Source organism: Cololabis saira, chromosome 16 (genome assembly GCF_033807715.1).
Source record: "Cololabis saira isolate AMF1-May2022 chromosome 16, fColSai1.1, whole genome shotgun sequence".
Taxonomy (NCBI): domain Eukaryota; kingdom Metazoa; phylum Chordata; class Actinopteri; order Beloniformes; family Belonidae; genus Cololabis; species Cololabis saira.
This window is the reverse complement of record NC_084602.1, coordinates 27,830,132-27,902,050: the sequence shown is the minus strand read 5'-3', so window position 1 is coordinate 27,902,050 and position 71,919 is coordinate 27,830,132. Positions and strand designations below refer to the sequence as shown.

The 71,919-nt window shown below is 42.2% G+C and overlaps 3 protein-coding genes across 6 annotated transcripts in view; 2 read left to right on the top strand and 1 right to left on the bottom strand.

The window, feature by feature from the left end:
- tiam2a (TIAM Rac1 associated GEF 2a) overlaps nt 1–24,703 on the top strand; it is a 121,357-nt gene extending 96,654 nt beyond the window's left edge. For all 3 annotated transcript variants that reach the window (XM_061743518.1, XM_061743517.1, XM_061743519.1), the window contains exons 16-27: nt 12,923–13,156; nt 14,477–14,545; nt 15,412–15,537; nt 17,276–17,384; nt 18,995–19,174; nt 19,433–19,551; nt 20,094–20,202; nt 20,486–20,544; nt 20,638–20,740; nt 21,001–21,094; nt 22,268–22,422; nt 22,630–24,703. In XM_061743518.1, coding sequence (XP_061599502.1) covers nt 12,923–13,156; nt 14,477–14,545; nt 15,412–15,537; nt 17,276–17,384; nt 18,995–19,174; nt 19,433–19,551; nt 20,094–20,202; nt 20,486–20,544; nt 20,638–20,740; nt 21,001–21,094; nt 22,268–22,422; nt 22,630–23,312 — 2,040 coding nt within the window. In that variant the 3' untranslated portion in view covers nt 23,313–24,703. The remainder of the gene's footprint in view (nt 1–12,922; nt 13,157–14,476; nt 14,546–15,411; nt 15,538–17,275; nt 17,385–18,994; nt 19,175–19,432; nt 19,552–20,093; nt 20,203–20,485; nt 20,545–20,637; nt 20,741–21,000; nt 21,095–22,267; nt 22,423–22,629) is intronic.
- A 7,944-nt stretch (nt 24,704–32,647) lies between these two features.
- tfb1m (transcription factor B1, mitochondrial) lies at nt 32,648–69,045 on the bottom strand. The gene is made up of 8 exons (XM_061743208.1): nt 68,900–69,045; nt 67,230–67,376; nt 64,678–64,829; nt 64,458–64,566; nt 64,225–64,376; nt 62,879–62,998; nt 34,414–34,541; nt 32,648–33,476 (listed from the first exon to the last, which is right to left on the bottom strand). Exons 2-8 carry the CDS (start codon nt 67,360–67,362, stop codon nt 33,197–33,199), a joined length of 1,074 nt encoding a protein of 357 aa, XP_061599192.1. The 5' UTR covers nt 67,363–67,376; nt 68,900–69,045; the 3' UTR covers nt 32,648–33,196.
- Nucleotides 47,375–52,324, top strand: LOC133462708 (claudin-20). Of its 2 annotated transcripts, none has more exons than XM_061744095.1 (2): nt 47,375–47,578; nt 48,197–52,324. In XM_061744095.1, exon 2 carries the CDS (start codon nt 48,303–48,305, stop codon nt 49,092–49,094), a length of 792 nt encoding a protein of 263 aa, XP_061600079.1. In that variant the 5' UTR covers nt 47,375–47,578; nt 48,197–48,302; the 3' UTR covers nt 49,095–52,324. The 2 variants fall into 2 exon arrangements, with proteins under 2 accessions (XP_061600079.1, XP_061600080.1); XM_061744096.1 differs by having other exon boundaries at nt 47,949–52,324.
- Nucleotides 69,046–71,919: the final 2,874 nt, after the last annotated feature.

The window sequence follows — 71,919 nt, the reverse complement described above, 5'->3', positions numbered from 1 at the left end:
GTGGATGGCAGTGTTTATCGAGAGCACTAATGAGTGTGTGTGGTCACTGCAAAAAAAAAAAAAAAAAAGCCATGTGTTAATGATGCAGACGTGGCTGGAAGCCCGAGAGCCGATGAGAGTGTGCGTTCATGCATATTCACCTTCTCTAGAGCTATTCGGGTAATATTTCATGTTCTCCACAGCTGTGTACGGTAATTGTTATTACAATTGTGAGTGCATGTTTGCCTAATTCGCCTCCTGTGTAACGCAGGCTAAACGAAGAGGGAGCAGGCGCTCGTTTTGATCAGATCTTTGATAGGAAATCCAGGCCGAATGAACGGAGAGGATTATTAATTGGCTTTTGTTTTTGTTTGCCGGTGTCAGAATATGCTGTGCAGTATTTGACCTGAGGTCAACCAGGAGGTGGATTAGAGGGAACAAATCTCTGCTCTGCCTCTGTTCATCTCTGTTTCTGTTTGCCCGGTGACATGAGTCAGTCCCGCTGCGCCAGGATCTGCACTGCACCACTGCTGCTGCTCAGCGCCCCGCCGTTTGTGTTTTACAAGGGAATGAATGGAATATAGGTGTATGTGTGTGTGTGTGTGTGTGTGTATTATGACGGAGGTCTTTGAGTGTGTAACCAAGGCACCTCTGTCATTCTGCTCATACGAGACAGAGAAGGACGTGACGCTCGCCTTTTCCATCAGTGAGAGTCAACCACTGTGAAGGGAATTTAAAATAAAAAGATGGAATACGGGCTGAGATATCGGTGCTGGTAAATCATGTTTTTTGCTGCCATGCAGAGCTGGATTTAATCACCACCGAGCCATCGGCTTGCTCTGCAGGGCGTGGAGAGAGATATAGAGAGAGAGAGTCATCGTATTGAACATCGTCTATGTGTCAGCATATAGGCTCGCACATGCGTGCATGCTGCACTCTGGGAGTCAGAGACGGACGGAGAGGAAGGACTGAAGTCAAACCTATTGTTGCACCTCGTTCTTAACGGCTGCTTCTTGACCCGCTGCATTCCAGGTTGCCCTTTTTTGCACGAGGTAGAACTTAATAAACATTACTGTCAAACTCCAGGATTCTGAACCATGTTCGTGCGCCCGGTCGTTATTTAAGAAAACGTTTGGCTATAAAAAGTGCCTTAGCAAGTGGTTTAATGCAACGCGGTGCTCCTATTATAAGCTTAACCAATCGATTTTTAGATGTCAAGTCAAGTGGACCTGCATAACTCCCACGAGGCGCCTCCAGCTGAATTGATTTGTTATGGCTGGAGGGTGGAGGAATGTGTACAGGGAGTGCAAAAATATCTGTGTGTATATGTGTACATATATATATATATATATATATATATATATATATATATATATATATATATATATATATATATATATATATATATATATATATATATATATATATATATATGTGTGTGTGTGTATATATATACATATGTGTGTGTATATGCTTTGTTTCTTTGAGTTTGGTGGATCACAGCAATGTAAAGTGACATGAATCACATTTATCCCCATTTGGAATTTCCCCAATCTAATAAAGCTAAGTCCTTATTTTAAATAGGCGATTTAAAATAATGCACAATTATTCTCCAAATAGATAAGTAAAAAAGCTGTTTGACGCATTGTGAGGTAGAAATTGCTTGCAAGTCTTGCTTGAACCTAAAGGTTAGATAGCAGGCAGACATATTAATCCTCTTTGCTTCCGTCCGGCCCAGACGTTTCGGTAAGAGCCTTTAAAATGGACTTATGAAGGAGCTATGAGGAGCCACGCGCTGTCTGGGTGAGACTATGCCCAGATCTGGCTCGGTGCACTTGATCGAAGCGCTGGTGTTGTTCGGCTTGGACGTGGCGTAGAAGTGCAGCGTCGATCCAGTCCTGTTCGGAGGACTACAACATCACCGCTGTTCCCTTCATAACCGCTGCCTCCATCTCTGACGAAAGGTGTTGTAACACTCTTTCAAAAATGTCTTGATTGTCATTCGGGTATAATCCTGCATCTTTATAAAGACGTTGTCTCCCTTGGAGCTAAATGAATCCCGTCCCTAAAGAGAATCACCTTTAACCCTGCAGCAGTGTGTGCATGCGCATTCCCGTTAGAGTTGTAAGTGGGAGGGGAGGTAATTTGGGAATGTCTGTGTGTGCGTTTTGATTAAGCCCATCATCCTCCATCTGGCCGTGAGCAGGCTAATAATCTGGGCTTACTGCTGGCAGCCCAGTTACTGCAAGTGTTCTCTCATCAGCCCACTCCGCTGTAAACAAGTAGGACACACACACTTACTGGACTATGACAGCGGCCTGACGGGGATGACCGCCCCGGGGGACGCCCGTGCTGCCTCTGCGGAGGTCTCGCCGGCCGCGACGCTGCGCGGGAACGAGGAAGACCCCCAGCCATGCCTCTACCTCAGCACCCTGATGGAGCTCTTCACGGAGGACGGCTCCCCCGTGCACGCCCTGTGCTCCCTGCTGACCATGTGCTGGCACTGGCCGCCCGGCTGCCGGGCCGAGGAGAAGGATCTGTTCCTGGGATCGGCGCTGCTCAGCCTGGGACGGCTCCTCAAGGACAAGCTGGCCTGCCTGGCCCAGGGCGTGACGGCCTGCCTGTCCTGCCGGAGGGACGCCAAAGGAGACAAACGGCCGGTAATGTCGCGTCCACAGAAAAAGCAGATGCTGTAAAGATTTACACTCGAGCTGCAAACTTCCACACGAACTCTACAAATATTTATCCGGAGTAAAAATATCCTGAAAAACGTGGAGTGGTTTAACTGCTAAAGAATTCATGGGCCCTTTTTTTATGCATTAGTAATTTGAAGCACGGCTCCAGGGGTCCACAACTTTGTTGCTGATGTGGGGTTTAAAGTGGCAGCAGCGACGAGCAGTTCAAAGGTCTTCACTCGTTTAACCTTGGAATCCGCCTCTCCAGCTGTTACCCTCCAGTGTTTGCCCTCTGCAGTAAAGTCGCTTTGGTCAACGAAAATTCTGACTTAATTTCGTTGTAGACGAACCTTTAACACCTGAGGAAAACGAGACGCAACGAAAATGCAGGTCATGTGACGATAACGATAATTAAATATATAATGCAATATCGTAGACGAATAAAAACGAGACTAAAATGTAGATTACAAAATAAAAACTGCTAAAATGTGTCTTAATTTTCGTTGACCAAAACATGACGAGACGAAATGTTATAACAGAGATCCTTAATATCAATTTTTTAAGTAGTTTCCTCTGGTTTAGTTCTGCTGCTGGTGACGTCACGCCCTCCATCCCATTCGCGGGGAATCAGATCCAGAAGATGCATCTGCAGAGTTAGAGGCTGATGCCATTAACGCAGAGCTCTAGGTTCACGTCCATTAAAAACAAAGATAGAGATTAAATAGAGAAAGGGGCCGATGGCCGGCCACGCAGCGATCTGCTCTGGGGCTGGAGAAGAAGAAGAGACGATCTTTGGATACCATTTCCTACATAAACGTGGAAAAGAAAACCGAATGTGTTGTCGAAAAAGAAAAAGATGGAGAAATGCTGAAGAATAAATCTGTTATAAACTCAAATTAGAATCTTCTGTATCTGGAATAAATATGTATTCTTGAGTCTATATAATATATATAAGATAACCTTGTTTGAATTGTAAAATGGGTTTGGCTAAATACAATCTTTGACTAAAACTAGACTAAAATGATCATGGACAATTTTGACTAAAATAAGACTAAAATGCTCAATGCTGAAACTTGACACGACTAAAGAGTATGAACGTGACTAAAACTAATAAAAACTAAAATGATAGCTTGACCCAAAGACTAGACTAAAACTATTGAAACTAAATTGAAACAGGCTGCCAAAAACAACTACAACACTACTTTGCAGCTCCATGATGCATCTCTATACTTTTATTTTTCTTTTGCACAGCTGGAATACCTCCATGATTCACTCATATTTAGTCTTCGTCAGGAAGGAGATGTCACGACAGTGGCTGCTGTCAAGTCCAGATGCTTGTTTGCCATTAACAAGCATTTCCACTCAAACTTTCATTTACATTGGAGGCATCTCGGGGTAAGAATAGCGTATAATTCTAGCATTCCTCTGCCTTTTGTACCAGCAGACATGCAGCGGAGTGGATGTGAATAGCCCGGGGGATCCAGTAGAATGGGTGCTTTAATCTGAAGCCGGCTTCATTATTAAAACACACTCCTCTCCCAAAGTCCTCGGAGACTTGGCGGAATAATATTTGTTAAGGATGAATAATAAAAGGCGTAAATGGGCTTGAGTGGAGCGCGACGGGACCTGCCTTCCCCCCAAACCATCTTCCTCCCTCATCCCCTTTTGCTCTGGTTGATTTATGAGTCGGTGTCTTCTTTTATTGGGCGTTGGAAGGAAGATGGCATTGTGGCACTGTAGCCCACTAACATGGCAAATGAATCACCGCCCCCCCCCCACGCTCGCTTCTCCCACCTCACGGTTTCATGACAAGGCTGTTTCCTGTGAGGGATAGGTGAAGCCGGCCCCCAGGGGCACGCCCGTATGTCTTCCTGTCGTCTTTATATGCCTCCTCTCCATATTTGTTTATTTATTTCAGCGAAGAACGGGCGCTTCCGCGGGCAAAGTGCAAAGCCCCTACTTAGATTCATCAGCGGATGAAACGGCATGTGCGTGTAATGAGTCTGAACCCTAAAACGGAGATGGATATGCTGCTTTTATCTTCCTAGCCCCAAGTCTGACACAGACGAGCTGCATTTTCCTTCTTTTTTGTGAGCTTTCCATAACTTGGATAAACACAAGCATTGAAATGTCAGTCAGGCAGAGCTGCGTTACAAGAGCAGCATGCCTAACTAGCTCAGTAAAAAACAAAATGATATGCTGATCAGCTACAGAACTACAACAACCCGGCAGTTTAGTAAATAAGATTCATCTGCCATTACTGAGAAATGTTCAGCGGGGAAACCAGGGGGGTGTGACTGTGTTGTGCACCAAATACACGGTTACCACAGAATTCAAACAACTCGAGAACATGGATTCCCAAACAGCAGCCTGATATCAGTCAATTTAATTCAGCTTTATTTATATAACGACAAATACCTACGAATGTCATCTCAAGGCCCTTCAACCATACGGGTCAACTCATTCCAAATTAGTCCAGTTAACACAAAGGCAATCTAATCATAATGATCATTGATTCGCTAAGGAAAGCAACTTTCCTTCTATACCAGGGGTCATATTGGACCAAAAAAACAAATATGTCTGGAGCCGCGAAAGATGAAAAGTCTTGTATAAGCCTTAGAATGAAGGCAAATGGCGAAAGGCCAAGTGTCGAGAAAAAAGTTGAAATGTTGAGAAAAAAGTCCAAATGTCGAGAAAAAAGTCGAAATGTCGAGATTAATGTTGAAATGGTGAGATAAATGTTGAAGTACAATCTCGAGAAAAGTCGAAATGTTGAGGAAAAAAGTCAATGTTGAGAAAAAAGTTGAAATGTTGAGATTAATGTTGGAAGTACAATCTCGAGACAAAAGTTTAAATGTCGAGGAAAAAAGTTGAAATGTTGAGAAAAAAGTCGAAAATTCGAGAAAGAAAGAAAAGAAGAAAAAAAGGAAAAAGAAGCAAAAAATGATAAAAAAAAAGGAAGAAAAAAGGTCAAACATTTTTGAAAAATCTCCAGGGAGCCACTAGGGTGGCGCTAAAGAGCCGCATGCGGCTCTAGAGCCGCGGGTTGCCGACCCCTGTTCTATACGATCCCCCATCCTGAGCAAGCGCCGTGACTGTGAAAGTGAAAAAAGCCACTTTAACGGGAAGAACAAGACTCGGGAAGGATTAGACATCTGCCTCGTCTGGTGGGGGGTTACGAGGACAGGAAAGAGGAGAGAACGGCAACACCAACAGATCGGGAACCTGCTGGGAAGAAGGAACACAGGTTAATGACAACCATAATAGTGTCTTTAATGGAGGTGGAGTAGAGGAGAGGTGCATCATGGGAGGTCCCCCAGCAGTCTAGACCAGGGGTCGGCAACCCAAAATGTTGAAAGAGCCATATTGGACCAAAACAACAAAAAACAAATATGTCTGGAGCCGCAAAAAATTAAAAGTCTTGTGTAAGTCACATGCTGCATGTTTCTATATTAGTTATAACTGGGGAGAGATATTTTTTTTCATTATGCACTTCGAGAAAAAAGTCGAAATTTCGAGAAAAAAGTCGAAATGTCAAGAAAAAAGTCGAAATGTCGAGAAAAAAGTCAAAATTTCGTGAAAAAAGTTGAAATGTCGGGATTAATTTTGAAGTATAAAATCTCGAGAAAAAAGTCAACAAAAAAGTCGAAATGTTGAGAAAAATGTCAATGTTGAGAAAAAAGTTGAAATGTAGAGAAAAATGTCAAAATTTCGAGAAAAATGTCGAGATTAAAAAGGAAAGGAAAAAGGAAGAAAAAGAGAGAAAAAGGAAGAAAAAGAGAAAAAAGGAAAAAAAGAAGAAAAAAGAAAAAAAAAGGAAAAACAAGAAAAAAAAGGAAAAGAAAAAGGTCAAACATTTCTGAAAAAGCTCCAGGAGCCACTAGGGCGGCGCTAAAGAGCCACATGCGGCTCTAGAGCCGTGGGTTGCCGAGCCCTGGTCTAGACTAACAGCAGCTTAACTAATGGATGTTTTAGGCTCCACATCACTGGGAGAAGCTCAGTCCAGTAAGGTCCGTACTCTGTTAGAAGCAGGATCCATAAAGGTCCAGAACAGGTCCCCCCCAGAGGTTTCCTCACCTGGCAGGTCATGTTTTAGCAGGATCTTCCAGACCTGACCGTCTCTTTGTGACTGCAGTAAAGTGGATGTTGTCTCGTTGGGATTCTCTTGATATTTAAAATCCTCGCTTCACCTTAAAGATGCTCCCTACGTCTTATAGCTATTAATTTCAGACATGCTCAGTAGAACTTACTGTGCACCGTAACGTCTTACAGAACCTTAATGAGGCTGGTTGTTGGACATTATGGTTCTGAATAAATAAACTATATAAACTCTGATATTCCCAGTTTGCAGCTTCAGCCGTGCATCATTCCCATGTTTCCCTGCTGTTTGTTCCCAGGACTTCCACAATGATGTATCTTTACATGGGACCTTTGAATGAACTAGGAACCATAGAGGGAACTTAAACACATACGCTGAATTGTGACAGACAGACACATTCCTCATCTCTACTTTTAGTCCTCCTGATTTGGAAAGCACTCATGACACAGCCTCTTTAATGGGAGCACGCGTCATCTGCTTATTAATAATTTCACATGAAAATAGTCCCTGCGTTGAGTAATATACGTGTCACGTTTTTATTCTTGTGCGAGACCGTGGCTGACATTCCTGCCCCGGTTAGCCCCACCGGCTCAGAGCCTCCCATTTTTGAGTCAGCCATTCTTCTGTGTGTGGAGGTAACAAGCCAGAACACTCCCCATTGTACCGCCGCTATTGAGCCGGAGCGCCGACACCGACGCCGCTCCCGGCCTCCCCCATTCAGTCCCCTAGAAATCCCCCACGCAGAGGTCACACCGGAGCCGCCAAGGAGGAATGGAGATCTCTAGAAGCAAGTGGAAAGACGGGGATTAGGATGGATGGATGGCGGAGGAGCGGCGGTGGAAAGGGAAGGAGAGCAATGCCGATGCAGTGAGAAGGACAGTAATAGCTGCTTGGATGAAGAGTTTCCCCCAAAGTAGTCCGACTCTCTGTTTTACTGATTGATATGCAAAGTGAGGAGGCAGCGGACGCCTCTCCTCCGCCTACGCTGGCAGAACGGTGGGATGCGGGATCAATGGCTCGATGCAGTTCAAAGAAAGCTCAACAAGGGAGGCAGAGGTGTACTCGAGACTGAGGCTTCTGACCCGGGCCTAACCGAGGCGCAGAAGGAAATGAGGGTGACGAGATCTTTTGATCATCAGATGAACATAAGATCCGAGTAGACGCCTGGGACTGGTTCTGTCTTGACTGGGTCCGGCTTTACTCTCCGTCATGCCGACGTCCAGAGGAGGCCGGCTGCGTAGGAAGGGCTGCTCTCTGGCCCGGAGGACACGGCAGCAGGCCGCGGCAGCGTGGAGACTGCTCTACAGACTGCTCTTCATGGTGGCCCGCAGGCTGGGAGAGGTAGCAACACTTTACAGTCTCATATTTGCAGCTTCTGAACGAGCCTCACCGAAAAACAGGCGATAAAGAGAGTCAGGAGCGGCTTCTTTTGAAGTGTCGCTACTCCTGAAAGCGGGTACATTCAATAAGAGCTTTTTGATGTAATATTGAAATGGATGTGGTTTAACTTGAGTGAGGAGAAGAATGCTTTGTGTAGGTTTGGCTTACATGTCAAAAGGGATTCTTTTCTTTTTAGTCTGGAATGAAAGTATTACTAGATTCTACGACGGAGTATTAGGGCCAAACTAAGACAAAAAAAATGGAAATTACGAGAATAAAGTCATAATATAATGAGAATAAAGTCGTAAAATTACGAGAATAAAGTCGTAATGTTGCGAGAATAAAGTTGTAATAGAATAAAGTCGTAATATTATGAGAATAAAGTCGTAATATTATGAGAATAAAGTCGTAAAATTATGAGAATAAAGTCGTAACATTACGAGAATAAAGTCGTAATGTTGCGAGAATAAAGTCGTAATAGAATAAAGTCGTAATGTTGCGAGAATAAAGTCGTAATAGAATAAAGTCATGATATAATGAGAATAAAGTCGTAATATTAAGAGAATAAAGTCGTAAAATTACGAGAATAAAGTCGTAAAATTACGAGAATAAAGTCGTAATGTTGCGAGAATAAAGTCGTAATATTATGAGAATATAATTTATGAGAACTCTTAACAGGAAGAGCTTCTTCTCCCTGTGTTAAAATGAGGAATATTGAGCATCTTGTGAAGTTATATTTATATATTTATAATATATTACGACTTTATTCTCGTAATATTATGACTTTATTCTCGTAATTTTACGACTTTATTCTCGTAATATTATGACTTTATTCTCGTAATTTTACGACTTTATTCTCGTAATATTATGACTTTATTCTCGTAATTTTACGACTTTATTCTCGTAATTTTACGACTTTATTCTCGTAATTTTACGACTTTATTCTCGTAATATTATGACTTTATTCTCGTAATTTTACGACTTTATTCTCATTACATTATGACTTTATTCTTGTAATTTCCTTTTTTTGTTTTTTTGTTTGGCCCTAATACTCCGTCGTAAGATTCTGCCTTTACTCCCTCTCAAAAAAATATGAGATTTTGCTGTGAAGCTCTCCGGTTTGACCACATAGGACTTATGTGTGGAGGCAGTTGATTAAAAATGAAAAGATGCTGCAAAATTTTACCAGAGAAAATAAGCAGAACGCCTTTTTTTTCTTCCTAATCCTCAAATGTTGATTAAGATTAATTTTCTAACGTGACAGACGAGCAGAGGCAGAAACGTGACGAGGAGCCGACACCTGTCGGGGAGAAAACCCGAACGGGGATTCACAGCAGCGCTGTCGGAGCCGCTCCTGGGCTTTCCTCCCGCCTCTGCCGGCTTGCATCCTCCGCTCTTAATTGGTTATTTGGGCGGGCTGTCGGTTCTGTGTTGGTTAGATTGTTGTGAGGCAGTTGCAGCTCCTGAGTCATGACTGCGTAGCCCCCCCCCATCCTCTTCTCCTCATCTCTCTCTGCCTGCCCACCTTCTCCTGTCACGCTTCAATGCAGGTATCTGCCAGTTACTGCCGAGGAAAAAGAGGTGAAAGTGCGTTTCTATGTTCACGCAGCCCCCCCAACCTCCGAATAATCACCTCTCTTCCCCTCAGCTCTGACGCTGCTCCATCGTGTCATTTAAGTGTACTTGAGGTGAACATGTGTCCTCGTCGTGCGAGCGAGCGTGGGGTGGGTGTGATGAGAATTGGCTCGACACTTGAGTGGTGGTATGTACAGGTTCCCTCCACCCCCTCCCCTCCAGCTGGGTGCCTGGAGCTGAAATAAGCAGCAGATATGGCTGTTATCGGTCTCCACAAGGCTTGCTCCCCCTGTACGGAGCCAACAGTGGGCTATTTGATGAATTTGCCGCTCTGATATCCTTCAACCTCTGTGCTTCCTCCAGGCAATCTCCCCCTGTCTGCCTGCCTGGTGGGAGCGTGTATCAGTGAATGAGGGCTGACTGCCACTGTGTGTGGCGTCACCGTCAGTAGCTGAGGCAGACTTTATAATCTACCGAGCAAGGGAGGGGAAACAAGTGGAGTGGATGCAGACCTGCACCCAGTTACACTATAGGAAAGTTTTCCACTGAGAGATTTCTACCACGAGCCAGTTGGCCGTGCTGCAGTAAGGCTGTTCCTCATTGCTTGCATAGCTGCAGATTACAAAACTTGTTTACAGGAGCATACTTGTTGTCTCAGTCAGTGTGAATGACCAAATCAGAATCAGGTTTATTGGCCAAGTCAGGTTAAACAAGACGGGGAATTTGACTCTGGTTGTTTCGCTCACTGTACAGTAAACAGACAAATGACAGATCTTATTAACAAATATACAATTTAAAAAAAGAAGTGAAAAGTGCAGCAATATGAGGTAGACATGGTTATTGAAAGGTGCATTGTTACAGCATATGATTGTGGTTTTTATTATTATTATGGGCATGCCAAGTAGTGGCATGACCATATTGCAATCGTCCAGAATGGCCCAAAGGGCAATGTTGCTAGCATTTTGCTAACAAGCTAAAGTCGCAAAAGTCCCACTGCGCACCAGCGGGTGTACAGCATGAACCCGCTCTGGTATGGAAGAAAAAAATCCCCCAAAAAATAAAACACGCCTGAAAAAACGAGGAAAAACATGAAAATGAAGGCGATATATTAGTATACAGAAAAGGTTTCCCTTTTCTTATTCTTATTCCGCACTCTTTTTTTCATCCGTTAATGCGGCCCGAACCGCAATGTGCACCCATGCATGGCATACATCGTTAGCTGCGTCTCCATCTTGCCTCGATGGGCATTACTTTTCTCAGTCAAAAGCGTTACCGTGGGGACGCTATACGCCAAAAAGTGCGTCCCATTAATAAGTATTGGGAACAAAGGAATGAATGCAATACAACCGTAAACACCTAAAACAGAAATAGAACCACCCCAAACACAACCACTACATCCCCAAACCAAAGCAGCAAGAGGGGTCGAATGGGCAGTAAGGCATGCCCATATCAAAATATCCAGAAATTTTCTAGTTATTATTATTTTTGCACAATGTGTGAGACTCTGAGTGTTGAGAGTTCATCAGAGCAACATCTTGGGGGAAGAAACTGTCTCTGCGGTATGAGGTATATCCTCTTGCAGCATTTCAGTTCCTCCAGCTCGCCACTTTGGCCCTCCATCAGGAGACACATTGAATACCCTACAATTATCTGCAAAATAACATTCAACAAAGCGCTGCTGTGGGCCACAGATAACTTCAGAGAGGCTTACTCTGCATGTTCCCTTTTTCTTTCTCTTATTTCAATCTGTAATCCTCAGGAACAGGCGGTCTACGTTGGAATAAGGGGGGGGGACTGGCTGCTCTATAATGGGCCGATGGCTTTATTGATGGTAACCTTGTATGCGTGTGGGCTCATTTTGAGCGGGTGGAAGGTGGGGGGGGTTGCGGGTGGTAGATCACACCAGTATCGGAGTTAAATGAGTCAGACAAGCTTTCACACTCTGCTCGGGTTGTGGGCACGCATGCACGTCAGCGCCTGCACTGTCAGAACGAAGGGCTATCGATCCAACAGGGCTGCTGCACACTGTTTGGGGGGGAGCTGCACATGACTGCTTGCTCATGCGATATTTTGAATAGCCACACACACACACACACACACACACACACACACACACACACACACACACACACACACACACACACACACATAGGGAAGCATAGAGTGCTGAGCAGCTGTTTTGCTTGGCACTGTTGTGGTCCCACTGCTCTGTGTTGCTGTGCAGCAGATTGGAACCTGCTATTACTGGCACTTATCAGCCTCCGCTGATATCAGGGACCAGCCATAGATTATAATGCTACATCATGTCATTCGCTCGGAATAAGAAGGAATGGCCATCGCAGGGCTATTTTTAGCACTTAAATCACATCATAAATGGTGGCTTGCACGCCACGGTTGAGTAACGCTGCTGTTGATGAAGTGTTTTGCTTGTTTAGCCTGTCGGGGAAGGAATTATGTTGGTGGTTGGCGAAGTGGGCGTGCATTTGTACTACTTCCTGAAAAGCATAATACCAAAAGGTGGATAGCATGAGTTAAAGTAGATTTTTTTTAGCTTTCTTTTTCTTTTTAGTCATCGCTCCTCAGGGACAAGAACTGAGAAGCTCAAAGTTGTTCATTTTCTGCCAAAGTTGCTTAAGAAACTACAAAGTCTCACCTGCCACAGGCAAGACCGCGCAACACGGATTTTTAATGTTTCTTCCCGAGGCGTCGCAGTTTTAAACGAGTGAAAAATGGTGCGGATCATCTATCTTGACTGAACACATCTTTAAACGGTACGGGACGCCGCGGCTCTGCGTGGGGTTTCACCCATCAAAGGAGCTCTCTGGAGGGACCTCGCGGGATTTTCTGGCATTGCCAACTTTAAGGAACCGGTGCTTCGCAGAGCTGCGTATTTGCCCGTTTTTGGATCAAGATGAACGATAAAACTTACCCTCAAGCTATTTGCAAGAGAAATAGTTAGGATTTCAGAAGAACTAGTTGTATAAAATGCATAACTAGCCCTCTGGAAATACCCAGGGGTCCAATGATCGTGTACACCGTTGAGTTATACACATGATTATCTTCCACAGCTTTGGATTGGAAATCATTAGTAGTAAATGGTTACATGAAGGATGATCTTAAAGTGATTATTAGGAATGTGGGTGCAGTGCAGTGTGATCCAGCTGGCAGAAATAATCCCTACATAAACCCTGGTTCTCTCTGTCGCCCTCTGCAGAGCGTGGACACGGTGTGCGCGCTCTACCAGTCCTTCCACGAAGGCTCAGGCTCGCGCGGCGGTGGAGTGATGGAGGACATCAGGGAACCTTCGGCCAGGCAGGCAGGAGAGGTGGGATCAGCTCCTCCCCGGGAGGGCACGCTCCTAAGACCTTGTCCCAAGCACTTGAGCGCCACCGAGAGGCTGCGGAAGGTCATCCAGGAGCTGGTGGACACGGAGAAGTCCTACGTCAAGGTGAGGCCAAGGAGCCCTGGCAGGTGCAATAGGAGAAGCTGTTTTCCCTCTTCGTGCTCCTGTCTGTCCTCATTTATTATCCTTATACTGTATCATTTTCCTGTTCCTTGTGTTTTTCCATTATGACCCTTTTACATCTTTTTTTTTTGAAATTCTCTTTTTATTTAGAACAGCAGTATTCCAACTTACACATTTTTACATTCAATCTTTGACTTAAATGATTTTGACCCTACTGTTCTCCAAGCATTTTTTATGAACAGTAATCAGAAACAATAACAGAAAAAAAATAATAAAAAAATAAAAAATAAATAAAATAAAAAAAATAAAATAACATAATAATAACAGAAAAAATAAATAAAAGAAAAAAAAGAAAGAATAAATAAATAAAAAAAAAAAAAAAAACAGGGAGCGCACCCATTTTTACAATCATTACATCACATAAAAAATAGTTCACATGAAATCAGATGTGATTGGTTTCACATACTCAGTCCATTTGGACCAGATCCTATAAAAGTTTTCTTTCTCAACCTTGAGGGAGGAAGAGATCTTCTCCATAACATAGATCTCGTAGATGATTCCAATCCAGTCGTCGATTGTGGGGGTTTCTACTTTTAACCATTGACCCTTTTCCATCTTATATACGCTAAAGGCGAGGAAAGTTTATTTGTATAACACAATTCAACACAAGGTAATTCAAAGTGCTTTACATCAACATTAAAAGCAGCAAGACACAATTAAACAGTAACAAGTCAATTAAAAAGGGAAATAGAAATAAGAAATAATAATACAATACAATGACAAAAAAAGGGAATAAATAACAAAGAAAATGATAAGAAAAGAGGTAAAATAAGGTAAAAGCACAAGTTGTTAAAAAGTAGAGTAAAAGTAGTAGAGTAAAAGCGTGGATCATGATCTACTTGAGCCTGCAGCTCTTGTCGTAGCTGCCATTTTCCCTCTTTATTCCTCATTTGGTTCCCTGAGCACTCCATTTCCTCAGCCTGCCATTGAGTTGTAATCGAGGGAGCATATTGTCTCCTCCGAGTGGTTTGATGCAGGCCCTCGCCTCCCTATCCATGCAGCTCCCGTGTGGGGAGGGGAGGGAAGGAGGAGGAGCCCCATCATAAATCAACCTAATGAGAAAATATCTGCTGATACCAAGACAAGCTACAGCCACATTAAGGGAGCAAAATAACAGGGGGGGAGGGGGGGAAACAGGGGGAGACGTTTGGAGGTAACAAAGAGAGAAAAGGGATGATGGAAGAGCATTTTTACAAATGAGGATCTTTAAACGACTGACCTTATCTTGAATGTTTTCTGCAGGACCTGGAGTGTTTGTTCGAGATCTACCTGAAACCCCTGCAGAGTGAAACCTTCCTCACCCTGGACGAGGTAGGTGCCAGAGATGCTGATTCTGCGCAGTGTCGTCTTCATTGAGCGTTTCTTACCCATCGATGAACTCTGCGGAGCCGCCACCCCCCCCCTCTTATTACCTATTCAACTTCCTCGAGGACAAGTGCGCATTCACCTTTACTGACCTCCCAGCATCCTCCAGGGACGCACTAATACAGGCTGTCTTGAGGGTAAACTCCAGAGCTCAAAGCACTCGCCTCCGTTCTCCGATTGCTGTGCACGCTCTTTTATTCCGAATGCGTGATTTTGCTTCCTTTTTAAAACCCCCTTTGATTAAACCGTGACAGCACAAAGAGTTACTGCGGCATGTTAATGAACTTGCAGTGTTCCCCGCTCTGGGCAAGGCGCGACCTCAAACGCAGGACGTCCCTCTCCAGATGCTGAAGTCGATAGGGTGCCGAGCCCAGGGGGCAAATCAAAAGGGCATTATGAGTGGAGGGGAACTGCTCAGACACTGACGTGGATGAGGATGTGTTACCGGGGGAATGGCTCGTAATGAAAGGGATGGGTGACCCTGGACATACGTGCTGGAACGTGCTTGACTTTAGACTTCATTTCTACCAGGCCCCTAAGTGCCTTTTGTGGGAGATGGAGCTATCACGGTGGAGGTTTTATAACACTCCAGGGTGCCCGTCCGACTGACTGTTATGAATTACAAGCCATCTTGGCTCTGTTCAGTTTTTCACATGGCCTCATATTCACTCATTCTCTCCCTCTTCCCCCTCCCACTCTTTTGCCCCTGCTGTTCTCCTTTCTTGCATCCTCATCAATCAACTTTCCCACAATGCCTCCATACCCCCCACCCCCCGCTTCTCCTCTATGTACCCCCTGTTCTCCTTTTTCAGATGGAGAGTCTGTTTGGCAGCCTGCCCGAGATGCTGGACTTCCAGAGGGTCTTCTTGCAGACGCTGGAAGAGAGGATCGCCTCCTCGCCAGACTTCAGCACCCTGGAGACCCCGTCGCAGTTCAAGGTGAGATGCAAACACGGTGATGTATTTAATTATTGATTCCACTCCACTATTGGCCTCCAACCAGGTGAACTGACTCACACGTGACCTTTGAGTTCTTGGGGTTTTTAAATAATTGAGGGGCAACAGGAGCCTCATTGGCTGATTTATCGGCTTTACATGACAAGGTGAGGGGTCTATTGATTGAGGCTGCAGTTCAGCGGCTGGAGCGTGAGCTGCTGAAAGCCAGCGTTCCTCTAAAGGTTAGTGGAGACAGAGGGAGCAGAGAGGAGGCATCTGAATCATCTCCCGAGAACCAGAGGACGGAACCGTTTTGTGCACAAACACTTAGGCCCTGTCCCAATTAGGGCTGTTCGATTTTGCCCAAAAATAAAATCTCGATTTTTTTCTCTCAAAATCCGATTTTCGATTACGATTACGATTATTTTGTGAATTGACAAAAGACAAAGAAATGATTTCAAATATGCTGTTTTTTTATTGAACATTTTTAAAAAAATTAAAAATCGATTTTACAATTTTCACGTTTTAACATCGTTCTAATTACATAATCGCGATTACGATTTAAAATCGATTAATCGAACAGCCCTAGTCCCAATACTCCCACTACCCCTACTTTTCAGCACTACCCCTAAATTTTGCGCATTCCAGTGAGCGTAGTGGTGTCCCAATTCCTCTTTTCATCTAGGGGTAGTGGAGAAAACGAGGGTAGTGGCCATGAATCTGTCCCTACGGATCGAGGGTTTTCCGATGCACACTAGCTGAACTAGGGCCAGAAAAATTTCCTAGAATGCTTTTCGTCGTCATTTGCGGACTGAATCAAAAAAAAAAAACATGGCGGACATTTCTTATTTTTTAGTGAATAAAATTAATATTTTGAGTTAGTTTCTGCAAAAAAATGCGTTTTGATTACATTTCTAGCGAGAAATATATATTTTACTTTCATAATATTCACTCAGTGAATGTATATAATCACTCTCTTGCCCGTTGTTGTGAAGTCTTTTTCAAACCTCGCCAGAATAAAGGCTGATTTATGGTTCCGCGTTACACCAACGCAGAGCCTACGGTGTAGGTTACGCAGCGGCGCGCGCCGTAAGCCGTACCCTACGCCGTAGGCTCTGCTTCGATTTAACGCGGAACCATAAATCAGCTCCGGAGCCGGCAGGCAGAAATCCCGAAATTTTCGGAGCAAATTTCTTAACAGGCGTAGCTACAACTATTAGATTTCATCTATTAAACCAACATTTATCTTCCTAAATGATTTATTTCAGCTAGCGGTAATTCTCCACAGAGCTGCAGGTTTCTCCCCGGGACAATGGCGCAGATTGACCCGGCGATCACGTCTGTACTCCGGCTGCTGCGTCTCCGAACCGCGTGGCTCTTATCATTGCAGAAAACATCAGATCAAATTTCTTAACAGGCGTTATTTGGATAAACTGAGCCCAGGTTGGGGATCTTAACGGTTACTTTTACGCCTGAAAAAGTATTAAAACTTAATAAAGTGGCATATTAACAGCGCTACAGCTGAAATTAAAACAGCTTTTGGCTCTCAGCTTCCTGATTTTAGGGGTGGTGCTGAAAGTAGGGGTAGTGGGAGTATTGGGACAGGCCCCTGGGAAGATTTCCAGTGCCCTAAAATCTGTGGCTTCTTTTTTAGGGGTAGTGGTAGTGAGGGAGGGCTAGTGGAAGAAAGTAGGGGGTGTATTGGGATTGGCCCTTAATCCCCCGTCTCTTTTTCCCACAGAAGCTGCTGTTTTCACTGGGGGGTTCGTTCCTCTACTACGCCGACCACTTCAAGCTCTACAGCGGCTTCTGTGCGAACCACATCAAGGTCCAACAGGTCCTAAAGAGAGGTACTACATCCTGAAGAACGACACACACAAGCCCAAATAGACTGGTGCAGTAGTTAAACTGAGAACGAGTGTGTGACGCAGGCATGTGCCCCAAAGTGTGTCGGCTGCTAAAGTCGGCTTCCTTGCACCTTTGTTGCATCAGAGACGCCTCACAGCACTCGCTTCTGGAAAACTGGCCTTCTCCAATCAATTTTGAATGAAAATGTCCCAGAGTGAGACTTGTATTTGAAAGTCAGGCGAGCGAGGCTTCTCCAAATGACTTCAAGCTTTTCCTCCAACCTATTTCTCAGTGAATGCTTTAGATGTTCTCCACCTTTCATTTTGTGACAAAAAAACAACTCCTCAGTTTAAACAACAGTTTATAACTGGGGACGGTCCTCATCAGATGGCAGCTTGCAAGCCTTAATATTTCCTCACTACTTCTGCAGCTGAGACGCTGGTCTTTTTGACACTATTTGTGATTGCTGCCCAGTAAAGAGAAAGATGTAAGAAGATCAGCGTCTTTACCGACACGGGGTGGACTCAGAGGGCAAGATGCATCCTTGAGCTGCTTAAATTGACCCCATTAGCAGGACTGTTGAGGGTATTCCATGAAACAGGCAGCAAGATGGATGTTTAATAGGATTGGTACTCTGTAGGGTCAGAGTTACCTCAAGGAGAATAAATATGGAGATCCCCCCCAAAAAAGAAAAAAGAAATAACCCTGGTACATTAAAAGGTTTAAACCACCAACTGTTTTCAGCATGAAAATGTTATTAATGATCTATTATGGAGCCAAACAGCTTTACAGTTCTTCTGCTGCAGTCAACTCAGAGAAAAATACTGTCATTTTTAAACTGTCTCCAAAAGTATGCACAGACCAGAGTTGTAAGCAGTGGCTGCACTGAGGTGTAGGTGTTAAATGGGAGGCAGGACATGCACAGCACAGAAGCAGCAGCCACATACACTCACTGCACTGTATATAGTTCACTCAGCGTGATGGCAGCCTCAAAACGGGGTCACGACTAGCTGATCACCTGTGAGTGTTTGTCAACCTTTTCAGTAATGATACCCCCCACCACCACCACCAGCTCTCTGCCATCTTAATCTCCTCCCCATGTCTCTTCCCGGTGAGGCCGGGGGTTGCCTCCGTGTCTCCGCTTATTTGTTGACTCGTTAATTGCCTGCCAATTACTCTGGGAGGCGCCGCCGCGGCTGCCTGTCTGTGGCTGCGAGTGTTATAATTAATACTGTAACGCCCCCCCTCTGAGAGCATTGTGGAAGCTCCCCACTCAGGGAAAAAAAACATCCCCTTTACAGAAGACTGTACACCTGCAGTGTCTTTTAACAAGCCAGAGCTCCGCCATTTCAACAAATGAGGCAGCTGGACGCACCTGGCTTTTGCTTTTGCTTTTATCCTAATAACTTGGAGCCGATGCGGTGAGCAGAGCAAAAGCAAAAGCAGCAGGTGTTTTCATCCTGGTGCCCACAGGTGGAGGAGAGGCCTACGCCACCCCCTGCTGGAGACTTGTTTCTGCACCATCATTCTGCACCGCCCCAGATTTCACATGAAAACGGAATATCATGCCCTGGCCAGCCACGCTAATGTTTGTTTGTTTGTTTTGTTAAAGCTAAGACGGATCAGGCTTTCAAAGAATTCCTGGACGCCAGAAACCCCACCAAGCAGCACTCGTCCACCCTGGAGTCGTACCTGATCAAACCGGTGCAGAGGGTGTTGAAGTATCCCCTGCTGCTCAGGGAGCTGGTCTCCCTCACTGACACGGACAGCGAGGAGCACTACCACCTCACCGGTATGGGGATTACACACACACACACACACACACACACACACACACACACACACACACACACACACACACACACACACACACACACACACACATAAATACATCACATAATGTGGTGAGAATATTCAGATGGAGCATTTTCCAGCACTTCATGAATACGATGAGCGAATCAAACATTTCAATGCAAAGCAAGCAAATGCAGTAAAAACCTGATGAACACACTTTTATTTACACTTCTTTTGCGTGTGTGTGTCCTTGCAGAGGCTCTGAAAGCCATGGAGAAGGTGGCGAGCCACATCAATGAGATGCAGAAGATCTACGAGGACTACGGCTCTGTGTTCGACCAGCTCGTCACCGAGCAGACCGGCCACGATAGAGAGGTTTGATCCGCATTTCAAAACTAGATTTATAGCTCTCATTTGTGCCAATTTGGACATATATCCCAGGTTTATTCAAGTTTCAAGATGCTCGCACACACTGCTGGCAAACAGTCTGTAAAGAAAAAAAAAAAAGAAAAACGAAATAAAAAGTAAAAAAAAAATAAAAATCTCAATCAGTATTTTCCGCTAGAGCTCAGCTAACTGTAAGTACATCAGAGTGGAGCTGTTTAGCTCATGTGCTCAGCCTCAAGGGACTGAATACATTAATACATATATGGAATATTTACTTGAAACCAGCTGCAGCATAAATATTCAAAGTGAATGTTAAATCATGATGTCAATAGTGCTATATGTTTTTCCTGTATTTTAAATGGCTCTTTAAGTTCAGATCAAGGTTGACGTGGTGTTGGCTTATAAACAGCTGAGCTCCACTCATAGACACGGTCGCCTAATGTCTCATAACCAGCACGAAGAGCCGGAAGTGTGTGTCGTAATTCCCCGAGCCCCCCCCGCCCTTAAACCGCTGCCTTCTGTCCATCCAGGTCACAGAGATTTCCATGGGAGAGTTTCTCATGCATTCGTCGGTGGTTTGGCTCAACCCCCATCCATCACTGGGCCGCATGAGAAAAGACCCCGAGATGACCGTGTTTGGTGAGTTCTTATGACATTTGTCGATGTGTTGATGTATGAATGAAGTGATCGGGACTTGTGCGTACAGATGTGCAAGCAGCAGCGGCAGCAGCCAGGCTCGAGAGTCTCTCTGAATTTAGATATGCTTAGCTGAAATGTTGATATATGCTTTAAGGCTTCAAGACGGCATCTAAAATGCTCTGTGTTTTCTATCCCTTTAGTCTGCTTTCCCCAAGAGGCACTCACAGTCAGAACTAAGACGCTGATGTGTGTTTTCTTTTCTGTTTTTTTTTTCCCTCACCAGTGTTCAAAAAAGCAGTGATATTGGTCTACAGGGAAAACAACAAGCTGAAGAAAAAGATGGTAAGAAATGGTGTGTTTGGAGTGAGACACGGCCCGCTTCTCGTTCGCCTCATGATGATTTTTCTTATATTTTTTTTTCCCTTTGATGACCAGACAAACCCTCGTTCAGCACTTGGCCACGGCGATTCAGACCCGTTTAAGTTCCGATGGCTGGTCCCTCGCTCTGCGCTGCAGGTCAGGCTGGGGAACGGTGCAGGTAAGAGACTGGCCGCGCTGCAGCATCATTCCTTTTAAGTCCCTCACAAAGCACATCCACTAAGTCTCGGTGTTCCTTTCATATTTCCACCGCACACGCCCGTTAGATCAGCCCGCTTCCCCCCACACATCCGTCTTCTGGCATGTCTGTGAAACTCCCTTTACGCTTATCTCTTTCTGAAACCTTAAACCATATTTGAACTGTGCGATTAAAAGCCTCTCCCTTTTTTTTTTTTTAAATGTATTTCCTTGTTCTCTCAGGAACAGGCACGGAGAGCAGCTGCATCTGGGAGCTGGTTCACTCCCGCTCTGAAGTGGAAGGCAGACCGGAGACGGTCTTCCAGCTGTGCAGCAGGTTAGAATATATAATCAGGTGGAAGCTCAGCACCTGGTTAAGGTTTTTTTAATTTATTTTCCCCATGTTTTCCCAGTTTTAGCTACCATATCTGTGACTTATGTAGACTAAAATGCCACTAGCGCTTTGTTATGCATTAGTGATGAAGGAATCCCAGATATTAGAGCCACGGGTGAATTATTTATGAGGTAATATCCACAGAGAGTGGGCCAGATTTTCAGTAGGTGTCATAATTATTACCCAGATTTAGAGCCTCTTTTCATAAATGTGTATTTTCTTCATTTTGCTGACGTGGAAACTATCTAATGTAATCAGTTTGGCAACAGTTCAAGAGGATTTTTTTAATCAGATATTAACAATAAAAAGATCCAACCACACTGTAAGAAGTTTAGATAGATAGATAGATAGATAGATAGATAGATAGATAGATAGATAGATAGATAGATAGATAGATAGATAATATAACTTAATTGAAAAGGTCAAGTTTAGCAAATTACAAATGTATTGACATATTTACAATTAACTTACAGGAGATGACCACTATCAGGCATATTTATCATTTATAAAAATGATCAAAATAAAATATTTTCAGTTGTATAAATATAAAATGTATATTTATAGCGCTTTAGTCAGAGAAAATTTAAAAAAAAATGTAATTAACCCTAAATAATAATAATACGAAAAAATGTTATTTACAACCTGTTAAAGACGGGATTGGGGGTGTTTTTACTTTTTAGTATATAAGGAAAACCTGGAGTTAATCTGTTAAATGAGAGGTTCCAGTTCCCCCAACAAGATTTTACAAAATCTTAAAGCATTTTCTTTAGTAATAACTTTACTGTGTAGGTCAGTCATTTTGTCAAATTGAATTAATTTCAGTTGCTCTTTATTTATATAGCATCAAATCAGGATGAATGTCATCACACTTCAAAATAATATTTTGGTTTTTGTGTCATGGACTTGAGACGACACTGGACACATCTGCTGTGTCTGAGTATGTTCAGTGAAGCACGTGAGCAAACTGTGAAATTGGGATTATTCCTAATAAATCAAATCAACTGCGTCATGCACAAATGAACTTTTCCACCAATCTTCTAAATCAACATCAAGCTTCTCCCTCCGAGGGGTAAAGCCCCCTGTGCTCATTCTCTGGTGTCTCTCTGGTGTCCTCAGTGTGCCGGAGGACAAGGTCGGCGTCATCAAGGTGATCCGCTCGCTCCTCCGAGAGAACGTGAGGAGGAACATGAGGAGCGACGGAACGCTGGACAGAACCTGCAAGGACCGCCTGGTCCCGCTGCGCAGCGCCGTCCCTTCCTCCGCCAAGTTCGGTGAGCTCATTCACACTGAAAACCCGTGTTTTTCTATACGCTTATCGGTCTGTTTCTCCTCGGCTGGAATTCGGAAGCTCATTTAAAACTCATCAGCTGAGTGATGCCAAGGATTTGATTATCTTAGTTTTAAAGGTCATTATCGTCAGGGTTTTTTTCTCCGATAAGAGCCAAAAGGCTGACTTCCCTCTGGTCTGTTGTTGCCAGGTTCCTCCAGGGCTTCCTGGCTGTGCAAGCAGCCGCTGGAGGAGGTCTCCACCCAGGGTGGGGGTCCCAAGCCGGGGCCCGACTCGGACGAGGGCAGCTTGAGCAGCGGAACCTACAGCTTCTCCGGGGCTCCTCCGGCCTGCGCCGCCTCCGACCCGCACGTCTTCCCCGCTCAGCAGAGCTGGTCCCGAGCTACGGGGCCCGACTCGCGACCCCACTCCACCCTGAAGGAGTCGGACATCTTGAGCGACGAGGACGACGACGGCTTCGGCGAGGGCGGCACGAGGAGGGACAGCGGAGACAGCGGCTCCCCGACCAGCGCCATCGAGGCTCAGTTCCTGCAGCTCCAGCTGTCGGAGGACGCCGCGTCCAAGTGTCCGCCGGCGCCGTGCGTTCAACCGGAGAGAGTCGGCGACACCCCCGAGGTCCAGCCCAAGCTCCTGCGGGGACACTTCGGTGCGGTCAAGAGGAAATCGGACAGTTTCAGAAAGAGTCCGCTGCTGCGTGTGAAGGAGCAGAATGTTTTGCCGGACAGCCGGGCGGCTCCAGCATCGCCGTGTGGCGCGCTGGACCTCAACATGTTGCTGGAGAGGGAGTTCAGCGTCCACAGCCTGACGTCTGTAGTGAACGAGGACTGTTTCTTTGACCCAGCTGAGAGCTGTGGAGAAGCCCCCCCCTCATAGGGACAGAACAGGACTGCACTGATTCTGAGCCACAGATACGTAGCCATACAGAAATATAGGGCTGTGCAAAGTCCCCGTGTCACAAGTGGGGAAGTCCCCGTGGCTGACTGTGGCGTCTGCCAGGCTGGGCGGCTGCGAGGCTGCGCCTGAACCCAGAGGTCCGTAAAGTGTGACACCCAGCTGCAGGGAAGCGTTAGGTGTAAATGATCTCTTGGCTGGCAGACCTGGGCTCTTCCCCTGAAGAGGTGCAGCGAGGTGATTTCTGTCCCGGTGACGACTGCAATGAATCTGCCAAGCACTGGTGTGAATCTGCGAGCTCTCCAGTCGCGGCTGAAAGCCCGGCCCTCCTCTCAGCAAACCATCTTAGTGACATATTACAATCCAACCCCTCCTTCTGCAGCTCATGCTGATTGGCAGTTTCTATTTGATTCCTGACCTTTTTCTGTGAATACTGGGAATTCATCCTCGTCTGTCAGAAGAGTCCACGAAGCATTTTCAGTACAGACGGAGCACCCTGACACGAATCCAGTTACTCAGGCTGGCGCAGAGACAAAACCGACACTGTTGTCCAGGCAGCAGCCGTTCACATGAGCTCAGATCACTAAAGCATTCAGTTTAACGGAACAAAACGTTTCAGATCACCGCTGGTACGAACTCTATTTCAGCTCAGACTGAATGAGGCGATCATAGTCTACCACTCAGAGCTGCACTGGTCCAGACAAGCAGGAAGGAGATGGACTTTACTCCACAAAGCCTTTTTTGCTGTATTTTGTGCACTAAACTACGCTGTTTTGCCTATATATTTGAATATTTTTTTTATATGTACAGGTTATAATGTTATTACTGCTGTTTTTATTTATTAGTAGGATTGATTATGTGCATCTTCGCTGAGAAACATTTTGGGTGAAGGCTTGAACTCTTGGCTACAGATTTGTTCTACTTTCTGAAATAAAAATATACCTTTTTTTTTTATTATCGTTTTAAATGTAGCCGGCTGGATTTGGTTGTTTCACTGAAGACTGTAATTTCCAAGTTTATGCATTGGAATGTACTTAAAAATGCAATAATGGTTGAAATCCTTTTTTTTTTTTTTTAAATGTTTGTATGTTTTTTTTCTGTATATAATCTTTTTCTAACATTTATGTACAGTCTTACATACTTGTACAGTTGAGAAATGAGGCAGGATTTTGAAGCGGATATTTTTGTAGACCTGGTTTGCCATAGTGTAAGATACATTTTGAGGTACTATTATGAACAAAAAAAAAAAAAAAAAGGCAAGCCACTATCCTTCAGTTCAACTTTACAAGCCTTTAATGCTAGTACACCAATGAATGTGAATGCTCCATTCTCATGGGATTGTTTTATGAATAAAAGTTTATCTGTGAATAACATCTGGGCATCAGTTGCTTTAAATCACATCCCAAAGCCACAATGTCTGCTTTACACAAACCTTATTTACTGACAGGTAAAGTGTTGGACATCTACATCCTGCTTTTAGGATCAAGTTATTTCCTCAGTAGACTACACGTTTATCTGACAGAAATGGGGCACGGGAACGGAAGGAAAGGGTGGGGAAAGTTTTACAGAAATGCGTTGGGTGTGTTTTTTCCTCATATGTGCCGATGTGTAAAATTAGCTGATCTACATGTCAGGCTTTTTTGTCTTACATTAGACTTTAAACAAGGACAATTAGATTTCTATTTATAAATTGAACAGATCCCAGCGCTCATTCATTTTCCCGCTCAGTCCCACTCCTCCCCCCGGTACCTGCGGCGCCTGATGGAGGCTGGATCTGATGTTCTGCCAGAACACGAGTACGAGATGAAAGAGATTGAAACGAGCGAGTCTTGACAGCCTTTCCTGTACAATAGCCACTTTTGCGATGATTATGTGAAAGTTTTTATTGTAAAAGTGTGTCCTCACGTCTGGGGTCAGTTGCATAAACCATCCGGCGTACACGCAAAGCCCTTGTAAATGCCTCTTTCTACACGGGGACTGGGATTTCTGAAGGAGCATGCCTCATGCATTCATCCGACCATGTTCACACGTTATTAAAGCACATTAAGTCTCTCCGTTCCACAGCTTTAGTCCACTCTGAACTTTGAAGTGAATAACAGTAAATTAACACATCAATAGCAATAGTCCATTAATGAGATGATCAAACACCGACAAGATGCCATGTCACAAACTAAAGCTTTTATTTTTAATAAGCTCAGTGCAGTAAACTTGGCTAATATCTGTTAAACCTGCCACAGCATTCAACTTGTATTCTCATACAGGACTGTCTCAGAAAATTAGTAAATATTGTGATAAAGTTCTTTATTTTCTGTAATGCAATTTAAAAAAAAAAAAAAAAAAAAAAGTCATACATTCTGGATTCATTACAAATCAACTGAAATATTGCAAGCCTTTTATTATTTTAATATTGCTGATTATGGCTTACAGTTTAAGATTAAGATTCCCAGAATATTCAAATTTTTTGAGATAGGATATTTGAGTTTTCTTAAGCTGTAAGCCATGATCAGCAATATTAAAATAATAAAAGGCTTGCAATATTTCAGTTGATTTGTAATGAATCCAGAATGTATGACATTTTTGTTTTTGTAATTGCATTACAGAAATTCACAATATTCTAATTTTCTGAGACAGTCCTGTATATAATCTGAAATATGAAAAGTATATATACCATGCACATCACATAAGGCATTACCACGAGGAACGTAAAGGTTGTTCGGTGTCATGGGGTCTTTATTTTTCCCCACATAAAAGTTTTGTTTCCACAGAAAAATTTGAGTAGGGACCTTTTTAAAAGTTTAACAGTATTTCTAACATACAGTGGGGCAAAAAAAGTACTTAGTATTTGTGCAAGTTCTCCCACTTAAAAAGATGAGAGGCCTGTAATTTTCATCATAGCTACACTTCAACTATGAGAGACAAAATGGGGGGAAAGAATCCAGGAAATTACATTGTAGGATTTTTACCGAATTCATTTGTATATTCCTGGGTAAAATAAGTATTTGGTCACCTACAAACAAGCAAGATTTCTGGCTTTCACAGACCTGTAGCTTCTTCTTTAAGAGGCTCCTCTGTCCTCCACTCGTTACCTGTATTAATGGCACCTGTTTTAACTGGTTATCAGTATCAAAGACACCTGTCCACAACCTCAAACACTCACACTCCAAACTCCACTATGGCCAAGACCAAAGAGCTGTCAACACAATTGTAGACCTGCACCAGGCTGGGAAGACTGAATCTGCAATAAGTGAGCAGCTTGGTGTGAAGAAATCAACAGTGGGAGCAATTATTAGAAAATGGAAGACGTACAAGACCACTGATGATCTCCCTCGATCTGGGGCTCCACGCAAAATCTCACCCCGTGGGCTAAAAATGATCACAAGAACGGTGAGTAAAGATCCCAGAATCACACGGGGAACTAGTGAAGGACCTGCAGAGAGCTGGGACCAAAGTAACAAAGGAACCATCAGTAACACACTACGCCACCAGGGACTCAGATCCTGCAGTGCCAGACGTTCCCCCTGCTGAAGCCAGTATAGTCCCCGTCTGAAGTTTGCTAGAGAGCATTTGTCAAAGTTATCTTTATTGTCAATTTTTCATAAAATACAAGAAATCGAAAGTACGTTTCACTCTTGTCCGACATAAATATACAGGACTGTCTCAGAAAATTAGAATATTGTGATTTTTCTGTAATGCAATTCTTTTCGTCGGACAAGAATATTTAGGTTTTTAAATAGCTGACATGTTTCAGCGATTACTTCCGCCTTCATCAGTCACCAAACTAAACCTTACTAAAAGGTCCTCAAATCTCCTTCAAACACCTCCGAAACCGTGAAGTTACTGTGTCCTCGTCCCTCTTTCTCACCCTGTTTGTTGATGTCAGCTACATTTCTATGTCTTTGTCTTCCGAACTAACGTTTTATAGTATATAGAAGTATAGTAACGTTTATTTATATATACAGGACTGTCTCAGAAAATTTGAATATTGTGATTTTCTGTAATGCAATTACAACAAAAATGTCATACATTCTGGATTCATTACAAATCAACTGAAATATTGCAAGCCTTTTATTATTTTAATATTGCTGATCATGGCTTACAGTTTAAGAAAACTCAAAAATGTGAATATTCTGGGAATCTTAATCTTAAACTGTAAGCATAATCAGCAATATTAGAATAATAAAAGGCTTGCAATATTTCAGTTGATTTGTAATGAATCCAGAATGTATTACTTTTTTTTTTTTATTGCATTACAGAAAATAAAGAACTTTATCACAATATTCTAATGTTCTGAGACAGTCCTGTAAATAAGAAATAAAAATAGTAGTGAAAACAGATTAAAATTAAGTTAAATAGTTAAAAATACTATATATAAAATGTTTTAAGGCAGAGGAGTGGGAGAGCTGGGAGAGATTGAGCTCCCTGACGGCCTGGTGGATGAAGCTGTTTGCCAGTCTGGGGGTGCGAGCCTGGAGCCCGGAGGCCCCGGTATCTGAGGGGGGGCAGGGGTCGCTCACAACCATGGTCCCTTTGCGGATGAGGTGGGTGTCATAAATGTCCTGAATGGAGGGGAAGAGGGTGAGTGAGGCACCGATGATGCGTCCAGCTCTGCAAAAACTCAAAATCTTACCAGGAATATTTGTCTTATTTCTAGTTAAAATGTTTCATTTTTAGTCAAAAAGGTCATTACACTTAAAACAAGAGTCATTACCAGAAAAATAACTTATTTGACAATTTTCACCTGTTTTCAAGTAAATTTTCATTTGAAATAAGTAGAACAATCTGCCAGTGGGACAAGATTGTTTGGCTTGTAATGAGAAGATAAATCTTGTTCCACTGGCAGATTTTTCTACTTATTTTAAGTGAAAATCTACTTGAAACAGGTGAAAAATGTAGTTTTTTTTCTCCCAGTGATGAGTCTTGTTTTAAGTGTAATGACATTTTTCGACTAAAAACAAGACAAATATTCTTGTTAAGAGTTTGAGTTTTTGCAGTATGCGCTGCAGGGCTTTTGTGTTGTAGTCCGAGCAGCTTCCGGCCCACACGGTGATGGTCAGGAGGCTCTCGATGGTAGGAGGAGGAAGTAGAAACCCCTCTGGGCCTTCTTCACCAGTGATGTGGTGTTGGCTGTCCACGTGAGGTCCTCACTGATGTCCACCCCCAGGAATCTGGTGCTGTCACTCCCTCCATGACGGCACCATTGATGATCAGTGGTGGCTGTACAGTGTTGGCTCTCCTGAAGTCGCCATCTCCTTGGTTTTGGTGCTGTTGTTGTCTCCGTACCACGTGGTCAGAAGGCTGACCTCCTTTCTATACAGGGTCTCATCATCCTTGGTGATGAGACTGACCAGAGTTACATCATCTGCAAACTTGACCATGTGATTGTTGCTGTAGGTGGTTTTACAGTCATGGGTCAGCAAGGTGAAGAGCAGTGGACGGAGCACACAGCCCTTTGCTCAGTGTGATGCTGCTCAAGGTCTTTGTGTTTCCACGGAAAAACTTTGAGTAGGGACCTTTTAAAAGTTTAACAGTATTTATAACTTATATTAACGCAGGATTTGAATATCTTTCCCATATTTAAAGTATTTGTATAATGTTAACAGATGCATCTTAACCCCTGAATGATTGATGTATCATATTTGATACATACCTATCTGAGACCTCTGTACTCCCCCCCTTATAATCACAACAATAAAGGGAAACAGTTTTATACAGTTAAAGAACCCCCTGAAAGATATGAATAGAAAAGTAAATAACCTAATGGATTCACAGAGATGCAAACACAAAGTGTTGAAGACAAAATTGGGGGTGTTTTTAATTTCAATATAAAAAGAAAATAATGGTTTCATATAAATCAGGCATTAACGGTTGAGACTAATATACAGCAAACGCCAAAATTAAAATCAACCTAAATCTGTTCCAAAGGAAAAAAGAAGCACAAAGATCCAAATGATTAGTCAAGTCAACTTTTATTGTGAGGTCTGACATGTGCAACACGATACAGGATCAAAACTACCTTCATCAGAGGCTTACGGTGCAGCAGCAAAACAAAAAAATTTAAGTAAACGTGAATGAGCCGTTGTTGTCCTCCATCTAAGTAAATTTGAACTCTCGTCACGATCATATGTTGCACGTCCAAATGAGTAATTCTGGGAGGCATCATGAAAGTGAGTCGACCTCCACACCAGAGTTAAAATGACAAGTTCCTTTTGTATCGCTTTTCATTTTTGTGATTCATTTTCCTTACGGTCAGACTGCTTTTAAATACAGCTGGTTCCTAACAACTCAACTGTATTGACCTGATTGTTTTAGAATTTGGATATACAATCTTCATAAATTATGAAGTGTTTAATCACACCCAAATATAACTACCGGCTAGTTTAACGTATAAGTGCAGGAAATGAATAGCTATCATGTACACACTATCTTCATGATGGTTGGAGATAGTAGCTGACAGGCTTCCTCTTATCTGCAGCAGACAGTGTGTTAATAATACAACAAGCCGTGGGTTACTTTATTGCAATTACCCAGAATTCATTTCCCTAACCAACAAGGGCATTTCTGATATCCAAGCCATTCACTCTACTTTTATTTTCATACTTATAACAATTGACATTATGAATTATCTACAGCTAAATTGTGACTGGTGGTGAATGATGAACATGGGTTCGTCCAAGTGGGTTGGGCACCATGTGATACGGGCAGATCCTCAGTTTCTGCTACTGGCTCTCCGGACTTGGACTACCACCTCTTTTGGGGGGAAGGAGTCTGAACTTGTGCGTGAGGTTTAGTGGTACCAGAGCTGGATAGTCGGGCTCACCTCAACGCACAGTACAGGTAGTTTGGAGTCTCTGGCAGGTGTGCTGGAAAAGAAAGTCCATGCTCACGTGGGTAATGGCAGTGTTACCTGGCAGGGTGTGATCACGACGTACGGCCTCTCCGATCTAAACCAAAGTGCTGTTTGTTGTTAGATTTCCGTTTCAGTTTGATGGTTGAACATCAGATTTGCAAACATATATTCTGGACACTCGGGTGAAGAGAGAAGCTGAGCTGTAAACTGAGCTGTGTTTGTGTGTGTGTTGCTTGGAGGGTCCGGTGGAAGAACCTGTCAGAAAGGTGTTCAATTCCACCTCTGGCAAAGCTTTCGACCACATCTCGAGGGGGGTGGGCACTGAATCTAATACCCAGTACTCGAGTTGAAGGGGGATGGCATCCCCCCTGAAATAAAAACGGTCCAAATCATCCCCCCTGTAAAACTGCCATCCCCCCTTTCCATCCCTTATGTAATTTCACCAATGAATGTAAGTGAAGTAAATTTTCACTTGAAATAAATAGAAAAATCTGCCAGTGGGACAAGATTTTTCTACTTATCTTAAGTGAAAATCTACTTGAACAGGTGAAAATTGTTGTTTTTTTGAGTCTTGTTTTAAGTGTAATAAGATTCTTTTACTAAAATGAGACATTTTAACTAAAAATAAGACAAATATTCTTGTTAGGATTTTGGGTTTTTGCAGTGATCCATTTTACTTATCCTGTGAAGGACAGAGTCATATTGATAAGTTCAGAAAACTGTTTTTTATTGTTGTGTTTTGATGTATTTGATGTAAGCCCAGTGGATATTTAAAGCTTACAGAAGGCTGCATTTAACTGCTGCTATGTCATTCCTGCAGTATTTCTGCAGGTGTTTTGGTCAGTGCTATTATTTGTAATATATTATATTATTTGTATTCAGCACAAATTATCTGTCCCCATATGATCAAATCCCCCATCCCCCCTGATATTTTTTACAACTCGAGTACTGCTAATACCTGATCAAGAAATTCAACTGTGCTTTTCAGACATCTAAGATCAGAGTAAAACACGCCAGAATAAACTTGTCAAAATGAAGTTACCGTTAACTTCTGTTTTGCGGAGTCAACATGTGAAAAGTTATCGTTTCCACTGGTTGTGGTGTCAAATGTGTCACAAGTCATAGTGGGGCAAAGGTAAAAGAAGCAGCAGCTCGCTGTTAGTGTTTAAAAAACGCTTTAACGCTGCCATACTACGACTGTTTTACTGCTGTGTCACAGCAGCCTGAGGCTGGATGGGGAGCGTTTGAATGCTACAACCCGTGCAAGACAGGAGCTGTCAGTGAAATATACAGAGAAATGCCTTCTATGTTGTGACATTTTCTACAGATCTTATCCACAAGAGCAGCCAACTTTGCCCTTTTTGCTGAGGAGCGATTCCAGAGGAGCGAGCCTAACGGACACAAGAGACCCATGATGTCAAAATAAAACTATACAATAAATACTAAAATATACTGTATGTAGGTAAAAACAAATGGATAAACCTCTAACAGATAAATAAGAGAAACAAATCCTACTTGATTTTTCCTTTGGCAGTATACAGGACTGTCTCAGAAAATTTGAATATTGTGATAAAGTTATTTTATTTTCTGTAATGCAATAAAAAAAAAAAGTCATACATTCTGGATTCATTACAAATCAACTGAAATATTGCAAGCCTTTTTTTATTTTAATATTGCTGATTATGGCTTACAGTTTAAGATTCCCAGAATATTCTAATTTTTTGAGATAGGACGTTTGAGTTTTGTAACTGTTAGCCATGATCAGCAATGTTAAAATAATAAAAGGTTGCAATATTTCAGTTGATTTGTAATGAATCCAGAATGTATGACATTTTTGTTTTCGTAATTGCATTACAGAAAATCACAATATTCTAATTTTCTGAGACAGTCCTGTAAGGTCTTCTGAACGACTGCTCCTGCTTGACAGGATTGAAATGCTTTCCAGCCTGATATCAACTTAATATCATCTCATAACTGTCCCACTGCTCCTCTGCACAATTTCTCTCCTCCTCATGATGTCAACTGTCAAAATAATAGCTGGGTACCACACCGAATTTCTCCCGGGCCACTGTGCGGGTTAGCAGCCCATCGCTCCCACTCATCCGCCACGTAGACACCTCGATTGTAGCCCAAGATTATCAGTCACCGCTCATCAAAGCCAGCGGGTCCAAACGCACCATCTGCCGCGCTGGCAGGAAGCAGCGCTGCCGTGTTCTGCCAGTGACAATCTGCTCCACCACCGAGAGGAGAGTATTCAGAACTGGCAACGCTTTTGTTGACTCCATAAATAACAGGTTCACACATACTCACCGCTTTTTATTGTGTTGGGAGACACATTTAACCACGAATATTTCGGATTTAATTTAACTGGTAAAATTTTCGTGCTCATGACGGGTTTATCTGACATCCAAAACATTTAGATGAATATGAGAAGCAGAAAGGAAACGTGTAAAACATTCATATTTTCACTCTTGACATTTATTTAGAAATTGAAATCTGACATATTTTCAAAGCAAATAAAAGAAAGTGACACTTTAGTACAACATGGGCCTTTTTTTAGATGACAAATTCACAACAATTTCTTTCCTTTTTAGCTCAGTCTCCCAAGTGACCAAGCAATACTCAAAGTCCTGGATGTGGCGCTGCCGTGTTCTCATTCTTTAAATCATCTTCTCAACACTGACATTTATTTCAGGTCCCAGAAGGACGAGGTGTTAGATGGAAATGGAGAAAAAAAACTGGGGCATCACAGGATACTTGCAGGGAGCTACTACCTAGCTTTCATTCTCCTCCCAAAAATACACAAGTGTGCCACGAGCTGTCACATCCTAGGAAATGGTGCACTTACACCATTCATGTGCTCCAAATTATCTTTTGCTCTTTGGGTGCAAGAAGAATGTTAAAAAATGCATGCATATACCAGGTGGAAATGCTAGGGCTAAGAGCAGTCTGTTGTCTCTCCGTGCTGACGGAGGCTATTAGCGGACTTCTCCTGGTTACAGACCCGTATGTCCCTCCCTCAGCTCGGTCGGGGTGCACTCTGAGTTATGATGCTTGGCGTGTCCGTAAGTGTACCCAACGCAGGGCTTTTATTCCTGGCGAGGTGCTTCAGCCGGAGCTCCTCTCTGTGCTCGTAGCTAAGGAGACCTGGCTCACGGCTGCAGAGTTGAGCGTAGGCATCTGCCAAAGCCCTGATCTGGGGTATGGTGAGCTCTGCGGGGCGGGTAACGGGGTCCACATCCGCCTTTTGCATTATCTCCTGGGTCAACTCCAATCGACAAGCCTCGGGGAACAACTTTCTGGGGTGCGAGATGGGAAACGATAAGATGTTACTGATTTCAGCATTCAAGTCGCTTTGATATCTTAATGATCATGCATGTTTAATGACGTTAGAAAGTTCAAACAGAAAGAAATTATCCCTCAGCAATTATTCCAAATCTGTGAAGTTAATTGAAATCACACAAAGAGCCGCTCATGAATAGTTAATTTTATTCCTCTGCCATTCCTGTAGTCAAGGGATGTCAGAAAACTCACAAACACTTCTAGCACGGAGAGCTCCCATTTAAATTTCAAATTGTTATTAATTTTGCTGACTTTCATGCTGAAACGTCTCCAGAGCAGTGAGCAAAGACAGGCTCTTGTATTTTCTGAGACATTTACTGTCTAAGACGTTCGCCTGTGTTCTCTGACGGGAGGTTTACAGCTGGTTCGGCCCCATTTCTGCAGCTCAGACGGTCTCTCGGCGCTTCAGAACCAGCGCTGCCTCCAACTGTTACATAAAATACGCTGCCTCGTCTTTCCACGACACCTCAATGACTCATAATTGCTGCTTTCTTTCACATAACCAGGGTTCTTTTGTTATTTGGGCCTACATACGCTTCCCCAGCAAGCACGGGGGCGATGGGCAGCATGCATGTGGATGTGTGGGTTGCCTGCTGGAGGTTTGGAAGAGAGCTCTCAAGTTCCTCTACTTAAGAGTTTGCTTATGGAACGACTCAAAAGCTCTTCATTTGCCAGAATGGGATACTGTACGTGTTAAATTGGGGTGTGGAGGTGTGGGAGGTGTGAATCTAAAACCTTCTAATTAATGATGAGATGAATGAAGACACTTCTGTCAGAAAGCATAATAAAAAAAAAGAAGTAGAGAGAGAATGACAGATGAGGAGGGATCAAGATTAAAAGCAGGAGAGAGAACTTGAAGATGAAGGCCAGATCATATTTTATTATTGTGCTTACTCTACTCCTTTATGGCAGTGCTTCCTACGGAATTGGAAAACGTTCCTGACGACTTTCTCCACGAGCTTGAAGGGCTGTTGAATCTGGGGCTGAACCAGAGGGGTGAAGTGAACGACGCCCACGTCCACCTGCGCACATAAAAGAGAGCAACAGGAAATCCAAACAGCACGGTGGTTAGCAGAGACCTTGAAACTGAACGGCTGAGAGTGAGGCGGTGAGCATGCGAAGAAAGGAGAGTGGTACGAAATAGCAAGCAGATTGGATCAGAGCGGAGAAGGCTGGAGAGAAAGGCGAGCTGATAAATGGCAAGAGAGGTGCAAAGCTGTAAAAAGACAGGGAGGATCCACAGAATTGCCTAAAAACAAAAGGGAGAGGCAGAAATAAGATGACGCAGCGTGGCTGGCTGGCGAGCTGGTTCCTGTTGCCACAGTAACACCTGTGCGATGGACCATAGAAACCGAGCCTCTCTCTGTCCCTGCATCACCACTGAGTTTTCTTAATACCAAAAAAAAAAACCCTGACTGCATTGCACCCCCCTCTCTCTCACACAGTTTCTGTCAATATGGCTTCTTTAGCATTCCCACTCAGCGTAAGACCGGTGCACATTGACCACGTCCGCAGAGCTCACAGAGCTCACTTCCTGCTTTATGGAAGACTAGAAGGATGAGTTAAATAAGAAAGAAAAGGGAAAAAAATGGGAGTTTTACATTAAAGCCTTGATTATATCAAGCTCAACTTAGTGAGTGCATTGTTTTTAAAAATATATTGGCAGAATTAAAATTCTGAAGGTTGTCGAAGCATATTATTGATAGCATGACATTGAGAAGTACATATACTTTTGAAACATTTAAGTAATTTTCCCCATGGGATTTGAGTGACAGACGGCTGTTTTAGCTCAATAATATTGAAAACTTCAAAAACGTTTATTGTATTTACTTATTAAGCATTTTTTTGCACCGACTAGTCACTTTAAAAGGTAGGATAAGCCAGTCTACAAGATCAGGGACCCACAACGCTTCATCTCACATTCACTATCCCCTAGCTGTCCATCGTACGAGTAAAATACCAACAGATGGGACATCATCCATAAATCCCTTACCCTAACTTTAAAATATCTGTACATTTACCCAAATGTTTGTCATCTATGTCTTTATTATTTGTTTATTTTTACATTCAATCAATGTTCAGCTCTTATTGCTTAACTGCCAGTTTTCACCTTTATGACAATCTCAAAATCAACTCCTATTTAAAGTTACAGCTGACCTGATAAATAGATGTTAATTTTGTTTAATTTAACCTACAATACCATTCATAGAGGCCCTGAAACGGACTAATGCGCCGCCTTGAGCAGAGCCCCAGCTTGGGAATCTGATGTGCACTGCTTGCTAAGGACTGCTGGTGAGGATCTGGGCTCTGGTCACACACTGACAGACACTTCCTGAACCTTCCTGTCCATCAACGCTAAGCTGACACGACACACTGAGGAAGTAATAGGGCCAGACTCGGCTTTAGATCCTCAACTTTAAAGCCCATAAACTGTACATCCGCCTACGGTCTTCTTCTCTTAAGGACTATCTGCTAATTTTATCTTCCGAATGGGTTCAAAATATCCAAAATCTATTGGAATACTACATATTAATCACTTTATTTTTGCTTTCGCATCACTCACGCAGCATAATCTTTCATGGATATTGGAGTTATGATATGCTGATCCTTAGCTAAGTGTATCTTTCCATATTTGGCAATAACATGACTTGCCAGGTGAAAGAGCACTCAGCTAAACTGTACCCTGAGTGGCTAAAAAGATGAGAATCATAACTTAATACAACATTTCATTGTGCTCAAGTGCTTGATGGCTTTCAGTGCTTTTAATGATCCCCACAGTTTTTATGCAACATTACACTAATAAACTTCTATATGAAACTCTCATTATTTAATTCCGAAAAGAACAAGAGATTTGAAAGCAGATTTTATTCCCAAAGTGTGTAAATGCTAAGAATAGGAGAAAGAAATGTTATGTAAACCAAGAGGAGGAGTATAAGAGTGTAAAGACTTCACGTGCATGAATAGGAACATTTATTTTAAATTTGAAGGGAAACAAACATGAAAATAACACACATCCTCAGGACAAGCTTCCCCTCCTGCTTGCGCGTCACAGAGGTAAAGTAAAACAACATCTAATGCAGCCCAACATCCCTCCTATTGTGAAGACGAGCCCCGCAGAGCTCGCTGTGCACCCTTGCAGGTTGTATTTCTGGAGTGTGTGACTCATTCACTCGCAGCTGCCTCTTGCTTGGGCTCGGGGCTGGCGTCGATAATTAGGGGAGGAAAACTTCAGTGGTCCAAGGGCGCGCAAAGGATTTTTAATGAGAGGCTTAGATTGCCCTCTCGCTTTGAACAACTGAGGTAGCGATGGAGGGAACAACTGTGAACCGCAGCACTATCTCTTATCAGATCTATAGATCCCTGTGTAGTCCGGAGACGCCTGGCTGCTGCGCTTCCTGCCGCAGTGGCGTTTAATAGGACAGCGATGGTGGGGACTGTTTGTCTCAACAGCCCTGAAGGCTGTTTGCTATAATAGCGCAGAGAAAGCATCAAAGTGTTTGGTTCAGCAAAGGAGGATGGAAAGAAGCCTGTTTCAGCAGTAAGTGCCTGCACTGTGAAGCCTTTAAGTAAATCTTATGTATAAATGTGGATTTTTGTCATGTCTAATGTTGAACAATAGCGTCAGTCCGATGTTGTAATGATGGAAAAACACTTTCGGTTCACGTTATAAATAAAAGCCATGTGGCAGATTAAGTGAAGAGCATTCGGAGCTGCTTTATTTGTTTTTGCATTTTACAATTACATCACCGCGAATTTGACCAGGATTTGGTTTCTGGATTAGCAGAACGCTTTCATCAGAGCTTCAGTGATGCAAGATCAGAGCACCATCTGCTAGGTAGAAGCAATAAAAAGAAATGCCTTTAATTTCACTCTCTGCTGGAATAATTAGGCCATTTATATTCCACACTTCATGATTTAAGAGGGAAGCAAGGGGAAATGTCGATATTGGGACTATACGGGCAGCAGCATTTCACCCATCAGCTTGTCCAAGTCACTTTGCTGCTATGATTTATGGATGGCCTTGCTACACAGCTTCAATAGGTAGCACTGCTGTAATATATCCCACAGCCCACCATTAATTCTTCCTGTGATAACCTCAACATGCAAGGAAACCACCTTAAATCACATGTTTGTATCTGCCACCACCAGCCCTCTGCAGAGAAAACCCGGAAACCTTCCCTGCGAGACCCTGAGGTTGGTAGGCAGGCCGACCGATTCTCTCCATCTCACAACCTTTAAGATCTGTCCCTGGTTCTGCCTCCTCTTCACATGGGTAGCACCGGGATTCAAGTATCCACGGCAGACGTGAGACTGGGAATACTGGAAATATTAATCTATTCTGTAACTCGTTACACAAACATGGACAACTTTGTTGGTTCTCTCAGATAATAAACACCTCATTGCTTCTTGAACGTAATCACAGGCATCTTTCATGTTTTTCATAAGCCATTCAACCCATTTAAAACGGGAGAAAACATGCTGCTATGTATTTCAATATCATTGTAACCACAAGTACAAATATGACCCCAGGTTGAACAGAAAGATGGAGACAAAGAATCAAGCAAGATCTAAAGACATTCAAGCTGAACTCACTGGTACATCACTGTCTGATTGCACCGTCCAACACTGGGCTCCATGGAAGAAGAAACCATGAGGGTTCCACAATTATAAAAATAAACATACAAAAGCCACACCGGAAAGCAACTAAGTTTCTTGGAGATTATTCTTTAAGCTGATGAGGCGAAACTGGAGCTCTTTGGTAGGACGTCAGCTCGATGTTCGTATACAGAAAAATTAAGCTTTGAAAGAGCCCAATAGCTACTAATAAACACGGAAAAGGTCCAGTTATATCTTGGCTGTGCTTTTCTTACTGTCTGACATGGGGGGAACAATGAAGTCAAAGGTCAAACATACTGTCTAGAGTCAAGAAGCTCAGCATCCCATGGAGGTCATGAGTCCTCTCAGGTAAAAGCATCCTAACGTCAGACACCAGGGGCAGTTTGCTCAGCACAATTGGAGAAAAATACCTGCTGGTTGATGCAAAAATCTCACCGAGATTAAAGTTTGCTTGTTGGCAGAGATTCCTGATAAAATACTTGATTAGGAACGGAGGATACTGTATCTTTTACCAACGTCACTGATTTTATTACGTAAATTTTATTACGTAAAGTATTCAGTTGAATCCAAAAATAAATTGTATTTGTCTTACACAAACAGCTGCACCTCCAGTCATCAGTCTGTCAAGCTCCTGAAGTTTGCGGACGACACCACCCTCATTGGACTCATCTCTGATGGTGATGAGTCCGCCTACAGGTGGGAGGTCGACCAGCTGGTGTGGTCATAACAATCTAGAGCTCAACGCTCTAAAGACAGTGGAGATGATAGTGGACTACATGAGGAACGCAGCCCCACCGGCCCCCCTCACCCTGTGTGACTCTCCAGCAGACACGGTGGAGTCTTACCGCTTCCTGGGGACCACCATAACCCAGGACCTCAAGTGGGAGCTGAACATCACCTCCCTCACCAAAAGAGCACAGCAGAGGATGTACTTCCTGCGGCATCTGGTACGCTGCTGCCACTGTAAAGGACAGGAGCAGCTGCAGCGTATCATCCGCTCTGCAGAGAAGGTGATTGGCTGCAATCTTCCATCTCTCCGGGACCTGCACGCCTCCAGGACCCTGAAGCGTGCTGGAAAGATTGCAGCAGATCCCTCCCACCCCGGACATAGACTGTTTCAGACTCTCCCCTCTGGCAGGAGGCTGCGTTCCATCAGGACCAAAACCTCAAGCCACAAAAACATTTTCTTCTCGTCTGCAGCCTTCCTCATCAACAAGGCCCCAGACCCCCCCTTTTCCCCCGTCTACCACGGACTGTCCCCCCATCCCACTCTACGTTACATTAACGTAAAGACTCCAATCCTGACCTTATGCGTCACATTAACGCTAACGACTCATATCCGGCACTTTAAAAACCTCATATTGTACATTTCTGTTTATACATTTTATCTCTTATATATTAGCTTTTATATTTGTATTGTATTGCACCAATCACCACAACAAATTCCTTGTGTGTGTTTAACAAACTTGGCAATAAACCCTTTTCTGATTCTGATTAAACATGTAAAACAAAATAATGACACATCCTTTCAAGTTGTTTAGAGTTAGTTGTGGTTTCTTTTTTCAAATGTCCCCATAGATGAAGAACAGCAAATACATATTTGTCTTTCCGATTATACTGTTATGTAATGTTCTATATTTATATGTCTTGCTCCAATTTTCATCTAAATAGCCTTATCACACTTTATACTAAACAATCTGATTAACCAACAAGGATTTACCGTATTTCTGTGAACATGTCTGTGGAAGGAGAGCAGTCTCTATCTAAACGACACATGTTTTGTTCTGTCCTCCAGCCAGGATGTTTTTCTGACACTTTCAAAACAACTTGTGCATTAATATATTTCATGTTCGACCTTCCCAAAGCACAGCGGGAACTATATTACTTCGGCTTTGCCCTGTGGTTGTTCAGCTCCCCGTTCCCCATTTCCACCTCCGATGCATTTTTCTTGGTAGGTTCTAGCCCAATGGGGTTGTGAGCGGTAATTTGTCATGTCCCTCTAAGCGTAACCGAGATGAGATGGCAGGGGCCCGGGGCTCCACCTGAACCACCAGCACTTGTGCTTACATAATGGCAGGTTCTGAGCAAGAGCAGGGGGATGGAGGAGAGCTATAAACAGCCAAGGAACACAAGAAAGAGAAGCTCGGAGAGATCCTGCAACCGAAGGGAGAGGAGCTGCATTAATCATGACAATACCTTGATAAGACAACATCCATTACATCACTGGAGGGAGGCAGCCTCTTGAGAACGAGAAGGCAGCAGTCGGTGGCACAAAATATACCAGCATGATACTGCTGGAGGCGCTTGAGGAGGAAAAGGTTTGGCTTCCTGTGCAGGCACGCCACCATACTTCCCATCAACATCCCCCCCCGGCCTCCACAGAGGACATTCGAGACTGGAGACGTGGTCCTTGACACGATCGGCTCCTCTGAGGCATGTTGTCGTCAGAGAAACGCTCAAACTTTCCTCTCAAAAAGGTGCCATGTACTGTACCAGAAAATGTGGACAGCATGGGGAAAAAAACATATTTAGAAACTCATAAATGTACATTCCACTCTTGGGAGTCTTGACCTAATGGAGTTAGCTCATGAGAAGCTTTAATCAAGCTGTAATTTAGCAACATGTCACACGCCTTTCGCCCGAGACAGTTTTACACGTTACTACGTGTTGGGTGAAACTGGACCTGGATACTTATCAACAAACAGACCAAAAAAACCAAACAGAAACACGTTGACAGCTGCATCACGGCTATCAGACGCATTCGAGCTGTGAACAAACCACCCTTGCAAGACGAAGAAACACAAAAAGCAATTACACAGGGGAGGACGTAAAAGAGGAAAATGCAAATTGATCGATAAAAGCTCCTCGTGTGGGCAGAGGGGAGGGTTGCTGGTCCGGCTGTGCCTCCCAGCTATCTGCAGAATGGCCAGAGAGCTCTGCTGCGAGGTGATAAAAACAAAAAGGGGACCACACTCTCAACAGCCTGCAACGTCTTCGCACAGCGTCACACATCTGCATTCACCCGCTGTATTTCAACGGCATTTCGCTATTTTCTCCTGTTTATTTTGGCTTTCCTTCCACACATTCCCACAGTGAACCATTTATTAATTCCCTTATCTTCTTCCCAACATTTCAACACCTGTATCAGCACTAAAGGTCTCATTTGTTCTCACGACATGCTGTAGTTTGACTGCAGAAAGGTGGATTACTTCTCATAGCAAAGCAGTGGTATCCCGTAAGGAAATCTGAAAATCTAGAGCTACTGAAGGTCAACAACATTGCAACAGAAGTAATGTGGTGTGCGCCATCCTTCACCCTGGTCAGATCTCATTTTAAGAGAAAAGGGACTCTCAGGGGTAGTTAACACACAAAAGACAAAGATTAAAAACAATCAGGGTTAGAGACGGTACCAGGTGAGATTAAACAAACGGATCAATACCTAAACAAATCAGTGGCTGCTATCCTACGTAGTACGTACATGTAACGACTCCATGCCACTGCAACCAATTGCTTATCACCGTACTGAAGCTGAGGGACACACCCCCATTTCCAGCAGTTGGCCTTTTTTCTCTTCATTTGCCCATGCAGCAAAAGAGCGTAACAACACACATTCGCATTTACAAAGATATCAGGCCTATTAGTCAAGGCAGAATTCTGGATTTACCCCCTCTATCATTTTGCCCTCTTTGTCATTCATGAATCATGGCCGTCTTGGCCACTCCCTCCCTTGTTAGACGTCCTCTACAGAGAGGAGAGGAAAGACAGGCATGGACGGGGTAGCAGCTGCGAGTCTTAGCTTCCTGCTGACTGATGGAGACGACGCTCTGGGGAGGGTCAATTTTGGCATGGTTGGGCACAAATGCTCCTCTAGCCTCTGGTCCAGCACATAAACAGACCAGAGCCTCGCAGAATGCAGAGTCTCACCCGCTCATCTGATCTTAATGACTGCTGCAGTTTCTCCTGTCTAAATTAGATTACCCTCCCCAGCCGTGTAGCAAGTCTATGATTGGAAGTATTATCATAACGTTACATCTCTGTCACTTCTTATCTTGTAACAGCAACGGCTCTGCATCCTAATTAGCGGGCAGCTCAATCCAGGAATGTGTGAGATCTAATTTTGTTTAAGTTCGCGTTACGAAACATGAAAAATCTCCTTCATCCTGAATAGAACTAAAAATAATATCACTCTCTACAGTCAACTACTAAATGTTTGATTAAAAGACATCTTTCTGGAAACCGTTAAAGGATCATACCCAAACAGAAACCAAGTCGCCAGAAAAGCATAAACACAAACATACAGACAGAACTGCTGAAAAAGTCAAACTATAATAAAGGATAATATTTTTCTGTGCATGGCCCCAAAAGACCAAACTGTAAGGGAAACACACACCTGTATCTTCTAATCAATAGATTGTATATAAGGAGTCCTAAACTGACAGGCATCTATAATAATGTTCATATTACAATGAGAGAGTTATTTAATTTCTGAAGTTCATCCTCTCATAACCTCCTGAGACCCCAACAAAATTGAGCGATGCATTTTTGAGTCCTTCTAGTTATTCTGGATTATTAGAACCTAAGCAGTGTAAAAAAGAAGTATTATCAATATACCTGTTGTAGTTTTCCTAAAAAGTGATGTCTTCTTATGAGGCTCACATTGTAAGAACCCTGAAACTTAATCAGAAAATAGGCTAATTAGACATCTACTGCTAGTAATTTGATACCGCAAGTTTACAAACATCTCAGCTTTTACCTATTGCAAATATTTCTCAAAATATGGTTTCATTTAGAATGTTAGATACTTATAAACATAAATAAACAGGTTTCAACCATAAAATTCTACCATTATCAGTACGTTGGTGACGTTTAGTCAGGGAGCTCCCATAGAAGCGTTTGGTTGAGGAGACCCCAGGGTCCCAGGAGGATAAGATAACTGATTGACAGGAGAATGACCAAAAATATATCCACCCCCCCATTTTAGATAATAGCATATTTATAACAATGTTGAATTAGCTACTCAGGGGTTCTCTGGTACGGATTGAGGGCATATGCATGAATACACTTCGATGTAGCCAGAGAGACCTCAATCTCTTCTCACTTTTCCACTTGTAAACAGACCACTGAGGACACATGCACTTACCAGGTGTGGACACGGCCCCCAAGTCTATTCAAAGAAAGCAACAGCTGACTGCATTACCAGTGTGTCTAGGGTACAATATTTATAACAGAAATGAGTGAAAACAGCACTGAGCTGCATCAACACTAACCCTGACTGGAGAAGAAATTGTGTCAAAATAGAAATGATACACAGTCATGTTTACCTGGGTCTCTGAAAACACTTTAATTTTGAAACAACAATGATTTTTGAGATCCAAATTAAAGGTCTTACACAAAAAAATAAACACACGTACAAGCAAAGGCACATAACAGCTGAAGCAAAAGGTGCAATTTTGCTCATCGCCTCTGTTATTATCAAGTATGACATGATTAGGTTAGTCACATGAAAGTGTCGGTGACCGTAAGCACGATACTGGTAGAACTAGTCTAGATCAGCTTTTATACAAGATCTGATGTAAAAAACCCATTTGGGCATACATTTTTCTGTAATTTTTGACCCACACCTTCCCCCCCTTTTTTTTTAGACTTTTAGGCCAAAAGGACTCCTTGTGTGACATGATATACAAGTTGCTTATATCCATAAACCAAAAATGTTTAAAGGTATAGTCAGTAATGTTGGAGAGCTAGCAAGATTTGAAAGTGGCACCTCCTCTAAGCCCCACCATCTCCTCCCCCTCCCGTCAGCACTCCGTCCAAAGCCACGCCCCCACAAACTTTGGGGAACGCGCATTTGCAGGAGTCGAGTTTTCCAGGACATTTTGGACAGCACATTTTCAACAAAACTACCCCATGTCTCATTCACCTGTAAGCGAGGCCGGTTTTAGGGGGGGCAGGGGTGGGCTGTGCCCACCCAAACGTGCATCATGCCCACCCAATCAAAGTTATGGGGATCCTTTATTTTTTTATAAATATAAAAAATATCACAGAATATCTGTACCGTTTCTGATTGGGTGGGCACTGCGCATCATTTTTAGAAACAACAATGAACGCATACCGCAAAACAGAGCACACACTGAAGGCTGATTTATGGTTCCGCATTACACCAACGCAGAATGGTGCGCGTCGCCGCGGCTCCAGAGTCTGCACAGGGTTTCCGTTGTCCGGTAATTGCCAGACTTTGTCCGGTAAAATATGCCGAAGTCCGGTATTTTATAATCTCTCCGGTCAAAATCTCCGGTGAAAATACTCACTGGGGCTGCGGGACTAGGGACTAGAGTCCCCGGGAGTACCGCGGAGGGACACGGTGCCGGGAGCCGGGAGGAAGCGGAGTTGCGACGCCGACATCCACGTGTGCGTTGATTTATGGTTCCGCGTCGCACCGACGCAGAGCCTACGGCGTAGGGTTCGCGGCGACGCGCACCCTACGCCAGACCCTACGGCGTAGGCTCTGCGTTGGTGTGACGCAGAACCATAATTCCGGCTTAAAAGTAAACAACATGCGCCCAAGTACCCGTGCATGACAGGCAGACACACACGGGGAGAAGAGATAATTTCTTTAATTTTTATTTTTTTTAAAAACTTTATCCTTATGAACGCAATTGTTATATACCGGTAGTCCAACTTTCCTTATTTTAATCAGAACACTTTCTTTTTTCCTCTTCGGCGTGGAGTAGTGGGCTCGGGGTGGCAGCCATCGGTTAGTTTTTTCTTTTTAGATCCGAGGCTTTGCGTAGATGGTGGCTTCCGCAACTTTCAGGCGCTTTTTCTGCGCAAGCAAGCTTTATAGATGAGGCCCCAGGACTGTTACCGCAGTACCGCGGAGTAGTACTCGTTGCCGGGAGCCGGGAGGAAGCGGAGCTGCGGCGCCGACATCCACGTGTGCGTTGATTTATGGTTCCGCGTCGCACCGATGCAGAGCCTACGGCGTAGAGTACGCGTCGCCGCATACCTTACGCCGTAGGTTACGCGCAAGCTTCTGCAATATTTATTTATTTTTTGAAGTTACGCTCGCGAGTCAATTGACGGGACTTATTTTATTTTAAAAACCCTGTTTTTCAATAAAAATACTATTAAATGACTTGCATTGATATCGTACTACTGCATATGATTTATTTTTAACCTCAATAAATTCATATAGCCTATGTGACCGGAATTTCAAACATTTGTCCGGTAAATTGAAACCCTGCCGGTCACATTGTCCGGTGCCAATTTTTTCTAGCGGAAACACTGTGCACAGCACCGCAGCGCACCGCCACCCGCACCGGCGCTCTACTTCCTCGCCGGGATGGAGACGCCTCCATCCCCACGGACCCCCATAGACCCCCAGTAGCGGACAACCTGCGCCGCAGAACCGCACTTTGGCTTTCTTTTATTAGCCTTTTTAGCAGGGCGAGCCGTTATGTTTGGGGGACAGAGGGGGGGCGTGGGCGGGACTTAAAATGAAGGCATCTGATTGGTTCTTTCCCCCCTGCCAATCCTCTGGTCCTCTGACCAATCCGTGCCATTCGCTGCTCAAAAAACAGATTGGTCAGAGTTTTTACAGGATTAAAGCTGTCAGAGAGGTCGGATTTTTTTCTTTCCTTTTTCTGAACACATTATTCACTGGCTACTCTCAGGATGGAAGGACCATTTCACCCAGTATAACAATAAATGTTTTTGAATATGATTACAGACTATACCTGACTGATGGCATGGACTCAAAGGTTAGCGCGGCTTTGTAACCATGGCCACATATTCACCAGAAATGCCCAATTTTTCTTTTTCGTTGGGGCTTTGGGCCACATTAGGGCCACACCACACTTGCCTTATCCAATTTTAAAACTAGCTAATGAAATGTGGCCACACATCTGGCTCATTCAAGGCATATCAAACCTCAGTTTGGCCTAGTTCTTGAACTTTTGACCACACTTGTCCCACACAGCCCTCCCCATGTGACAACCATAAACTTTAGTCAGTTTCCTTAGAAATATTGTCCCATGACGTAAAATTGCCCCATTTAGCAGCTCAACCTAATACTAAAGTACAGTATTTCTGGTGATGTAGACTACTGCTGTATTCTTAAAAATAAAAAAAAGTGTTGTTACAGAAATTGAAGACTTATCAAACCTCAACGTTACTTAACAGATTAGCTGATAGATTTCATGAATTTTAGCTTTTCTGCGGGTGGAATAATTGAAATGACTTGGTCGTGTAGATTAATAAGAGGAAACGTGTTATTGTGAGTTAATCTGTTTGAGCTGCTGCTCGTGTGCTGCTCGTCGTGATTGAAGTGGGAGGTACATTAGTTAACACACACACAGGGAGAGAAAAAAAAGGAAAAGGAGAGGGAGAGAGAGTGAAAAAGAGAGAAAGAAAGGGATAAAAAAGAGAGAAAGGAGAGAAAGGAGAGAGGGGAGAGAAAGAGAGAGAGAGAAAGAGAGAGAAAAGATAGAGAGAAAAAGTCCAGGATTTTGATTCCCTTACAGATCAGGAAAAAATCCAACATTTAATTGGAGAAAAAAAGGAAAGTGCTTTAGAAGCAGCTAAATACATCAGCGCATGTCATAGATGGAGAGAAACACAACCAGACAACACAGTCTCCTTATCCTTATACAGTCTTGCTTATTAATGTAAAATAGTTCTGTATATATATATATATATATATATATATATATATATATATATATATATATATATATATATATATTGTATGCATGTGTTAGGTATTTGGTGTTGGGTATTTGTTGTAGTTGTATAGGTGTTTCGTGTGTTGATTGTGTCGTGATTTATTGTATGTGTGTATATGTATATGCTTTCAGCAACAATGGTTACCATTCATGCCAATAAAGCCAAATTGAATTGAATTGAAAGGAATAAAAAGAGAAAGAGAGGGTGAGAGAGAAAGAGAGAAAGAGAGAAAGAAAAGAGAGAAAAAGAGAGAGAGAAAAAAATAGAGAAAAGATAGAAAGAGAGAGAGAGAGAAAGAGAAAAAAGATAGACAGAGAAAACGAGAGAGGAAAAAAAGAGACAAGAGAGAAAGAGAACGAGAGAGAGAGAGAAAAGAGAGAGCCAAGCTACCGGAGGAGGGGAGAGAGAGAAAGAGAGGGAGGGGAGCAGAGCTACCGGAGGAGGAGGAGGAGAGAGGGAGGGAGAGACGGCAGCAGCAGCAGCAGCAGCAGCAGCTCTGTCACTCCTCGGGGCTTCCAGCGAGCCCGGGTCTCTGCGTGTCCAGGGTAATGGGCGGTGTGCGCGGCCCCGCGGCCCCGCGGTCCGGCCGGGATGCTCGTCCTCCCCCTGCTCCCCCTGCTCCTCCCGCTCCTCCTGCCTCCGCAGCCCGCCGTCCTTCACCGTGACTTCAGAGGAATCTGCGAGCAGCGACGCGTCGGCGCCAGCTCTGCAGCAGCGGGTAAGACTGTTTTATCACCGCGCAGCGGACCTCCCAGACTATCCACTCAGAGATTAAACACCCCAAAACCAGCGCAGTCAATTATCCTATCACCAACTAAGGCGCAATAGCAAATTATGATAATACATTTTTTTTAAAGCAAAGAAAAATCCCAGTGCATGAATGAAAGTTTAATTCATCATATGCCATAATGATTATCCTACTTTAAGATGACATTGTTTTGTTTCATTGACTGTTTATTAGGGAAAAAAGCCCAGAAATAAAGTGTTAAACTGTAGTACATGAGTGGGGTAGGTGAGGGCACTGCGGCTTTAAGTCCACATAGCTTTTAAGCATTGCAAATACCACCAACTCGTGTCTCCCTCTCCAGTAACCGCTCTGCTGGGATCCGTTTAGGCTAAAGAGAAGGCAACATATAGATGTGCAGCAGTCTCCTGTGTGTTGTTTACCCACCGCCACCCAGAGCCAGCTCCCACCCTCACCCCTCCTGCCACCCCTTTGTTTCCAGACAGAAAAAATCTGTGCTTGTGTGAGGTGAATGAGATTTAATTAGAAAAAAAAGAAACGAAAGGAGAGTCTTTTAATTCAGTTTTCTCATTTTTGGTTTCTACCCTCCAGTCCAGTGGAACCGTAGCTGAAGGACTGGGGATTTTACTGGTGCACCACCGAGGGGAGGAGAGGAAGAGAGGCAGCCGGGGTTAGGAGTCTGGCAGGCGCTGGGTGAATGGTGCCTGGAGAGGACGACGGCGGCAGAGGCAGCAGCAGCGTCGTCGACGGCAACGGGAGCATGGCGTCCACGGGCATGCAGATATTTGGATTTGTCCTGGCGCTGCTGGGCATCATGGGCGCCATGGTGGCCACCCTGCTGCCCAACTGGAAAGTCAGTGCGGACGTGGGCTCCAACATCATCACGGCCATCTCCCAGATGCAGGGGCTGTGGATGGACTGCACCTGGTACAGCACCGGCATGTTCAGCTGCACGCTCAAGTACTCGGTGCTCTCGCTGCCTGCGTACCTGCAGACTGCTCGCACCACCATGGTGCTGTGCTGCGTCCTGGCCGCCATGGGCCTCTGTCTCGCCTCGCTGGGGCTGAAATGCACCCGGTGGGGGGGCGGACGGCGCTCCAAGCGGCACGCGGCGATCGCCAGCGGCGGCTGCTTCGTCGCGGCGGGCTTCCTGTGTCTGGTGCCGGCTTCTTGGTTCACCAACGAGGTCATTACCAAGTTCCTGGACTCCAGCGTGCCGGAGAGCAATAAGTTTGAGCCCGGAGGCGCCGTGTACGTGGCCTTTGTTTCAGCCGGTTTCCTTCTGATGGGGGGGTTCATCTTCTGTATGTCCTGCTCGGGGAAGAGGCACGGCCCTCAGGACCTGGTTTTGCTCCCCCCCCCTGACAAGCTGCTGCTCCAGCAGCAGCAGCAACAGCTGCTCCAGCAGCAGCAGGAGCTCCAGCATCAGTATTGCTCTCTCTCCCCATTAGACAATAAGACTGGCTACAGCCTGCAGGACTACGTGTAATAAAAGCAGCACTGTGTGTGCTACGGAGAAAGAGACAGACGAGTCTGAGGGGAAACCGTCACAGCTTATGCTACACACTGGGCTCGACTCCAGACTAAGGTGGAGGAAAAAAAATTAAAGGAGGCGGCCAACAACTTAAATTAATTTTTACAATCCTTCTACTCTACCTTGCTAGTCTCTTCTTTTTTTTTTCCTTTCTGTTTTGCAAGCACAAGCAGTGGAGGTATTCTGCAAGCAGCATCTTGGAAACAAACAGTGTGGATGCGTAAGGAGCCGGGATAAGGTGCTGCAGGATGGAAGGAAGCCGCTAACCAAATGCAGACACCCTTCATCAGTAAATCACAGAAAGAGAGCTCCCTCGGGAATGGATTAAGCAAATAAGGAAGCCTTCCATGTAGATTTTTTCCCTCTCACCAAAGGTTTGAATTGAGAGGGGGGAAAAAAATGCAATCATTTAGCTGCTATTTACAATCGTTCATATCGGTACTCTCCCACTCGACAGAATAGGCAATATAAAGCTCGAGAGCAGTAAGTAAAAGCCCTTTCATAGCAAGCCATTGTAGTTATTTTGTAATACCTATACACTAGAATGCAACATGGAATTGATTGACATAAATGGTAATATTTTTGTTAGCTCCTAGAATGATGATATTTTGCCTCTTAAGCATGCTGTGTGGCGCCGGTCTGTGTATTAATGCAGAGGAATGCCTGGTAAAAAAAAAAGAAAAGAAAAGAAAAAAGACTGAACCACACAATGCCTGTGCCTGAAAAGCTGTAGAAACATTACCCTAATGTAACGGTTCTGAGAGGACTGTCAGGAGGAGATGAGCTGGGTCTGCTGGGCTGGATAGAAGAAAGAAAACGCAGACACACGGATGCCTGCGCCACTCTGCAGGTGGAAATATGGTAGAGATGGAGAGAAATTGACGACAAAGGATTCACTGCTCCAGCAGTGGACAATCCGATGTGCTGTCTTGTTTTTTCTTTTTACATTTCAATTCAAACACAAACAATCTGCCTGTAAGTAGCAGCTATCCATCAAAATCCATTCCAGACGTGTACACCCACACACATGCTCATGCCTCCGTGCGCCTTTAAGTACACAGTAAACATTCAGATGCTTTTGCATGTGCTTTTCACTCATGTCATCTGCCTCTGCACTGCCATGGAAACACAATTCTCCATTGAAATCTCTTTATTGTCTGGGGGTATGTGCATGTCAATCCGAGAAGTTGTGTGGATGGGGGCATTTTCTTTTTCTTCCTCTAATGCCATGGCATGAAACAAGCTATAATCAGAGCCTGTGCTCACACTGCTGTCACAAATCTTCTTTAGCCTGTGACATATCTATGGATTTAGGTTTTGGAAAAGGAAAAAAAGAAAAAAAAACAAGCTCCTTTTTACAACTCTCTGCTGCAATGAAGTAGTTTGCATGTGGATGAACTGATATTTAACCAACAACTGGGAAAACCGAGGCAGAAAAGGAAAAGCCCCTTGAGTCGACTGGATAGCTCCGTGGCATGCTGCTAAAAAAGGTTTGAGTCATTCTCCATATGTGACTTGTTTTCCAAGTGCGTCAGCAATGTGCATATGCCAGCCTACACCTGCAGAAAGTCTCCGTGTCTTAAATTGCATCCACTTGACTATGCTGCCGCTCCTTTCCTATACCACCCGTCACTCTTCATTTCTCTACTCTTTCCCCTCTGACCTGCTTGTGTCAAGCGCCGCACGAGCGTGATTCCCCGACAAGGGAACGCTGATGCATGCTGAAAGTGTGTCCTCCTGACGTGCACACATAAACAAAAAAATCCCCCACCAACCTACTCATGTGTCAGCTACATGGCTGTGCTTTCATGGTTGTGTATTCTGGAGCGTTTCATCTCTTTCACTCTCAGCGAAGGGTAAAAGGGGAATATTTTGTTTGTGCTTGAGACAGGCCTTGGCAGGGCTGTGATGTATAGAACTGCACATTCTCTCTTTCTCTCTCATAAACATACAGCTTGCTGGGGGAGAGCAGATGGCTAAGCCCAGCTCGCCACCTGCAGGCTGTTGCCAGCACACTGCAGGCTTTTTTTTCCTACGGGCGCCGCCGGCCCCCCGGCAGCCCTGCAAGGGCCAGGGTTCTGCCCCACCCTAACTCAGCCATCTTGCCCAGTTCGGGCTCCGGCCGAGAGAAGTGGCCTCCTGACAATAACTCACTGCCCAGGCACCATAACCAATGCAATAAATAAAGTAAAGAATGTGCCATGTCATCAGCTAATACTGACACGTTATTGTGTTTCGAGAATGTGCCAAAAGGTCTCATGATGACACATTTCAACAATATTCGAAGTTCTGTTTATTTTTTTATTAGGTTGTTTGTACATGAATTATGCATTTGGAAATGTTTTATGGATTTGCAATTTGTTCTGCCAGACTAAGTCCTAAGTCAACTAGATGCTTGTGTACAGTCCAGTGCAGCTTTTGAGGGTTATTTTAAATCCTCTTTAGACCTGATTTCCTAAAGCACAGCAAGACTTCACTGGGTAAGAGAGCAGCTTAAGAAAGAAATAAGGGTGGCGTTTTCTTAAAAAAAAAAAACAACAAACAAAAAACATGTATTTGTGTCAGGAATTGTTATAAAACTGTCGGCCTGTGACAAACTGTACACAAGTGTCTAGGTTTTCAGTAGAAAATACGAAACCACGTTCATGCCATATCTTCTTTATAAGAAGACTACTCAGTGCACTTTTACATTGTGTTGCGATTTGACAGCGGTTTGGTTCAAATGACTGAGCATTTCAAGCTCTCTGGACCAGGACAAACACATAACACATGTGGCACTCTGGACAAAAAGAGGAGCTGATAGGATTCAGCAGGGAAATAGGAGCTAGAAAAAGTCTCTTTTTTTGTGGCTGTGCAGCTTGATCATCAGCACGTCAACTCATTCGCTTATAAGTGGCCAGAGTGCAAAGAACTTTTAGCTCCTCGAGTCTACGATGTTACTACTGTCTTGCGTTTACTGTACGGAGATGTCGACCTATTATTTTGATAACTGCAGCTTATTTTTGTGAATGCTTTAGCACTTTTTACTTTGCCAGAGCATATTTGTGATGATGAACAGTTCACAAGTTCTGATACCGTTGTCTCAATGTGCTTGTGCAAGTAGTTCTATTTTTTACCAATAAAACTATTTTGTGAAAGCAAAACAACCCTGCTGTGTTTGTGGCGGAGAAATATGGACGAAACGGTCGTCTTCCTGCCAAAGCTACAGATTGATGGTACCGGCTGTTCACAGCACAGGCATAAAATTCTGTTCTAATATGCAGCACACCATTGGTCCAACCAAAACAGGCATCCATCAAACATTTCTATGTGCAAAAGGGTTTTGAAGATTCTTCTAACACCACCCCCCAAAATCTCTTCATGTACTGTTTGCTAAGATGATCGCACAAGCTTGCAAGTGAATGCATGAATGAAATAACAACACCCCCGGGAGTTCAGCGGAATGACTGTTATCTTCGTTGCCTGGTTTATCTGACACGAAATAATGAGTTTACTGACAACATGTAAGCCACACTGGTGGAGAAAAGAGCAAACATTAGGAAGTGATTCATCACGACTGCAGAGGGAGGCAAAAACATGCTAACTGGAGTAAACGGTGTGAATCACAGCTAATAATATTTCTGCAAGAGAAGAACAGGCGCTACAACTCTGCCTCCAAATATTAGATATCAGCTTGTCACAGTTCTGGTTCTTTTAAAACAACAGGACAAAATATTTCAATATTCAGAATGAGTGTTCCCACTTGTCTGCTCAAAGGTGAAAAGATCATCTAACAAGTTTGTTCAAAAAATAAAATGATATAATAATTCATTAAAAACAACAATAAATATAATAATAATAATAATGATAACAATAATAGTAAAACTAAAACAAAAAAAGCCTAATGTAAATAATGGAGGAATTTTACATGTAAATAGCTAAGTAAAATTGATTCATAAAAATGGTTTAAGTTATGACTTTATAGGGAAAAACACTGTTAGCCTTAAACAATTTAATTATAACTGAATATGTGAAACATTTGCACAAAAATAAAACAAAAGCATTTTTTTAGCTTATCGTCCCCTCCTGAACAAGTCAAAAAAAGACAAATTATTTTCCTGAAATAAACAAAAGGAACAACAACATGTAGAAGACGGGCATGAGACCTGGAGGCGCAAAGACTCGAGTCACGAATTCTGCTCTGAACGATCAAAGTGTGCAAAATGTGCTGCATGAAAAAAGTCTTTAGCCTTAAGCGCAGCTCCTTTCAAATCAGAATCCTCCACAGCTTATTTTATTATTATTTTCTAAATATCCGTGTCTTATTGCATGTACATTCAACGTGGAGCGCTTATTCAATTAGGTAGAATCAGGGATTCATCTCACAGCTGGTTGGAGTCTTTTCAGTGTCCAGCAAGTAAGACTATATCTTGAATATGAAAATACTGTGGATTATTAAAGACCTTCTCCCCCTCCTTCCCCCACTCATCCTGCTTATGCAACACAAGTGCACATCAAATAACTACACCTCATATGGAAACACTAATACATCTGCTCCTCCGTGTATTTAACCCACATTTCCCATCAAAGCGTTTCACCTTGGGTTGTCTCTGTGACAGATCAGAAATGGGAGCTTTAGCTGTGCGGAGGGAAGTGCTTGTTACTCCCAGGCAACGGTTAATTAACCGCCAGCCTTCCCTTTGAACTCTCCTGCCACATCAAACTCGATTGTTGAGTTGACCTTCCTGACCAGAGATTTCCGTCCCCAAACCGGAAAAAAAAAAAAAAACAACAAAACCCTTCTCGCCAAAACCCACATCAAATTCCTCGAACTAAGTGGGGCATCCAAACGATGCCAGTATGTCAGCACACCTAACGTGTGGCTTTTGTTCCGCCGTTGTGCTGCTGAGGATTCATTCTGGAGATATAATTCAGCCATCAGCGAAGCTGGAGCAATGACCTTCCTTTGTGGAAGCGGCGACGCTGTGGTCGCAGTACTTGTGTAAAGCTGAGAGAATAATAGTAACGACCTTGGCTGTGCAGTAAACTGCTGACAGAGGCGGTAAAAGCTACGGAGACGACAAAAGCAGAGCTTGTAGGAAAACAATACAGTCTGACAGTTCAAAGGAGGCCTTTTAATATTTCAGCTTTGAGCAGGGGGTGGCACGCACGGCTGGGTGGATTCTTTCAGCTGAAGGTGAAGAAGGCTAAACGCTTGTAGGGCATGCACCTATCTCTATTTTGCAATCTACATTCTCCTTGACGACAACCATCTCTGTAGGGATTATGCATTCTGTCTTAAGATGATTGCAAAAGAGTAATGAGATCATAGAAAGACAGTGAAAAATGAAGTCGGCTGATGTTCACATCTGCATTGACATGTTGATGAAACAGTGTGATCATCAATCGGAGCTGAAGCGAGCTGATTAACACTCCTCCTGGATTCATCTGTTATCTACAGTCCATGACTGCATCTCCGGTTAGAGCATTGTAACATTATTTATTCATTTTCAGGGGTACTTTTTAGGAATGGGCGATATTTTACCGTTCACGATAAACCGTCATAAAAATTCACCACGGTAAGAATTTGTCATCTCACGATAAAAACGATAAATTGAGGAAATGAGAAAAAAAGACAGAAAGAAATGAGCCTGAAAGAAAGAAAGGAGCCTGAAAGAAAGAAGGAAAGAAAGAAAGGAGCCTGAAAGAAAGAAAGAAAGGAGCCTGAAAGAAAGAAAGAAAGAAAGAAAGAAAGAAAGAAAGAAAGAAAGAAAGAAAGAAAGAAAGAAAGAAAGAAAGAAAGAAAGAAAGAAAGAAAGAAAGAAAGAAAGAAAGAAAGAAAGAAAGAAAGAAAGAAAGAAAGAAAGAAAGAAAGAAAGAAAGAAAGAAAGAAAGAAAGAAAGAAAGAAAGAAAGAAAGAAAGAAAGAAAGAAAGAAAGAAAGAAAGAAAGAAAGAAAGAAAGAAAGAAAGAAAGAAAGAAATTCCCTTTGATGACACTTTTTGTATTGGAATTTTTATCGTTATCAGGATTAATGCCAGAAATTATCGTGATACATTTTTTTAGCCCGTACCGCCCATCCCTAGTACTTTTAGAAGAATTCCTCAAAATACCTGCATCTTCCCTGCATACTCAGTAACTAAACAAAGCTGAATTAGCTAAACTCTGAACGCTGACTCTGAGTGAACTTGGCACGGTTCCTTGTTAGAAGGTGCAATAGATCTCTAGAGATGCTCGTACGCTAACTATGCCAAGCTCTGCATTTTCTTCGAGCAGAGGAAGAGGAGGAAGAGTATTTTTAGCATTTCTTTACCGTAGGTCTGTGATGTATGAAGACCGTGCCTTCTGGCGATTTCCCAGCGGGCACAAGTCATTGAAATGACTTTCCTTGATATGGAGTTTGACCTCGCTTACGAGGTAGGAATAGGGGTAGATGAATTGTGTGGTACTAGAAACTGTGGCAGGAGGTGAGGACCTAGCACAACCCCTCCGGCTGGACTCCTACAGTTGAGAAAAGAGCCGAGCAATAATATCCATCACTGTAAATACATTTCACTGGACTGAGGAGGCTCACATTAAACACAGAGGCACACGCTCCGATTCAAGACTTCAGCGCATGAAACACAATCTGACCTCTTTGCTGTAGAGAAAACCAAAAAATACCATAAATCTCCAGGTAAAATCAAAGTTAAGATGGCGATATAGGATCTAACACCCTCTAACTACCGCCAGCTACTATAGATGTTCAATGCAGCATTAACAAATTTAATTTGGGCTCAGCTCATCTGGTCTGTGATTGTGCTAGATGACTGCGTACGCGGCAACATCTGTAGGGCTTTCCTCGTGTTAGCTGGTGGCTGAAGCAGCTATTATTCAGAGCCCAGACAACCATCTGCTGGAGGTACGCCTCACTCTCTCCTCCGATCAATCTCTGTCATCAATCTGTTGTGGAGGAGAGACCTTTTCCCAGGCCATTTTTCATTACTCATGTCTTTCTGTCTTCACTAACCTTTCTATCTCTCAATTTTCCCACATTCTCATTTCTTTTATCATATTTTCTTCCCCTCATTTCTCATTCTCACTGCCTCAGTTTTTTTTTTGGCTCTTCTAAAATGAAGACCACAGTTGTGAGCATATTAAACGGAGCCCTCGATACGGTTTAATTAATAGAAATTAATGGAACATATAAAGGATCATTTACAGGCCTGAATGTGATGGACAGAAGTTTATGGTTTTATATTCTGCCTCGATGCAGAGCGTCAGGGAGACGGAGGAAGATTAGATAAGCAAGTTTCTAGGCAAAGATGGAGCAAATTTGCATCTAGATGACAGTGATCAGGATGTTCACGCTGAATAAGAAGCTGCTTGATGGCAGCGTGCACTCCAGCACTACTTGACCTTTGACCAGAATAAAAAAAAAAAACAGATAATAATGAGCGCAACAAAGGAAGAGGGGTTCTCAGTCCTCTTCTCAGTTTAAAGAGATTGTTTAGACGTAGGTGAAGCTGTGAGTGACAGACTCGGCTTAAGGACTCCTCCGTCTCTCCATATTTGAGAGAATTTACAGAGAAATGAGTGGTAATGGGTGGGCGGCAGGCGTGACGTGATGCAAGGCAGACGCAGGGCGCTCGGAAACAGCATCAAAGCAGCCAATCGTTGCTCACAGAAACATTCAAGGACCACGTCGGTGCAGTGGAGAGGGACAACTTAAACAGCAGGGATAAAAGCCTAGTAAACTCTCAAGTAAAACAGATCCAGCATTTCCTTTCTCAGTAATTTACAAAAGGACAGCTCTCCTAATCATACGGCCAATCAAACAACAATTCCCTTCCCCCTTCCTTCAGATAATGTTTTTTTCTTTTCCGTCACATTCAGCAGTTGTCCTGCTTTTTCAGTTGCTCTTTGTGACTTACTGTTCGTTGGATTACACAGAAGTGTTTTTCACACTCCACTTATTGCCATATGTGCAACGCTGCACCTGCAGCACAGTATTCCCCATGTTCCTCCGTAAAAGCAGAAGTGGTGCAAAGATTGCCAGGGGTGGTGAATGTGGGCTATAACCGCTAGTTTAGGATGGAATATTGTTTAACAAAAAAAAAACGAAATGACAAAAGACACAAACTGCTTATCAGTATATTATTGAGCTGAAGATAGATTGGCAATAAACACAATTCAGCTCAGGTTGGCAATGACACGGGAACAGATAAAAACCCTGTTTGAACAAATCCCTCTTCATTAACACAATCAGTGATCCTTGAGCTTCGCTGTGAGCAAGATAAAAACTGCAATTAGACCACTAAGCTGATTTATTGGCTATAGGTAGATGGCACAGCCACACATACACAGTCCCTAAAAAAGGTGTTTCAGCAACCAAGAGACACAAAAAGACAAAAAAAAATTCAAAAATCACAGGGAGAGATTTGGCTTTTTTTTTTTCATAACATAACCAGGGGCTTTGTAGATAACACAAGATCGATTGTGAGAGCCATTAATGTTCCTCGTGTCACACAAGTTTCCAATGTTCCGAGTCATAAAATAACCCCGACATAACATTGGTGTAATAAAGTTGGATCTTGGTGCACAGACTGAATTTATGGACCTCCAGATTGGACGCGGTGCAGCTAAACCACATAAAAGTGATGTCCCTGCACATGAAAGGCCTTGTGGTCTAGTACGGGTGTGGCCTAAGTAGGAACTGTCCGTCTCCTCAAAATGTCAAGTGTTCTCGGGTAAAAACAGACTTTTGGTCTTTCCTTTTTTGTATTTTGTAGCAGGATGTCAGCAGTGGATTTGTGAAGGCTGAGGCCTCCAACACATCCTACAGCTTCTTGATGTTGGTTGAGTCGCTCCTGGTTTTTGGGGTAGGATGGAGAGCGCCATGTGGCAGGGACACAGCCTAACGTTTTATAGTTAATCCTACTATCATCCGATTGATCAAACTGCCAAATTTGGTCAAAGATAAGATTTAATATTAAGCGAAAGTTAGCATTGTTAAAGAAATAAATATGTTTTGTTATAAGGACTTCGTTGGTATGCTTCTTTATTGGCGGATCAGATTTCTTTTTTTTAAACTCCTGATGAAATCCCAGGGTAAAAATATTACAGAGTATTCTGATTTTACTGGAGGTCAAGCTTTTGTATTGTAAGTATTGCAGGTTTAAGTCTACAAAAATGTATTCAAACTGACTTTACAGCCTGTAATTTGTTAAACACTCCTGTTACAGCGTTTTAGTAAATGTCCTATGGAATAAGTCGACCTCTGTCACCAGCCTTGAAACGGAGGTGAACGTCACAGCTGGACGCTTGTACCTGGATGAAAACATCCCATCCAAACCACTGAGAGTGATGTTCTTTTTAAAATATGTTTCTCTCCCTGCCTAAAGATATTCAAACGCATTGAATCATGTTGGTTCCCAAAAAGATGATTATGTTGTTATGTTATGTGCTCAAACAGTCAATGTTATTTACTAAATCTGTCAGTTGGCTTTTTGATTTTGGAACTTTATCTAAAAATCTATACTGTATGTATTCATTCAATATCTAGATCTTCTTTCCCCCTATAAAACCTTTCTTTTAGACATATATCTATAATCCTGAATGTTGCAACTTCAATCAATCTCATACTTGCAGCCTTTAATGTTGTCTCATAAATCAGGACAGACATTTTTATCGTTCCTGCAATTCTGCATCATTACCCTGGCGAGCTCCAGTAAACAATCCAGAGGCACAGATTTTTATATATATATATATATATATATATATATATATATATATATATATATAAAAATTCTACAAAATAACAGTAAAAAGGGATTTTCATGTTGGGGAATGGATAGCAGGATGAATACACTCCACATGCTCTATGATCTTCTGTAAGACATTAGCAGCAGGAGGGCTGCTCATCAAACAGTCATCATCTCACCTAATGATATCAGTTCGACCAAGTGCCCATTAAAATCTTTATTGAGGATAGATGGTCTGGGTTGGCATGAGAGAGAGAGATAGAGACACTGATTTGCTCTCAACGGGATGCATGACTGTGGAGAATAAAACCATGTGCAGTGCCTGAGTGTTCAGACCCTTTAAAGTTACATTGTTAAGTCTAATCTTAAATGGTTTCTATTCATCGTATTCCTCCAATCAATTTGCAAATTCATCTCCAGACCACTGTGGAGATTACACAGCACAATGAAGTGGGATGATTGTGACCATAGATCTCTCTTGTTGTTCGTAGAGTCTGCAGGAGCCATTCTCCCAGTCCGATGTGGTAGTGGTGGTGGTTTTTCTACTTTCTCTTACAGCTTCTTATCCTCCCTCTTATCCTCCCTCCTTCTGATGTTTCTGCCACTTGGGAATGCTTTATCACTCTGACCTTCCACTGATTTTTCAAGCATCACAGCATCTTCATTCTTTGTTCTCTACCTGACTTGAGGATTTCAAACCCATGCTTTTTCGGGATTGGAAAATGCAGGCAGGTACAGGTGACCAGCTATTAGCGGACTCTGCTGCGTGGCCCTTCTTTGCACAGCCTGCCCCTGGAGTCCGGAGCAATGTGGTATAGACCTCGGTAGGCCTGTGTTGAAAAAAATCGATTTCCCAATTCTAATCATTTTCATATTAATTCCTAAAAATCTTCATATGTCTAAAGATCGATTTTTTTTAAAATTTTTAAATTTTTTATTTATGTTTTTTTTTTCAACATTACATTACAACTTTTGGTTATTTTTTTGTTTATCCCCAAATAAGGAATGTTTTGTTGGACACGAGAATAACTGGTGCCATGTTTTTGCCTTTAAATATGTTTAAAGGTATGAAAACATTAAAGTGTTAGGTTATAATTGCATAAATTGTCTATATTTCATTACTTTATACACTGTCTTGGGGTTACATTTGCAAAAAATGCTAAAAACCAAATGCTCAAAAATTAAAAACCAAAATAGACAAAATGGAACAAATAAAAACAGAATGTGGGAAAAAATAAAACCGATTTCATTCGTCTCTGTTTGCTGCCCTGGATCTGTTTGATAATTCTGACCCACATGATGTTTCTGAAAACAGTTCTATCAGCATTCTGGGAGCTGATTGGTCCTTACAGCATCATTAGCTGCCAGTACTTGCTGTTTAATCTCAATATAATACTAGTAGTAATATTTTGCATAACTACAGTCATATAATTCATGCAACAGCTCAAAAAACTGTTTTAATAACACCAACCCAAATCAATATCGGAATCGAATCGGATCAAATCTTGATAATCGATTCTGAATCTTAAGAATCGGAATCTTGACATTTGAATCGATCCCCAGCCCTAGACCTCGGCCTTTATTGCTCGTGTGCTCAGTGCATGTTCTTGTGCTGCCATGATTATTATTGCTGCCTTTTGTGTGAATAAGTACATGAGAAACAAGTTGTTAAGTGTTGTGTAGAACCTATAATCCATATTAATCTCATTTAAATGTAAAATATTTACATATGTATTCATAGCCCTTGTTACAAAACACTAATGAGCTCTGGTGCAACTTACTACCAAAGGTCCAATTTATAATGCTTGACAGGAGGTAATTTCTGCCTAATGGATACATTGGAAATAATCAAGAAAGGCATGGACTGGTCTATAAAACAGTCTCAATGCTGATGGTGTTTGTCAGAACGAGAAACAAGCCATGAGGCTGAAAAAAATGGTCCGGATATTTGTGAAAAAGGTTTGTGTCAGGACTGTGAACGGATCTGGGAAAGGATACGTTTTGCAGCATGTGAAGTGCTCCAAGGCACAGCAGCATCCATCATTCTGAAACGGACCCAGTTTTTAGTCAACAGAAGATTTCCCAGATCTGGCCCACGAGCCAAACTGAATAATCTTGGATGAAGGGCCTCGACCTGACAGGTAACAAATGAGCCAGTGGCCAGTGTGAATAAGATCCAGAGATGGAAACATTCTCAAACAAGCACAACGTTTGGAGTAGCACTCCACCAAATAAGCTTTTATGACAGGCAGAGGCTACTCCTCAGTGTTCAGGATTAAAGCCTGAAAGGTTTCAAAAAGACAATGATCCCCAAGAAAACACAGGAGTAGCTTCAGGAAATGTCAATGAAGGCGCCAGAGTGACCCATCAGCGCTCGATACCAAAGAGAATGGAGGCTACCTTTGCTGCTGAGGGTCCTTTAATCAAGTGATGAGAGTCTGGATGCTGGTATAAAGGGGAGATAAGAGACACCCCGGTGGAAATGGTCATTCTGCACTCAGAATCCAGCAATCTGAGCTCAAACTTCAATACAAACTGATGAGTTGGGGGCGAAAACACGCTCTCTCATTATGCAGCAGCTCAGGAGCTATAGTGGTCATCATTTAATTGGAGGTTCCTTCTCAAACCCCAACATATTCTGCTCACATGCTGGGGAGTCCTTGAGCAAAAGACTGAAAGACAAACTGCAGTGCAATGTGCTCCTCACTTGTAAGTTGCTTTGGATAAGAGCATCCGTTAAATCAATGTAAATATTTCAGCATCTTATTTATAACTCAAACAATTAAAAAAAAAACCTTTTAACTTTGCCATTGAGGGAAGTTGTGAGCAAACTAACGAGGATAAAAAAAATCATTGAATCCATTTTAAAATGACTCAGAAATAAGAGAAAACGTGGGAAACTTGAAAGGGTCTGAAAACTCTATTGCCTATCATCATGTGAGCACTTCAAGCAATGACAAGCCGTGCTGCAACCCATTAAGACACAGTTTGACAAACACGGAAAAAATGAGTGCTCAAGAGAAAATAAATGCAGAGAAAGGCAGCAGAGTGCGATGAAATAATCATTGGAATCCATCTCTTCTAAGAGAATGAACAATCAGCACTGGTCCCATTTACTCTGCTGCATTTTTCTCTTTGCAAAAGATTAAATATTTACTAACAGAGGGTCCCCTTAGGAGTCACAACATCTTCCAGAGATTTAGCCCATCTGACATCCACCTAACACCTATCCTTTGATTCCATCAAAGGAAAAAAAATGTGGTGTTATTTGTTCAAAGATGGAAGAGAGCCCCCGAGCCGCTCCAAAATACTTTTATGTCTCTAATACAAAATATATCTCAATGGAGCCCAGTTGTAGCCAACACTGGTATTTAAAATTTTGCAACGAGTCCCCTGGTTCTAATGGAAAGCCTCAAAGCAAAGTTAACAAAACAGAAATCCTCATGTTGCATAAGACTGAACGTCTTTATTTTGCCACTTTTAAATCACGTGGGCCAAAGGCACGGAGAAATCAAGCCTAAAAAAGGAACGACGCTCTCATTATAAGACGCAGTGTGATACGCCACATCTTAAATACCCACCAGGCATCATTACAACCTAGAAAAAGGGGTCCAGAGACGGAAGAGAGACAACACCGATTCAACGCTGTCTTAATGAGGCCTTGGAGCGAGAGGAGTGAGGGTGGGATGAATGATGAGGACATGACTCTGACGGGAACGTGGGATCAGATGACGAGCAAGACATGAGAAGGTCCCACTGTTACCCAGAGGGGACAAAGCTGCCAGCCGACACCTCTCAAATACTGATACCAAAGATTGAAATCAACATTAAACTTTCTTAGCGAATATGTTCTTAAGGCTGATGTTTTATTCGAATTCCTTCAAATATGTGTGAGAAGATGAGGCTATTTGTGTTTAGTACATCTTCTACGGGATCTGACACTGAGGTGAATATGCAGCAAGAGTTGAACTGTAGCCTGGTCAGATCATCTGGTAACCAAACTAGAAAAGTGTCCTACCTTTGGTTTGGGGACGAAGGCACGTCCGGGGATGGTGAAGCAGTTGTGGACGGTGCAGAGATACTGAGCCATGATGGACAGACGACACCTCTGCTTGCTGCGCGTGCTGGCTGTCAGCCGCTGGAAGGAGACGACAACTACTGTAAATTTCTAATGCATGCACAAACTGTATGCTAAATAAACATGCATTTTTTATTAACTGTCATTAAGTCAGTCAATGCACAAGAAAGGAAACACATTCTGTAAATGTTATTCACATTTGAAGTCAGGATGCGGCAGCTGCTTAGCAGGTGACAGCACAGGATTAGACTTTCTGATTTTTCTTTTTTTTTTCTCTCATTCTGTCAAGTAAACACTTCATGAAAACAGCAACAACACCACACATCCGATTCAAGCATCCCCTCTGGTGTGAACCTTTTTTTTTACTGTCATTCAGGTCCAAAAATTGCAACTTGAAAGATATATCCACGTAAATAGGTCGTGGAAGAAAACAACCAAAAGCTTTGGGACAGAAAGAAACGCTTAGAGCAGCATCATCCTGTCAAACAGCCCCAATGTCATGAAGATAATAACAATGGTAAAGTGGCGTTTGCGTGTTGCACATGAATGTAGCTTAAAACCCTTGTGAGTTGGGAAATGTCTGTTTTGTTGTCTTGTACACAACTAAAAGAATTCTACTCTATTTTACGACATTAAAGCTAGCAGGGCACACAGCCAGCAGCTTTCGCTACATGTAACTTACATTAAAAAAATAAGTAAAGCCATCAAATTGGAAAATCAATCCTGACATAAGAATCTTCTACCATTCTCTCTTTTTATTTTTAATACCTGGTACAACTGTTTCCTTTTTAGTGTTCAACTAAGGTGAAGGCTGCTTGTTCTCTGGAGCTCTTTTTTGAAGAAGATGGTTGAAAAACGATATCTGGTATAGGCTGGGGTGAGGGTTGTACAGTCTTAAAACTCATTTGGCACAGATGTTTAGAAAAATCAAATAAAGAAGGTGAATTAAGGTCAGTGTTTTAATATAAAGTTAAACTTTGTGATTGGATTTAATAGTAGGATAATATTCACTTGTTATTTTAGCCCCTAATATCTAAATATTATAACCATCTATTCTTTGAAGAGAGAGATTTAGAAGAAAACAACCTTACTTCAATGATGACGAGTCACAAAGTTTGTACAGCTCTGAAAACTGAAATAAGCTATAAATTTGTTGAACCTCAAAAATGTAAAACCATTCTCATAAGATTTCCATTCAAACTACGACAGACCCAACATGCCGTCTAGATAAGACGCCCATTTCTTGGCACCGTGACGAGCAGCGGTGAGTGCGTTTGTTCACCCACCTCAGCCACCTCTTTCTGAAACGTGAGTGTGAGTCGGGTGCGTCCGAAGGAGAAGGGCCCGGTTCTGTTGGCTATGCTTTCCAGCCACTTGATGATAAGAGGAGTTGAAACATTGAACGGGAGATTTCCAATGATGTGAAGGTTTGGCGCCTCTGTAAAGATGCACACGTTTAGTTGATCATATTCACGAAGTCTTAAACCTTGTAAGGCTTTTTCTTATTTCATTCCCTCACCGTCTTCCCACGGCTTGGAGATACTTTCTGGGAATCCCCGATCCATTCTGTAGGAGAGTATGTCACCGTGGACGATCCTCAGCTTGCCTGGTGCTGCCTCAGACAATATCTGTAGACATGAGATGAGATTTAAACATTAATAAACGCATTCACAGAAACTACCCAGTCACTAAGTGAAAAAGCGAGCGCCAGCTCGTTTGAATGCGGCAGCTCAGTTTACTTTCAGTCCTGGGATGAAGCGTGAATCCTTCTCCACAACAAGCAGATCTGCCGCTCCGGCGTTAAGGATGGAGCGGGTGAGGCCCCCAGGACCAGGACCCACTTCACACACATGGGCATCCTTCAAACTTCCTGCCTGACGCACAATCTTGTCTGAAAACATGGAGAGAAGAAACAAATATAATACACATCTAAAGAGAGATTAACACAGTTTAATGTTTCAATATCTCTAAATTTCTGCGTTATGAAGATAAACACATCAATACAACAGTTACCTTGCGAAAGGATGCGGACTAGACCTGCACTGCATCCCTGATAATTATATTACAGCTTCAGCTCTCAAGGGCTTCGTACAGTTAAGAAGGTCCATTCATATTATGTGGAGATCTACTTCAACTCGCCCGCAAAGTAAAACCTGTCACTTCTGATTGTTTTAAACAAAGCAGACACTCTGCCCACAGGGTGACCTAACAGGGGCCGGTACACTTGCTCAAGGAAAGAAAGAGAGAGAACCGCAGACTATGGAGGACCAGGAGAGCCATGAGGACATTTTAAAAATAATGTATTAATTGGGAAGAAAACGCATATTACCAGATTGGATTGCAAATTAGTTAATAATTCTATACATAAATATTCTAATTTCTAGTGTTTTTTTTTATTGTAATGTGCTTTTCATAAATGGATTTCGGTCATTAATAATAATGATCAAATAATGCAATTTTAAAATCTTTTTAAAATGCATTTCCAAAAAGAAAAATATATAAATGAGTTTGAAAATCCATTTGTGCATTTCTTTTTTTTTTGTTACTAATTATTTTATTTATGTATGTAACATTTAGTAGTTGAAAACTGATAACCATAATAGTCTTTTTCCATACATAATATTTTTGTATGACACAGAAAAACAAAATAAAATACAAATCAATCATCGCCCCCACCCACCCTCCCTCCCTCCCTCCCTCGGACCAACCAAATAACGTAATGCATAATAATTTTTTTATCACATTTGCCTTGTATCAGTATATACGCAGACAAAGTACCTATATTTTACGCAAATATACCACATATAAATACACTTCAATACACCAAGCCAAAGAAGAACACCTTATAAGGTCAAGTACAATTTTTAAAACATGTTTTGGAGCACCTCCGCGAATTGAGGCCATATATTAATATTCTTCTCTCTTGCACCATGTAGACGGGCTGTCGAGATTTTGACAGCCCGGCATTTGTGCATTTCTTGTCGTCATTTTTCGTCACTCCATTTCCTAATCCTTTTTTCAAAATTGCATTCTCTAAATCTATCACCATCTCGATGGAACTGCTCCTTTTCCCTTTTCCGTTGCACTCTGGGTCCTGATCATAATGTGACTTTTACCTGCTCTGATTGGTTTTTTCACAGTATTTAGTTGACATTTGAATGTGAAATTAAAAATTGTGAGAGTATTTCTGAGCAGATTTGAAAACTGGAGAGTGGAGGATTTTTGCCCCAAGCAACGCTTGGAGTACCACAACTAATGATTTGATTGCTTTGGCTAATTAGACTTAGAAGTAAGGAAATTTGTGGTAGGTAGATTATTTCTTTGTTGTAACAATGCTTCTTGGCAATAAATCTTATAGCGTTGGAAACTTGTTTATTTCCCTTTTAAACGGTGATACATTTGTAGGAACATGTATTTATGGGATGAGCAGCAGAGCTGAATATGTGGGTTGTACCGATGAAAACAAAAGGTACCCATGGGACAAAGGGGTGTTTATTAAAATGATGGTATATGGTTTATGATCACGTCTAAGATGGTTAAACTGTCAGAAATGCAGTGAAACTACCCTATCTGCATTATCACAAATGTATTAAAAGGTTTCACAAATGGGAAACTGCATTTTATAGTCTAAGAGTTAGCTTAATCACAGTTTGAGCAGTCTACGTAATGTAGTAACGCAACATCATTGTCATTGCTTTAAAGCAGGGGTCACCAACCCTGGTCCTCGAGAGCACCAATCCAGCATGTTTTACATGTTTCCCTGCTTCAACACATCTTGATACTAATGACTGTGTCATCAGCAAAGTTGTGCAGACCTTGATCGCCTGCTTTTCTTTGCCCAAGTCCCAAACTGCAAGTGCAATGGGAAAGGGAAAAGGTGGAAGTAAATGCAGACTTGAAATTAAAAATGCCATTTGGAAAAGGATTTGAAAATGGAGCGAGGAAAAAAAAGGAAATGGAAATCAGAATAACCCTTGGAATGCCTAAATTATTTTTCAAATTAATTTAATTCTCTATTTGAAAATGCATTTTCAAAAAGATTATAAAACAGCATCATTGAATAGTTAATTTATTATTGAATTACGGAATTCCATTCATAAAAAGCTCATTAAAACACTCAACAAACCACTTTAGAAATTAGACTATTTATTTATTTATTTATACATTAATTAATACATTTACAATCCAATTTAGCAACGTCTATTGTTATTCTCCAATTAATACGTTATTATGAAAATGTCTTATTAGTGTTTTCATGGCACTACTGGTCGTCCAGAGCAGATATACTAACCTGTGAGCCTCAAGTCCAGGAGGAAATTCTGAGACAGATGCTTCTCAGCTCTCAGATTGTACAGCTTTATCAGCTCTCCCACCGTGGGCAGTGGAGGCATGCGGAAAGTTGCCACTTTCCTTGAAGCTGCCATTGTGCAGCTAAATGCTGCAGAAAATAAACACAATTAAAAGTTGGGATTTATTACATGCAACAGCACCCAAGCAATTGAAAGCGTACAATTAACGACAACATAGTCATCACTATCAGTCCATCTTTTATTGATATGTATTGTTATTTCAGGTTGACCTTTTGCTGATGTCATTCTGCAAATTGTCTTAGTGAATGATTTGTGTTCCTTCACCTTTTGTGCAAAAGACAGTCTTTAAACTATGGCTGTGTGTATATTTCACTTAATTACACGTTATTCCAATTACTAATACAACAGACTGATTTAAACTTAAACCAAGGGCTTAGTGTTGAGCAGAGGTGTCAAGTAACGAAGTACAAATACTTCGTTACCTTACTTAAGTAGAAATTTTGGTTATCTATACTTCACTGGAGTAATTATTTTTCAGACAACTTTTTACTTTTACTCCTTACATTTTCACACAATTATCTGTACTTTTTACTCCTTAAATTTTAAAAACAGCCTTGTTACTCTATTTCATTTCGGCCTTTAAAACAAAACTATCCAGTTAAATTGCTCCATCCGGATAGAGTGAATTTGGTTGTGGTTGTTTCAGATGTTCTTGTCCAGTTTTGTTCTTACATCCGTTCCCTCAGATTCCTGCAACTAAACTTGGATGTACATTCCAATAAAGGTTAGGATAAATGATAACATGCCTCTGAAGTTTGACTTTTTGCACCATTACAATACTACAATAACACTAGTCATCATATCTTCTGCTCTCTGAAACACGTTAATGCTCAATAGTACACATATATGGTTCTTTAATATATTTGCATTATACTAAGATGCATTCATTTTCAATGGCTTTTGTCCTTAATGGATTTTTCCCCCTACATTACATTTACTTTTATACTTTAAGTAGTTTTGAAACCAGTACTTTTATACTTTTACTCGAGTAAAAAACTTGAGTTGATACTTCAACTTCTACAGGAGTATTTTTAAACTCTAGTATCTATACTTCTACCTGAATGTGAATACTTTTGACATCTCTGTTTAAACTTAAACCAAGGGCAAGTATTGAGTGTCTGCAACATGTTGTCACTATGAGCCTCTTAAAATATGATCTCGAGCTCCACCCAGTGGTGCTGTAAAAGTGACCTAAATTCCAGGATCAATACTTGTACAATAACATTTTGAAATATCCTCATATTTACAAATGTATCTCCTTATTTGCAGCACTTAAGATTAATTTATACACTACCGCTTAAAAATCACGTTGACTGATCATTTTGTAACATTAACAGATAAACCAGGAGACAAAGAAGTAAGATCAAAGCACAAATATGAGTTTTTATCTCATGTTGACAGTCGACACAGATGTTAGCATTTCCAGCTAGTTAGCTTCGTCATCTAAATGCTCTTTACAGAACCGTAGCAACGACGTGAATGAACAAGAAGCACTTTACACTGTTTCTGAAAACCGGCCAAAGTTTGACAGTTAACAAAAAACGGAGTGAAATTAGCATGCAAGGTCAAAATTACACAAGCGTTTACCCACGTTTCTCACCGGTGACCCCTTTTCCTCCAGTGTATTTCCGTATACGTCATTGTCTGGAAGTCTGACGGACCAATCAGCTTACGAAGAAGCTACAGTTAACCAATCAGATTGAAGTAGGCGGAACTTTGGGTCCTCCTTTGCTCGTGGGTGTATTGTTGGTGTAATGCTTCCGTACTGCCAGCAGATGGAGACATTTTACCGACGATTATCTGGGATTTCACTTGAAAAGGGACTTAATTTGTTCAGGGGAAGGACCAGAGGTGTCAAAAGTATTCACATTCATTACTCAGGTAGAAGTATAGATACTAGAGTTTAAAAATACTCCTGTAGAAGTTGAAGTATCAACTCAAGTTTTTTACTCAAGTAAAAGTATAAAAGTACTGGTTTCAAAACTACTTAAAGTATAAAAGTAATGTCAGGGAGAAAAAGCCATTAAGGACAAAAGCCATTGAAAATTAATGCATCTTAGTATAATGCAAATATATTAAAGAACTATATATGTGTACTATTGAGCATTAACATGTGTTTCAGAGAGCAGAAGATATGATGACTAGTTGCCTATAAGTACTGTAATGGTGCAAAAAGTCAAACTTCAGAGGCATGTTATCATTTATCCTAACCTTTATTGGAATGTACATCCAAGTTTAGTTGCAGGAATCTGAGGGAACGGATGTAAGAACAAAACTGGACAAGAACATCTGAAACAACCACAACCAAATTCACTCTATCCGGATGGAGCAATTTAACTGTATAGTTTTTTTTTAAAGGCCGAAATGAAATAGAGTAACAAGGCTGTTTTTAAAATGTAAGGAGTAAAAAGTACAGATAATTGCGTGAAAATGTAAGGAGTAAAAAGTATAGATAATTGCGTGAAAATGTAAGGAGTAAAAGTAAAAAGTCGTCTGAAAAATAATTACTCCAGTGAAGTATAGATAACCAAAATTTCTACTTAAGTAAGGTAACAAAGTATTTGTACTTTGTTACTTGACACCTCTGGGAAGGACTCCCTTTAAATCAGGGGTGGGCAATCCTGGTCCTCGAGGGCTTGTGTCCTGCATGTTTGAGATGTTTTCCAGCTTTAACACACCTCATTCTAATTAATCTTTGTCATCAGCTGACAGTAGTAATAGCTTGTCATCAAGGTCTGCACAATTCTGTTAATGACACAGTCACTTGTATTAATGACAGGTTTTGGATTCGGGAACGTCATCAACATCATCAACTTACCACATCAGGAAGTTTTCCCATTACTACAGAAGAATTCAAAAGACCGAAAAAAAATGAAAGAAAAACTGGATGGAATTGAAGATTGTCACTAAACAACTTGCCAACAAACTAAAAACATTAATTGGGATCTAATCAAACCAATCTAAATAATCAGGACATGCACCTCTAGTTCAAATTTAATAAGTTCCTGCAAAGCTTGTTTCATAGCACGGCTCTGAGCGATCACCAACTTGCTTAAGAAATACATGTGTTATTATGAGTATATATACTTTGTAAAATAAATTAAAAAATAACTACTTGCATTATAAAGCAGTCAAGAATTCCCTCTGTAAGACCACAAGAACTGAACATAAATCAGGAAAACCCCATGGCTCCTGGAGTTTGGATCCAGATTGCGTTGCTGTAGTGCTTTGCTGCCCCCTGCTGGTGAAGGAAAGCATTTCATTGAACAGAGTTCAGGCTTTGACGAGCTTTCAGCACATCCGGATATTTTCTGGACAAATTTCCTAATTCCATAATCCTTTTTAATGTCCTCAAAATAATTATGTGTCATGCATGATTTTATACAGTTTTATTCAGTGTGGCCCATACCAGATTTTTTAATAATGTACAAATTGCCTCAGATGAACTCAAAGACATGGCATACTACACTATCACCTTATATATTTCTAAGCTTAGAGAGGGGTTTGGCAGTTTTTTTTTTTTTTTTTTTTGCTGTTGAATTTGCACTGCCAGTGGTGAAATTAAACAGACTGAAGACAAATTGCATGCATGCAATCAACAATTGCGTCTGTGAATCTGTTTATTGGATTTATGGATATGAATAAAATGTGCTTCCATAGCATTCTTTCACAATTATTAGCAATACCAGGGTGGAATGTTGACCACAGTTTTCACCCATATTCACCAGTTCCTGGACTTCATTTATATCTATCTATGTGAAAATTAAACCCTCATCGTATATGAAGATGTAATAAAGATAAGAGCATTATGCAATGATTTGCAAACCTCATCAACATATTTTATTCCAAAGAAAACATAAACACAGCATCTCAACTTCACTGGAACTATATGGGTTGTATTTCTATGCTTTTCAGTGCATCATTTCAAGATTAGTAATGACCAAAAGAGCTTTATCGTCACATGAAAAAAAGCTGGTAATGACAGAATTTGACTTTTACTACTTCCTACTTGCTTTTTGGATGAAAAATTGTTTCACTTTATTGCAAACATGAAATCTAAGAGAATCATCCAAAGTTCAAAAAGGAAATCAATGGATGAATGAAGCTTATGATCAGTCATCTTGATGTTTATGTGCTTGAGAACATATTTATTATTAATTTATTGCACTTTAATTTAAAGATTACATTTCATTATTTCAACATCTAAAATGAATCACTTTTATACTAAATGATACTTTGATACAATTTTTTTTTTTTTAACTTTTATTTTACAAGAAAGTCCCTTGAGATAAAAATCTTTTTTTTGGATTTTGGATGGAAACCTTGCCAAGATCCCACTGGACGTCATGAGACCATTGAGATGCCTCAGCACAAACTTATAGGAGCAGTATCCAATTAAGACATAAAAAAGATAATTTAAGACCGGTTTAAGAATAGCAACTACATTCTTCAGTCAAACTGTTTGTAAGTAGAGTTTTAAATGTGTTCAAAGGAAAAAAAGTGTTGATGCTGCAATGAAATTTGCAGATTCAGACATAACATGGAAAGACTCAGTGTCTGCATGTCTACAGTGGGGGTGGGGGACTTTTCTGACCAAGAGTTGAAACATTA

Bases quoted from the DNA above. Each gene is read 5' to 3' on its own strand.
- tfb1m (XM_061743208.1), bottom strand. From the start codon at position 67,362: ATGGCAGCTTCAAGGAAAGTGGCAACTTTCCGCATGCCTCCACTGCCC. The intron at 64,377-64,457 runs GTGAGGGAATGA...GCATCTTTACAG, and splicing joins CTCCAAGCCGTGGGAAGACG to AGGCGCCAAACCTTCACATC. The intron at 34,542-62,878 runs GTAGGACACTTT...TTATGTGCGCAG, and splicing joins CCTTCGTCCCCAAACCAAAG to GTGGACGTGGGCGTCGTTCA.
- LOC133462708 (XM_061744095.1), top strand. From the start codon at position 48,303: ATGGTGCCTGGAGAGGACGACGGCGGCAGAGGCAGCAGCAGCGTCGTC.